General features: G+C 39.8%; 1 protein-coding gene across 1 annotated transcript; it reads right to left on the bottom strand.

Annotated features, from left to right (window-relative positions):
• Positions 1-14,602: 14,602 nt before the first annotated feature.
• On the bottom strand, positions 14,603-52,250 carry fbxo42 (F-box protein 42). Its single transcript, XM_028807939.2, has 10 exons — positions 51,820-52,250; positions 30,771-31,058; positions 28,630-28,746; positions 27,601-27,735; positions 22,468-22,621; positions 19,780-19,890; positions 19,571-19,667; positions 19,375-19,431; positions 18,280-18,396; positions 14,603-18,029 (listed from the first exon to the last, which is right to left on the bottom strand). The coding sequence occupies exons 2-10, from the start codon at positions 31,036-31,038 to the stop codon at positions 16,971-16,973; spliced, it is 2,115 nt and encodes a 704-aa protein (XP_028663772.1). The 5' UTR covers positions 31,039-31,058; positions 51,820-52,250; the 3' UTR covers positions 14,603-16,970.
• Between the last annotated feature and the right edge of the window lie 19,839 nt (positions 52,251-72,089).

Below are 72,089 nucleotides of genomic sequence, written 5' to 3'. Positions count from 1 at the left end.
ACACCTGACTATCACACTTACTGTATACTATTGGAGCTTGTTAAGACATCCCATTGCCAAAACTGCAGGCATTCATTTGGAAACGTCCTTAACGGCCTCCACGGGATTCTGGAGTGTGTGTCAGTGGGAGCCTGTGCCCACTCAGCCAAAGAAGTATTTGTGAGGTCAGATACTGATGGGGGCGGCACGGTGGCGCAGTGGGTAGCGCTGCTGCCTCGCAGTTGGGAGATCTGGGGACCTGGGTTCGCTTCCCGGGTCCTCCCTGCATGGAGTTTGCATGTTCTCCCCGTGTCTGCGTGGGTTTCCTCCGGGGCGCTCCCGGTTTCCTCCCACAGTCCAAAGACATGCAGGTTAGATGAATTGGCGATTCTAAATTGGCCCTAGTGTGTGCTTGGTGTGTGGGTGTGTTTGTGTGTGTCCTGTGGTGGGTTGGCACCCTGCCCGGGATTGGTTCCCTGCCTTGTGCCCTGTGTTGGCTGGGATTGGCTCCAGCAGAACCCCGTGACCCTGTGTTTGGATTCAGCGGGTTGGAAAATGGATGGATGGATACTGATGGCGGACGAGAAGTTCTGGCTCGCAGCCGGAGTATTCAGTATCGTGGAGGTCAGGGCTCTCTGCCCAGGCCACTGAACATCCTCCATGTCTGTATGGACCTGGCTTAGTGCACGGTACACAATCATGTGGGAACACCAAAGGGCCTTCAACAAACTTGCCACGAGGTTGGGAGAGTTATCTAAAAACGCCTTTGTATGCTGTAGATATGAAAGGCCAACAGTGCAGTTCCCTAAACCCAAGGAACCTCGCCCACACCCAGACAAACAGACCCACACCCTTATCTGTTCATCAAACTACCAGATGGTGACTCGTAATTCATCACGCCAAAGATTACCAGTGGTGCACAGTCTGATGGCGGCCTGCTTTACACCACCCCGGCCGACACTTGGCATTATGTATAGTGATCTCAGGCCTTGTGTACAGCTGCTCGGCCATGGAAACTCATTTTATGAAACTCCTAACACACAGTTCTCGTGCGGATGTTGCTTCCAGAGGCTGTTTGGAACAACGTGGTCAGTAATGCCATCTTAGGATGGGTGATTTGTATATGCTATCAGTCTTTTAAAAAGTGCCTTTCACATCTATCGATATAACTATACATCCATTTTTATATAGTGCCTTACATATCTATCTGTATCTTTTATAAAGTGTCTTTCTCACCTGTCTTTTATATTGTGCCTTACACATTTATCTGTGTATCTATGCATTTTTTATATAAAAGTGCCTTCTACATCTGTTCATGTTTTATATAGTGCCTTTCAAATCTATCTCCATCCATCACATTTATGTAGTGCCTTTCACATCCATATGTGTATCTATCATATAGTGTCTTTTACATCTATCCTACTGTGAATATATCAGTCATTTATGTAGCAGTGGCGTAGCTGGGGGGGGCAAGGGGGGGACATCTGTCCCTGGGCGCAACATCTAGGGGGCGCCAAATTGATGTTCCCCATTGCATTTTAGCAAACAGGAGGGGGCATGAAATCTTCAGTTGTCCCCGGGCACTGAAAACCCTAGCTACGCCTCTGTTATGTAGCGCCTTTCATCTCTGTGTATGTGTTTATAAGTCTGTCTGTCCTTTATATAGTGCCATTCACATCAATCTATGTTTCCAAGTATCTATGTCTATCTTATATAGTGCCTTTCAAATCTGTGTATCCAAGTACCTCAATCTCTCTCTCTTAAATATTGCCTTTCAAATGTATCTTTGTATCCAAGTACCTCAGTCTCTCTCTCTCATATAGTGCCTTTCATATCTATGCATCCAAGTATCTATCAGTCCCTCTATCTTATATAGTGTCTTTCAAATCTGCATACCCACGTACCTCAGTCTTTCTCTCATATAGTGCCTTTCATATCTATGCATGCAAGTATCTCTGTCGGTCTATCCTTTATATAGTGTAATTCACATCTATCTACATATCCAAGTATCCATCTGCATCTTTTATAGTGACTTTCACATCTATGTATTCAAGTATCTATGTCTTTCCTTTATATAATGTAATTCACATCTATCAGAATATCTTTTATAGTGCCTTTCACATCTATCCGTGTATCCAAGTACCTATGAGCCCCCCATATATCTATACACCCATGTATCTCGGTCTATAAATCTTATATAGCAGGCGTTGCCAAGTTCGGTGCTAGAGGACCATCGTGGCTGCAGATGTTCATTCTAACTCTTTTTTGAATGAGTGCCCCGTTTGTGCTGCTAATTAACATCTTGTGAATTCATTTTAATTGAATTGCTTTTTTAAGCTTTGCTCCCCTGAATTTCTTTCTCGTTCCTCTTTATTGCTTCATTTCTTTCCTTAAATGGCACCCAAACATAAGTGAAATGTGAAGTGAGTGAGCAGACAGAAGACCAACTAAGTCAGGGCCTCAAATTCCAACCAGCTGCTTAATGAGGTGCCAATTCTTGTCGTTTAATTAAACCCGTTCTTTAATTCCAGGACTTGTTGCTGCTCTCGTGGTGCATTAGCAGACATTTCCAAAACTGTTGATGTTCTCTTTTCTAAGAGCACCGTTAAAATGTTTTGGGGACCTGAGCAGATCAGCAATCCTGAGACCTTCGTCTTTCTTTATTTGCAGGTATTGTATGATGGACACCAGTTGTTTTGGCTCATTTTGTATCTCATTATTGTTTGGCTGCTAAGTAAGGAAAAAGAAACAATTGAGGGGTCTGAGTTTTCAAGAACAACTCAATTAAAATTAGTCCAGAAGAAGTTAATTAGCAGCAAAAACAGGTCACTGATTAAGAAAAGCCACTGGGAGCCCTCCAGGACCGGAGTTGGCGACCCCTGTTATATAGTGCCCTTTACGTCCCTCTGTCTCATATACTGCCTTGTAAATTGAATAACGTCTCTCTTATTGTCAAGCAGCACATTTCCATGTTAAGGTCTGTAGCAGGCTTCCTATTTATTGATTGTATCGCTCCTGTCACGTCTCTGTCCACAGGTCCCATCTCTTCATTGTCCCGGACTGTCATGACGAGTTCTTTTCTTTCTTACACTCCTTGTGTTTTTCTTTTTTACAGCCTTTTGGGTTTGTCACTGTGATCACAGTGGAATGGGATGCAGCAGTCCGCCATCTTCTCCTTATTATGCTCGTCAAAGAGGGCAGCTTCTACAACACTAACATGGTACTTCCAGTCTCTCTCTTGACTTAGACAGCAAAACTGAACAAATGAGGTTATCAAAACAAAGTTTCCGTCTCATTGCCTTTAGCTTAATGGGCTGTAGGAAAATTAAACTGGGAAACGTAATAGTGAGTGACAAGAGGTGACAGCACCCCGACTCGGTTAACAATCACAAATTGTTACACTGTACATCCCACCGACAAGCTGCTCCAGGAGTGTGATACAGTCGTGTGAAGTAAGTGCACCCCTTGACGTGCTTCTTCTTTTTTGGCTTATGTGGACACATATTACAATTTGACCTTCATTTAGGTAGTAGGCTCCAGCAGACCCCCCGTGACCCTGTAGTTAGGATATAGTGGGTTGGATAATGGATGGATGGATTTACACAGTAGCAATAGGTGGGCTATAGGTGATATATATCAAACATCAGGCCACTTTGACATTTTGTAGTCTACTGTATAATTTAAACAAACATAAATGAAAATTTCATATGTTGAAAAAGTACACCACCTTCAGGAAGGATTCAGTCTTCCTCGTGCTTACATTTAGCCTTTGTGCTAAAATCATTTATTACCTTATCAAGCCACACTCAATACCCAAGCATGACAAAATGAAGAAATTTAGAGATGTAAGCAGCAAATGTAATTAAATTTTAAAAAAAGACCCCCCCCCCCCCCCCCCTCCTCCTTTGATACAAGTGTTCAGACTCATTCCTCAGTACTTAGTTGGCAGCAATTACCTCCTGAAGTCTTCTTGGGTTTCAAGTGCCAGGCTTGACACACTTAGATTTAGGTATCTTCTGCCATTCTTCTCTGCTGATCTTCTCAAGCTCTGTCAGGTTGGATGGAGAGAGGTGGTGGGCAGCGATTTTCAGTCGGTGGCTGGGCAACTCAACCCTGCCTGGTCTCCCAGTCCTACCGTTTAAAAAACGGCATTTTAATGATCTTGGACTGGAGATGAGTGAGCGGTGCCTGGTTCCTTCCATACACGACTACTTCTCTTGGTTTCATCAGAGTACAGAATTTTGTTTCTAACAGAGAGAAAAGATTCTCTGGTCTGATGAGACAAAAATTGAACTCTTTGGGCAGAACTCCATGTACTCTGGCTGGCACAGACCAGACGCTGCTAATACCATCCTTACAGTGACGTATACTGGAGGCAGCAACACACTATGTAGAAGGGTGCTTCTCAGGGACAAGGAGACTGGTCAGAAAGGAGGGAAGGATGAATGCAGGCAAATACAGAGAGGTCCTTGAAGAAAATCGAGTAAGGGTTCACCTTTCAGCAGAATTCTAACATAATGCTGGAGTGGCGATAGATAACTAGATAGTAATTTTGGTATAGTTGGCAGGATGATAGATAGTAATTTTGGTATAGTTGGCAGGATGATAGATAGTAATTTTGGTATAGTTGGCAGGATGATAGATAGTAATTTTGGTATAGTCGGCAGGATGATATTTTGGTATAGTCGGCAGGATGATAGATAGTAATTTTATTACTATCTAAATTCACATACTCCAGCAGCAGCATACTGATAAAAACAATATTAACAATATTAATTCAAGAGTGATAAATTAGTGATAATTAGTACATCAGAGCACATAAAAATGTCATAACCAGTAAACTGAAACAAAACATATGACATTTGCAGAGAGCTATGTTTAAATCCTGACCCGATCAGTGTCTTTGTCAAGTTCAAACATTTTTCTTGTGTTATTTGGCCGCTCTAAATTGGGTTCAGATAAGTGGGTCCCTACCTTGTAATTGACATTGTCTGAACCGGTCTGAAGACTGACGAATGGACAGATACTATTCTTCTAGTTGTTCTTCTAGACTTTCAATGAGAAAATTAATACCAAGTGTCAAGTATATACTCCATCTCATTCCCATATAGATACTTTATTAATCTCAAGGGAAAATTCACATACTCCAGCAGCAGCATATTGATAAAAAATAATATTAACGAGTGATAACAATGCAGGTATAACGGACAATAACTTTGTGTAATTTTAATGTTTACCCCAAAGGGTGGAATTGAAGAGTCGCATAGTTTGGGGGAGGACCGATCTCCTCAGTCTGTCAGTGGAGCAGGACGGTGACAGCAGTCTGTCGCTGAAGCTGCTCCTCTGTCTGGAGATGATCCGGTTTAGTGGATGCAGTGGATTCTCCATGACTGACAGGAGCCTGAACACTTGAAGATAAGCCAGAGACTAAAACTCTGCCAGGAGCACGGATTCCTCTACATTGTTGTGGAGGGATATAGCAGTTGTGGCAACCGTTGTTTATATCGAGCACGGACGGACACAAGCGAAATAATATAAGGATGTCAAAATCAATTCACAAGAAAAATGGTTCTCTTCTTTGCATAGATCTAAAGGACGACGACGGAAGGAGCAACATGACGGCGAACAGCTCACTGCTCTCTTTCACCACTAGAGGGCCACGCTGTCACACTCATATGGTGATACTGCTGCACAGGCGCTGGAATTTTAATTACTGTACAACAATCCCAGGAAGTGGAATGGAATGCACTCAGTGACGGGCCTTCATTTTTGAGGTTCTGAAGCTTGAACTGTTATAGGGACCATTTGCAACAGGCAACAAGTTCTGGGTAATGGGGTTGTGTCACAACAGATCACTACAATTTTTTTTTTTTAAATTGTAACCAACATCTCAGATTTTGATTGCTCTACCGGATCATCTCACATGTCAAAGTCACGGGTGCTATCTACTCTCTCTATATAAAATCCTAAGCCTAAAAGTGCAACGATTTTTTGTCACACTTTAAATCGGGCTTATTTTAAAACATTATATATATATATATATATATATATATATATGTGTGTGTGTGTGTGTGTGTGTGTTTGGTATTGTTCTTTTCAGAATTTATCGAACTTGAATGTGATGTTGTTAGATTTTTAGATTCTTATTCCGTTTTTAAATTATAAACTAAAATATATCAAGAACTCGTATCCCGTGAGATGAGACTTTGTGCCAAGAGATTTAATCACACCCAGGGCCGGAAATAAAAGAATGAGTTGAACAGCTGCTGTAGAGGCTTATAAATGTTCAAAGTGCCGTGTGAGATGCAGATCACGTGTCACGGCAGCAGCAGCTGATCAAGCAAAGAGGAGGTGAAAAACAAACTGTATTTGATTCCCATTGTATCACCAGTAAAGAGGGGGTTTCGGAGGAGCGACCAGGTCTCCTTGGGGTGCATTCAGCAGCCGCCCACCCCAACGCAGAGACAGGAAGCGACTGGCGCATATCACAGGTGGGGAGGGCGGTTAGGTGGGGGGGTTGGCGAGCGAGGCAAGCAGGGGGTGAACCCCCTAGTAGTGTTATATGTTTAGTAATTTTTAAGGTTTTACAAGATTGTGGAAATAAAAGTTTTACAATGACCACAAGCAATAAAATATACTCTCATTTTTTTTGGATTACAGCTAGCCTAAGGTTTTTAGAATTTTAATTTCTGTCAAATGTCAAGTGTATTATAATTATCTTGTATTAAATATTAATTTGAACATGTTTTCTTTTATGGCTAGCCTACATGATACTTAAATAACCTTTAAATTTGAATTATGTTAGATTACATTACACTATATTGGTTTTTTTTAAACCCCTTCGGATACAATAAACACCCCAAAGTTTTAAGCATTGTGGACTAAAGTAATTTCTGAGACCCCTCTGGGATTGAGGGCCATGAAGTTTAAGCTTCATTAGTTTCATAGTAAATCTGCCCCTGGATTCAGTTGATATAGAAGTGATGTAATATCCAAGAATTGAAGACACGACTCTTGACCAATGAATGAGAGAAAGAGGAGGGTCTTCAACTGAGCGGCTCGATCCAATGTGAATCTGTTTATTCTGCATGTGCTGCTCTGATTTTCAGAATTTATTTAGCAATATTTTAGCAAAAAAACTGCATGCGTTTTGCTCGTTACGAGCATACAACTGGATGATTTGACATGTGGATTACGTGAAACAAGTAATGTGAGATGGTTTTAATGAACAGTGTAGTTCAGCATTGTTCTCCATAGATGTCCATTCTATTAGAAATTGTGATACGCCATTCTGCAGGAAAACATGAGATTACGTGTTTTTTCTCAGCCATTACTACGAACCACACCAAGTGAATAACATTTAAAATATATGCTAGCAGGGGTGCTCTTCAGTAGCAGGAACAGGGAGATGGATTAGAATTGAGGGAATGAATAATGCAGCCAAACATGGAGAGGTCCTTATTGATAACCTGCTCCAGAGTTCACACCATGTCAGACTGGGGCAACAGTTCACCGTTCAGAATGACAATGACCCAAAGCATACAGCTAAGACAACAATGAAGTGGCTTTGGGACAAGTCTGTGACTGTCCTAAAGTGGATCAGTCAAAGCCCCCAGCCCTAAACCCCATAAGAACATCTGTGGAGAGACCTCACAATGGCAGTTTATGGACGCTTCTCTTCCAATCTAACAGAGCTCGAAATGGTTTGCCTTGAACAACGGGATACACTGCCCAAATCCTGGTGTGCCAAGCTTCTAGAGACTCACCCCAGAAAGACTCCAAGCTGAAATTTCTGGCCAATGGGCTTCTGCAAGGTACTGAACTAATGGCCAAAACACTCGTCTGAATGGGAGATTTCAGCTTTGGACTTTGAAAAAATGCGCAAATCTGAACACATTTTCACTTTGTCATTCTGGGTTATCGCGTGTAGATTGATGGGACAGAAATGGCAAATTTATTCATTTAAAATAAAATCTACAACACAACATTGTGTGCAAAAAGTGCAGGGGTGTCAGTAGAGGCGTAGCTAGGGTTTTCAGTGCCTGGGGACAACTGAAGATTTCGTGCCCCCTCCTGTTTGCCAAAATGCAATGGGGAACATCAATTCGGTGTCCCCTGGATGCTGCGCCTGGGGACAGATGCCCCCCCCCTTGCCCCCCCCCCCCCGCTACGCCACTGGGTGTCAGTACTTTCTGAATCCAAATGCACATCTGAAATGCAAAGTATATTTTAGTCTTTTTAATCAGTTCAGTTGTTTTTGAACCAAAACTGAGTCCTTATTCTAAATCTGTTTTATTCCATTTATAATAATACATTTTATTTATTTGTAGGCACCTTTCTAAATACTCAAGGACACTGAACAATAGATAAAACACAGATGATAAACAAAACTAAAATACAAAAATTAAAATCAGACAGAGCGATTGTAATCAAACAGAAAAAGCAGTCTTAAACAAATTAGATTTGAAAAGTGGGAATGATTCAATATTTCTAAGCTCAGATGGTAGTGTGTTCCAGAGCTGGGGAGCAGAGCAACTGAATGGTGGTAAGACGGACGAAGGGGACAGTCAAGTGGATGGAGGAAGAGGACCTAAGGGTGCGGGAGGGAATGGCAACATGGAGGAGGTCAGACAGATATGGAGGGGCGAGGTTGTGGAGCGCCTTAAAAGTTAACACAAGAATTTTGAATTGAATTCGGGACTGAACTGGAAGACAGTGAAGCTGCTGCAAAACGGGAGTGAAATGGTGAGTAGAAAGGGTTTTAGTAATGATGTGGGCAGCTGAATTCTGGACCATTTGAAGCTTATAAAGAGATTTGCGAGAATAACCAAAGAAAAAGGAATTACAATAATCCAGACAAGACGTGACAAGGCTATGAACAAGGATGGCAGTGGCGTGGGGAGTGGAAGTGGAAATATGCAGACCGGGAGATGTTATTGATGTGGGACTGAAAAGATAAAGTATGGTCAAGGATGACACCTGTGGGGAAGGGGAGACAGAGGAATTATCAATAACAAAGGAAAAATGATCAGTTTTGGATAAATGTTGATTTTGTAGGAATGAAGAGAACCTCAGTTTTGTCACTATTTAATTTAAGAAAATTTGAAGAAAACTAGGATTTGATTTCTGCTATGCAATCAATAAGTGAAGAGGGTGGAAAGGATGCAGTAGCATTTATAACTACTTTGTTGAGATAGCTCACTGCTGATGAATGCATACATTTTAATTCATAAAGTCCCTTTCCTACACTCAAAGTGCTTTACACGTACAGATTCAAAATATTTATGACTTTACCAACTAGAGTGCAACACATGTCGGATGATCTCCTGAAGGTCAAAAAGTAGGTCAGAGGTGAAGAATGAAATAAGAATTTAATTTGAAAGCCTTCAACACTAGGGGGCGACGTTGGGCATTTAGTGACAAAAGGCCATCCGCTGGCTTGGCATAACAGCGAGGGTGGGGGGGGGGGGGGGGGGGGGGTTTGTGGACACATGTGGCTCCTGCTCAAGTTCTTCTGCAGCATCAAAAAAAAAAAAAAACATAACATAACATTTACATAGTTTAATGTAAAATAGCATTTAGATTCCAAGCGCCTGAGGGCTGTGCACATGACAGCATTCGGCTTTCAGAGAATAATGGATCATGTCCTGACTGTCCACCAAAAGGTTAGCACTACCAGCTGGGTAGCTCCCCAAATCTAGAATTCCATCAAACATTCATCAAAAGCGTGGTGTTTAACTTTAATTACCGAAAGTAATGAGACATTCCATAACATCAAAAAAAAAAACAACACTTCTAATTATGAAAACACATGGACTGTGGACTTAAGGGGAGGACAAATCTCTAGGACACAGATTAGCAACTACTGCTGTCTGGCCAAAAAAAAATTATATATATTATATAAAAAAAATCTTGAGAGGCGACGAGACTTTTTAGGAGACAGGACCTTGTATTAAAAATGTACAATTTAATCAGTTGTACATTATGTTGATCCATATGCACACATATGTGCATATAATTATAACAAAAAATGACATATTTAACAGTCATTTAAATGCCATTGTCCTATTCCCGCGTACACAAAGCATAACATATTTAAGCTGCAGAATTACAATTGTCCTCCCTGATTGATTCACAAATGTAGTTTCATCATGTGTGCATTAACTGCTTGATATGTTCACATATGACATTTATATATTCAAGTATAAATGTATTATATATTTAACATGATGTCCTATAACGCATTTAAGATGCATATTTAAAATGTTGTTACAAGATCAAAAGTGAATTTAATGAACCAGATGACTGATTATTGGGTTGTGGTGCTTTCACGAATTAAGTGAGTCTGGAGTCACGACGCAGACAGTTTTTTTTGCGCAAGCGCTTTTAACATCTGCCAGTCTTAGTGAAAGCAAAGATGACGACGATATCACGCATTGGACAGGCATGCACTTGAACACTCTTGCCGAGATCCACTGACTCAATTCATACGATTCATTGAAGTGTCACTCAAAAAGAATGAATTGTGCGACTATTTTCCATCACTAGTTTCCTTGGAAATTATGATGACGTTTTCTTATACCAAAGTTTTGGCTTCAGCGCAACAACAGTAGCAGCAATAATAATAATAATATGAAAAGGAGAAGGAAAACATGAGAGGATTGTGCTAAGATGCACGTAATCATTGCCACTTCACAACACCATAAACAATACTGTAACAAGCAAAGAAATGGAAAGACCGACAGACACACACACAGCAAATCAGAGTAAAGGCCGATACGGATTATGTTTATTTCATAATAAATATCCACAGCCATACTTTCAGAAGATTCATTTTTCCACTGTTATGGCCACTAGAATCTCCTTATAAAGTAAGTTACTATAACTAGCCACGTCTAGGAGTCGCGTTCACTCTTCCGGTGTTCCCGATCGTCTTCCACTGTACATTCCATGCCTTTCTTCGTGAACCCCTCATCTTTTATAATGCCTCTCTTCGTGTTCCCCTCTCACCTTTTATAAAGTTATATTCACCTAAAGCCCTGGGAGTCTCTGCCTACCTTCTTGAACTTTCCCAGGCTTGTAAAGTGTAACATTAATGTTCCAGGGACTCGAGAAAAGCAGAGCTCAGTGTATCTGTGTGACATTTTGCTGTCAATCACCCATCCAGCCCCACCTATCTTCAGTGTAATATGCTGGGTGCTACAGTACAGTTTGCATCCATGACCACCGCGTTTTGATATTGTGATATCGTCTGCGTGCTCATCCACACTTGATCTTGTGCGTGTGCCATCAATAACACCAAAAACTCCAGAAAAAACAGATCTGCTTGAATTCAACTTGCTTTAACGCTATACCTCATGAAGAGTGGTGGGAATATTTATTAATCTGTGTATCACCTCACAACTTGTAAATGCTCGCACAGGTTTGGTGCAAAATTCAACAAACAGTTGCTTGTGACGTACACAAATCACCGCTATTACAAAGGTGCATTTCACACATAACTTTACCAACTCTTTCATTTCGGCAAACCGTGCATGACTTGTCTGGGAGGATGGAGCGATCACATCCATATTACTAACCGAGAATGCTAAACCGGATGATGGACGCAGGCACATCCGGCCATGGGCCGTAGCTGCAAAAAGACGTACTGCACAGGCGCAAAAAGAGTCCGCGAGAGTCGGCTGAGGAGCCGAGAAAGGCGGATAGAAGAGGGCGAGAGAGGCGGATGAGGGGCCGCGAGAGGCGCAGGCGCAAAAAGAGTCCGCGAGAGTCGGAGAAAGGCGGAGAAAAGAGGGCGACAAAGGCGGATGAGGGGCCGCGAGTGGCGGACAAGACCACAGAAAAAAGGAGTGTGCACATACAAAAAGGAGAAATTAGGCGCAAAGTCAAACGCAGGAAAAGCACGAAACACATTGCACACGAAACTAGACCCGAAAAAAAAAAAAAAAAAAAAAAAAAAGAGGCTCGCACACAACAGCAAGGCCCCCCCCCCCCCCCCCTACAGGCACCGGACGGGACACACACCAAGAGGGGGATTCAACAAGCCCATGGAACACAAAAAAAAGAACACAAAACCACCCCACAGACCCTACAAGCGAGGGACGGGACACACACAAAGAGGGGGATTCAACAAGACACAGGAACACAAAAAGAAAGAAGACGCTCGCGCGACAACAATCCTCAAACCCCCCCCCCACCCACACACACACACACACACACACACATCCATAAGAAGTGACACCCAAAGCCACATATTCTAAAGTGAACGTCAGCACCTTCACACTAGACAGCATAGGTGTCAGCATTGGTGGATCTCCTTACAATAAAGCACTATTAACCGTTCAACTGCAGAAAAGGAAACATATTGAAACAAGTCATGAATACACGGTCACGGGTACAAAACGAAAAGGAAAGGATAACAGGAACAAACACACGAACACGAAAGAAACAACAAAATAGACGGCTATGCAGCATAGGTGGATCTCATTACCATAAGGCACTATTAACCGTTCAACCGCAGAAAAGTCTCCATATTAACAGTGAGTGCAATACTTCTTATTACTTATCCATATTTCTAAAAGAAAAAATGTCTCGACTCCAAAAACGCAAAGCTCAACTACAGCTTCTAACTAACGATGTACCTAAAAGTAAAAACTTTATGAACTGCGTTAGATCCTACAATAGTTCATTTGCTTTTAGTAAATATCAGGCCACCAAAAGGCAATGGCCCATACTGCTTTCCCATATGTGCACAAATACTGCATCGCATTGGAACAGTGCACCCTGAAACAAATCAACAACGCAAATATGCACAAATCTATATCCTGGATCCACATGACGCAAACTATCAATCAAAGTGCTGCATCGCAACAGGCACGGATTCAAAACGAAACACCTCCCATCTCAGACATACGTTAACGGCAAGGAAGGCTACAACGGGCTTCTCACACAGCACAGGCAAATCGATTACAGCTCCAAAACAACACGTCCCAAATACTACATATGCAACAACGCGCCTCTCAAACGGCACAAGCAAAACATACCCCGGAAAAATTCATTCCGATTAATGAATGTCATTTGCAATCATTGTCATTCAGTTCACTTCCCTGAAGAAACAACTGGCAATACAAGTAATACATTTAGACGTTGTTGTCAAAAGGGTCAAATTAGACTGCCTTCTTTACATTCATATACTGAATATCTACAGAAGCTTATAACTGACGATGTACCTGAAAGTGAAATCTTTATCAACTGCATTAGATCCTACAAATGAGATCCACCAATGCTGACACCTATGCTGTCTAGTGTGAAGGTGCTGACGTTCACTTTAGAATATGTGGCTTTGGGTGTCACTTCTTATGGATGTGTGTGTGTGTGTGTGGGTGGGGGGGGGGGTTGAGGATTGTTGTCGCGCGAGCGTCTTCTTTCTTTTTGTGTTCCTGTGTCTTGTTGAATCCCCCTCTTTGTGTGTGTCCCGTCCCTCGCTTGTAGGGTCTGTGGGGTGGTTTTGTGTTCTTTTTTTTGTGTTCCATGGGCTTGTTGAATCCCCCTCTTGGTGTGTGTCCCGTCCGGTGCCTGTAGGGGGGGGGGGGGGGGGTGCCTTGCTGTTGTGTGCGAGCCTCTTTTTTTTTTTTTTTTTCGGGTCTAGTTTCGTGTGCAATGTGTTTCGTGCTTTTCCTGCGTTTGACTTTGCGCCTAATTTCTCCTTTTTGTATGTGCACACTCCTTTTTTCTGTGGTCTTGTCCGCCACTCGCGGCCCCTCATCCGCCTTTGTCGCCCTCTTTTCTCCGCCTTTCTCCGACTCTCGCGGACTCTTTTTGCGCCTGCGCCTCTCGCGGCCCCTCATCCGCCTCTCTCGCCCTCTTCTATCCGCCTTTCTCGGCTCCTCAGCCGACTCTCGCGGACTCTTTTTGCGCCTGTGCAGTACGTCTTTTTGCAGCTACGGCCCATGGCCGGATGTGCCTGCGTCCATCATCCGGTTTAGCATTCTCGGTTAGTAATATGGATTCCGCCATTCCCAGAATGTGCGTGCCGACCTCTGCCACCACGCCATCTCCTGGCAACTCCTTGATAGATCACTGGCTCACGTAAATCCCGCTGAAGTTTGGAGTGGTTTCCTAAATTAGGAAAACTGATAAAACGCAATTTATTACTCCTACTCCTGAGAGCAGCATTTGCATCACCCTGAGATTTTTAAGACAGGATCGTTTTCCTACTCAGAGATGCTTGACAGATACGTGAACAGAACACTAGAGCAGACTGAAATTTTTCAGATTTTCACTTTTTTCTTTTAAAACAAAAGCAAGGACTCTTAATCTCCATAAAGCAAGCCAGTCAAAATGAAGGACAAAAAAAAAAAAAGTTCAACTAGCAGCATTACCTGGTTACTAATTAAGAAAATGGTTGGAAGTGTAGCCCTCCAGGATCGGAGTCTGACAGCTCTGGTCTTGAGTCTGTAAAAGTTCACCACCGGAAGTCTGTTGTAAAAAAGAAGCCATTCAGTTAGCAATTTCTTAAAACTCAAAGCACATCACAAGTGACCGCAGACAAACCACAAAGAATATTCACACTTTTTTTTTTTTAAATTTTCAAAGGACAAATAAAAACTGTCTAGAAAGTTCCAAGCGTTCAATTTCTTTGTTTATTAACAATTTAAAAAAATGTCTAAGACTTTGCATAATTATGAGCCATAAACATGTTTTTGTTTTTTACTTTAATGGAAGCATAATATTTTACTGTTACCAATACAATATTTCAACACTAGTTCGTGCTATGCACAATGTAAAAAGTGGATTAGAATTGGAAAAAGGATGGAGGGACATTAACCACAATATCCAGAGGCGTGTGTTCCTTGCTCACCTTACACAAAAAGGCACCCAGACTTTTTCTTAATAAAATGGAGTTTGGGCTTTATGGGAGAAATTATTTAACATAAATCTTTGAAATCTTCAAAATTTACAAGTAACAAAGCAAGCAGCATTTTGGTTCTCACTTTCAACTCCAGACTGCACACCCCTTTGTATTCTGCATTTCCCCAATGCTTTGATATGAACTCCTGTTGCCCCTTTGCACGCATAATGCACACATACGCCATTCATTCAAATTAAAATCTCTACTAAATGTAGAATTCACCAGCATCACAAAAGGCCACACCAGCTCAACTGGGACAAATGTGGACTCTAACAAGAAGATGTGGATAAAGAAGACAATTCCACATAAACGTAATTCAATTGCAACAAAAAACACAATGTCATATATTGCTTAGCAATAAAATACAAAGGGACCAGGGGGTGCGACCTGGTGAAATGTAGACGAGGTGTGGTAAACACTCAATACCAGACAAAAAGGAGAATAGCAAAAATACTTATTTCTGCAAGGCCAAGTGGAAGGGTGCTGGGTAAGTGTACCCTTAATCAGAGTAAAATGACATTAACAGAACAATATGAGCACACCAGATATGGGGGGCAGACTGTGGAGTAGCTCTGGCTGGCAGATTTCAGTTCAAATAATGTGGGTTCAATTCTGGATTCATTTTCTGCACCCAACCTTTAGATTCACAAATCTACAATTGTATACATTTTATTTTAAATTAAAAAAAAAAGATTTGGCAAAGTGTGTATGGTTTTCAATGAGTATTGCATAATGCTACTTTATCTGCCTGTTTAGTGAGTAAACAGATCGAGGCAATTTCTAAATTGACAAATATAAGATACTGAAACTGAGGTGTGCAAGCACAGTATTGCTTAAATCTGCTCTACGTGTAATACTTTGTAAGAGTGATTTTAATAAATATGCAGAGACCAAATTATTTTCAATGATCTAAACCAACATATTTGTGTATTCTCAGAGATAAGATGGTAATCTAAAGGAAGGATGCACAAATAAGGAAACCATGAAATTTTAAGAACCAGATTTAGTTTTGATGGAGAACTTGATCTGATTGGAAACTAGCAAACACTGTAGCTGATGATGACTTGGTACCCAGCCCTTCTGTCGCGTTTCATCAGCACCCTCAGTGGTTTAAGATGACAAAACAGTTATAATGGGAGGCAAACTGTCAGTGAGATGTTTCTCAACGTTAAAACCACTGACGAGCAACTTTTTAGTTTCATCATTGGCACATATGAATCCAGTCTGTGGGCACCACATAACCAAGCAGCAGCAAACAACCCACAAGCACGGAACACAAAGCTTCCATTGGGCAGAGGGGCAGAAGTGGTATACGTGTTTTTGGCCAAAAACATTAAAGCCATAAAGCAATACTGTATTGATCTTTTCTATCTGTTTTCCTCTCCAATACAATATTTGAAGTTTGACTGACTAAAAGGACGATACCGAATACAAGATGAGAATTACCAGCGGACAGCAAAAACTTTTCAGACCCAGACTCTGCAGATCATATTTTCTATAGCTGCGTTTTGTGTGGCATTTCAGGTTTGACAAATTCCCTACAGAAACTGTACGGGCTTCTCCTGCGTACTCAAATGTTTCCAATCTGCTGTCCAGCACCATACTCTTATTGTACACTGGAGCAGCAAAGGAGGCAGACTGTGACAGCCGACGTGGGCACCCATACTGCTGAGCTGTCCAAGCCCCCTAACATAAAACTGGTCACTCGACTGGCGGACACACACACACACAGAGACCAACATCAGGACTTTCACAGAATATAATCCAGGGCAAAGAAACTCAATCATGACTTTGATGCAAGTGCATCATTTTATCTTAAAGTCGGACCCCCCCCCCCCCCCCCCATCACCATCTTCCCACTTAAAATAAAAAAAAAGTTTTGTAAACAATCCACAGCAAGTATTTCTTCTTATATTTGAAGTCTTCCTTTCTCACAGTTGCACAATTCTGCACCTTCAAGCCAATAAATTGGAGTCTGCTTCACCTCCCGAAGAGGAGGAAAAGGAACTGGCTAATAAAGGGGAGGAGCACTGCTTCCGTAGCTGAACTAGGAGTTCATTTTGCCAATTTGGTTCTGACATTATCTCTTGGCGCGAACAAAATACAAGGCGTTAGTCTTAGGGTAGTATTTCACATTTTGCTTTTTGTCCATGAGCCCTCCAAATATAATCAACTCACCCCTGCCCTGAACCACCGTATGCAGACTAGTTTCTGGAGGACCCACCACGGAAGAACCACCAAAAACCTTCCAGGTTACTTGCCCGTGCTCTTTTACCCCTGAAACATCTAAGACATACATCTGCATGGGTTTGCAGTTCATACTTTGATAAAGTGGCTTTCCAACATTGAGTGACTGTGGAGGGTGATGCCCAAGCCTACGAGCAATAGGAGGGATCGGATGTCCGTCAACTTGGCCTGGCCCAGGAGAGGTATTTGTTGGCTGGGCAGATGGAACTGCCTGTACAGGGCTGGAAGCTGAAGGCCCACCAGCAGCAGCAGCAGCAGCTATAATCCCAGTATTACCGGACAAAGGCTGTGAGGACAAAGCATTGACAGCTTCCAGCCCCCGCCTCAGTGCACCAGGAGACACTGCTCCTGGGGGGGTTTTGTCCAAGTTTGGCGGAGTGTGAATGCCATTTGACTGCTCCTGGGTTGAATCCCTCAAACTGGTAATTTTGGCTTCTGGAGAGACCGGATTGCTTGCTTTGGGGTCCCAGCTGTAGTCTGCAGGCCTGAGGTCACGTAATTCAGCAGCCTGTCTAATCCGAAAATCATAGCTTTCAGTTCCAGATGGGGTTCCAGGGGATCCAGCCTGTCCTGGGCTCCCTCCAGCAGGGCTACCACCATTCTGTGCAGGTGGGCTGTTCCCCCCACTTGGAGTGCTGCTGCGAGAAGGAGACAAGCTTCCCTCCCTAGCGCCACTGTGTCTCTGAGCTCGTGGTCTGAGTGTCCCCCAACGTCCATTCACACACGGTGCTTCTTCCCCAGCTCTAACAGGTGACTGTGAGCGGTACTCCCGTGGCTCAGGCACCAAGGCAGGAGGGGTGGCGCTGATGGGTGAAGGTCGAGAATTGAGGCTGGGACTCAAAGGAGCACGACCACTAGGAGCTTGGCTGAAAACCACCACACATTGACCCACCTTTATGAAGAGGAGGAAAACAAAACAAAAGACAGTTAGAAAGAGTCACGCATAAGCACATCTTTTTACAAAACAAACCAAATAAACAAACACCTGGTTACATCCATAAAAAACAAACAATCACACACAATCCATTAGTTAAAAAGCAAATGGACATTTACATTTTAGTTAAGACAGCTATTTAACATAACAGCTCACCATTAAAGGATGTGTTTTTTAAGTAGGAAGGAGTAACCAGACTCTTTCTTACCCTACATGCTGGGTGGCACCACAGCTCAGGAGCACCATGCTCTTCATTCTCTACCTTGAGCTGCTGCCACATCCATGGGCCAGAGGACATGTGAAGGAGCCACGCATCTTTCAGCAGCTGCAAAACAGACAACAGGTTTAGACTGATATAAATAAATATAACATCAATACACACACACACACACACACACACACACACACAAAGGGATTTGTCACAGACAGAGAGACAGATACTTTATTAATCCCAAGGGGAAATTCACATACTCCAGCAGCAGCATACTGATAAAGAACAATATTAAAGAGTGATAAAAATGCAGGTATAACAGACAAACAATAACTTTGTATAATATTAACGTTTACCCCCCCCTCCCCCCCGGTGGAATGGAAGAGTCGCATAGTGTGGGGTAGGAACGATCTCCTCAGTTTGTCAGTGGAGCAAAGAGCAATCTACACAAAACCCTAGTTAATTTAAGCACATGGAAATAAGAGGAGACATAACAGTGTTGCTTAAAATTACAAAGGAAATGGTGGAAACTTGCTGTTACTTTACAATAAATTCTTAAGCAAGAACACAGCAAACTCATCAAGGGCAGATTTTATACAAATGTTACATAGACTTTCTTCACACAGAGAACCACTGACAAATGGAATAAGGTAACATGAAATGTAGTACATTGGAGGACCTTCAAAACTAAACTTGGCATTTTTGAGAAATGAGATCAATAGGACTGACAAGCTTGTTGGGCTGAATAGCCCAATTTTCATCTAAATTGTTGTAATGTTCTATAAAAAAATAAAAGTCTGATAGCCAGTAAGCATATCAATTTATTTAAATACACATGTTGATAGTCTACTGCTACATATACATGAAGATTTAAAATTTAAATTATATGAAAGTGTACCTTACTATTGAAATACAATATATTGGTCAACTAAGAGACACAAATTTGTGTACACTGGAATTCTAAACTTAAACCGAATTCTTGATTACAATGGAAAAATAAATACAAAACTTCATGCTGAATCCAGAAAATCATTTGTCTTAAAAATCGTTTTTCCGCTATATTTATTAAGTCTCTATTTAAAACCAACTCACTGCATTTGGACCTCCACAGCCTCCCAAAATCAGTAGGGTGTTGTCATCAATTACAATCTATAAGGAAAACAAGGACAATGTGATTTTAGTTAAGTGATTACGCTGTGCCTTACTATAAATGCCACTAATTACATCATCTGGTTAAGATTATACAAAATCCAAGACAGTGGCATAAAATTCCAAAACATGAATGCACCTGTGACTGTCCACCTCGTGGATGTGGGACCGGGCCAGTAATATTTGGTTTTGACCAGGACCACTGTTCCAGATCCAAAACCCACACCTCATTACTCCTACAAAGGAAATAAAGGAAACATATATGACAATTTGAAATAACCTACTTTAATAGGCAACGCCCAGAGTCCTGACATTTTAATCTATACTTGAACTATAGATGTAACCTACATCTGTCTTGAACCCAAAGATCCTCCAAAGACAACCATCTTGTCTCCAATGACAGAAGAAGAATGCCCAGCCATGGGTGGAGGTCCATGTGTCGTTACAATGCAGTTCCACCTGTGATATTGGGGGAAACACATTTATGTAAAGAGACCATTTACCATCAAGTCTAGTAACAAAAACATTATTTCTGTTTAGTTAAAAAGCTGAAATTTGTCAGGATAGTATATGTAAGGCAGTAGGTATCCACAAAGAAAAAAAAATTCAATATATTAAATATTTAGGGGTAACACCTCCCCAACAGAAAAATTAAATAACCCAAACCCTCAAAAATGATTTGACGGATTTGACTGAAATTTGGTGACATTAAAAAAAAAAATTAGCTGACCCATGTCTTTTTGTCAATAAATATTAATATTGCTTTACATTTACATTCATTTGTTTAGTAATGCTTTTATCCAAAGTGAACTATAAAACAGGTAAACATAATCAAATAATATTAGGCTAGGGTCTGTTGATTGCCACAAGTGAAAAGATGTAATAACTAATAAATTTTCAATCATAGATTAACAATAGATAAACCAATTAAATTTAAGGTAACAACAAAGCAATCAACAATATGAAAGATCACAAAGTTTGTTAAGTTTTTTTCCCCAAGCAATTAGACGTATACAGAACAGGTGGGTTTTCAAATGCTTCTTAAATACATTGGAGGAGTCAACAGTTGGAGGTGGGCAGCTCGTTCAACAACTAGGAAACACAAAAGAAAAACATCTTGAGACTTGATACCACAGAGGTGGCATCACAAGATGCTGTTCATTGGCAGACCTGAGTGGGTAAGAAGGAGCATAGCGCCTCACCAGTGTCTCCATATACGCAGGTGTTGACCCACTGACTACTCTGCAGACAAGCATCAGGGATTTGAATGTAATGTGTGCTACTACAGGGAGCCAATGTAGCGACCTGAAGACAGCGTGACATGTGCCCACCTCTAGACCATCTGCAGTGGCTTCATAGCACATGCGGCTATGCCTGCCAGATGTCTGCTGCAGTAGTCCAGACGCAACAAGACCAAAGCCTACAAGACTATTTTATGCTAATGTAGATGGTCTGTGTTGACAGGGGGCTTTATACAAACGAAGGATGGAGCAGAAGTGATTGACGAGTCACGCAAATAGCACCACTAACCAATAGGGTGGAAGATGGGCGGTGTCCTGGATAGGGGAGAAAAAAAAAAGATGTAATTAAGTTTGGTATGTAGAGTGAGTGTGAATGGAAAAAATGTTTGGCAAAGCTCAATAATTAGCAAAGGCACTATATAGATCCACTGAGATTGCCAGGCACTGTGGCCGTCATTGTAGGCGTTGTTTCATCAAAAGCGAAAAGGAAGAGAGGGAGAGAGAGGTAAAAGTGATGTCCTCCAACCCAACGCAAACCTGGGCTTAATCTTAATTAGTCCTTCAAATGAGCTACTACTATATTTGCATCTAAGAACTTTGAAAGAGGACCTCCAAAAATTAACCACCAATAATGTTTCTATTTACATGTGTGTGTACTTCCTTTGCATTGGGATGACGAACTACCCTGCGCACGAAAGGTTTTTGTATCAGTGCTTGAAGTGGGACTGCCAACTGATCTTTGATCGTGGTCCTGAAAACTCCAAGGAGAACCACCCCAACACTGTTCAATCGCAGAACTTAAATTGAGCAATATCCCAGGACTGGTCTTAGGTAATGACACTTGGATTTCTAATGGAGAAGCCACAAAAGCTGCTGCTCCTCGCCCCTTATGTTAATACATCAGAATAACACATAGGGCATCAGCAATTAGATATATCCACTTCAAAATCTACTTGCATATACATTTGCATCTGCAGACTTTAAAGTGGGACTGCATTCAACTAACAACAAAAAAAAGAAACACTGTAGTCTTGTGAGCAAAGTAAATAAATGAAAACAGTAAAAATCTAATAAAGATAATATATATACTCAAATTTCACAGTATTCCTACTGATTACCCATTTCAATTCAACAGAATAGACTTTCTGGTAAAGATGTGTTCTGCGATGACCAACAAAAATTATGTCACTAAGAAAAGCAGAAACTGATCTAATGCAGGGATACTTTACTTATGGACTATTGATTACATTTCTTTAGTTATTCAGTTGAAGCACAGCCAAGTGAAGTGACTTCGCTGTCACATAGTGTCAGTAGCAGCATTTGAACCCACAACCTCAGGCTTTGAAGTCCAAAGCCTTAATCATTATGCCACATTGCCTGCCGACAATACCAGCCACAGGTTTAAAAAAAAAAAAAAAAAAAAAATACAAATACTGCGTACAGAAGTAATACTTAGTTACAGAGAACTTCTGAAACACCAGATTAACCAAACAAAAAATTTAACACAGCTATTTAAAGATAAAAGTATAACTTTTCTAATAAGTTTGGTTTCACATCACTGTAGTTTTAAACAGCTAAATGCCATAAAAAAAGTTACATTGCTGGGTGATTATCTCCTGAACACAAGACACACTGAATGCACAAGTTTCAAAACTACCTCTAGCTTTTTATAAATTCTAGGCTGTTTCCTTTATTAGACTTTTAGAAACTTTTTTAATCCCAATGCAAAATTCAAAAACACTAAAATTTTAAAAATCCTGTCTGCTGTCATTCAGATTAAATTGGATATACTCACCAATTTTTGGATGGAGAATATGTGTGGATTTCATCAAAGAAGCGTTCTGGCTGATGTAATGGGTAAGGGCTTGGCCGAGTCCACCCACCAAAAAGAACCAGTAAATCTCTATACACAACTAGTGTAGCACCTGCCTTTGGTGAAGGATAAGATCCTGTAGAATTTCAGAGAGGGAAAAGTTTACAATAAATGGTGAAAATAGCATAACTAAGACTTCACGAATATTTGACAATTATTTAAATTAACAGTATACCAAAAAGGTTAAAGTTCAATATGTCAAGCATCAGTGCAAAAAAAACAAAGAAATTTCCCACTGTCCCCTCACTTAATTTATAAGACATCAACAGTTAAAATGAAAAACAGCGAAGACGTTCAGAGGCACTGTACACATGTGAAGTGTGCCATTAAAGTATAATTCAAAACAACCTTTAAACCACAATGTAAATGAAAAATATCTAATTTAAAACGCACATCTCTGTAAAAATATTTATTTTCCGATTAATTGTTATTTTCCATTTAAACTATTTGATAATGATTCTTAAAGTCTCAAGATCAATCCTGTGAATCTTTACCCTGCTCAATTACTATATGTAGATTTTTGCTTATCTTAATTTTTGGTGTCCAATCCAGTAGATGGAGCTAATGTGCCTTTTGTTGAAAAGGAGGACTTTTGACAAATGATACAGATTTTTGAACTGCGGTATGCTATGCCAACCAGAAAGCAATTGAGTGAAGTTATTCTACCAAGGCTTTAGGAAGGTTTTAAGCAAAGAATCACTGTGCCTCTCGTGCCAATGAAGAGAATAGCCCTAACCTGCAACAGCTGAACCTCCAGGGCAGCAGATTCCTACTTGACAAGCACACATTAAAAAACGACTGGGCACCCGTGGTGGATGTGTTGCAGACAAGCACACTGCATGCCAGGCACACTGGGAATAATATAATGGTGAGGTAACTCGCTGTTGTTCCAAAATCCTTTCTAGCATTTCCAATGCACTGTTCCATTGTGTGACCGCATGAATCATGATTTTGTGTGTTGGCAAGTACAATAAACGTTGCTTCTCTTTAAGCACTTGGCTAAAGCATGTGGTTAGCTGCACTGCTATGGTGGAAAAAGTTTGCAACGTGCCTCACCTGACAAAGCAAGCGGGCAACTGTCAGAATTTTCAGAGCAGCCTGCGATACAAAAGTGAGCATGTGGACAAAGTAGCTGACTTGAAGTAGCTCCATAATAGCAGCGTTATCAGTCACAATGGCCACTTCTTTTTCTTTAATGTCCCATTCATTCAATACTGCTGTCAACAAGCATCAGCTCTAGATCTGTTTTAAAATGCTTCCTTTTTGTCTGAGGACTGTCAGGGCACATTTTTGAGACTGATTAATGTTGACTTCAACAAGTAAGCAATTGAAGATGTGCGTAACTTGCAGAATTATAGAAACACACGAGTCTTCCTGCTGTATGTTTAATTTGGACTAATTCAAGATTTTAAATGTCCAATATGGGAATAAATTTGGCTAACAGTTGAGCTGGAGGGTGTCTACATAGGGAGTCATAACGCACAAACATTATTTAAGAAGCAAAATTTCATTTTATAATATTATTCGCAAAATACAGATGTTTTACAAAGTAGATGCCATTTTATTGTATTAAAACAAGGATACCCCCTCACTCCATATGCATGGACTCTGGTGTGGAGATACATACAGTATGGTGAACTTTGAATGAGTGCAGTGCATGTGAATTTTTTTTTTTTTTTTTTTTTAAAAGAGCAATGATATTTTGATCCACATCTTCCAAATACTGATGTTAGCTGTTCACTACTAATGTAGTATTTCATCTTAAATGTCATCTCCTGCTTATACATATGTTATGAAGTCACTATGCAGACACCCTTCAAAAAAGTATAACTGAAATTTGTCGTATTATATTAATGTTCTCTATGCATGGGTTAAGTAATTTCTAAAAAGGACACCACTTCAAATATATCTGTGCATGCTAATTCAGTCAAGGTAAAATCAATATTGAATCGGATTGGGACATTGTCAATCGGAATCTAACTTGGACATCAGTGCTGATATAGAGCCATACACATTTTGTCTGAAATACAATGGTAAAAGTACTTCACCAAAATCCTAGCCGCAACTGGGACTTGGGACATCAATTAGAAAAAAGTTGATGATTGAGTGATTTTTTTTTTTACCCTTTATAACCATGTGTGTTGGCCATGACACACACAGCTAGCATACGTTTGCCACACCCTTGCAATTATATATATGTACAAGTACAGAATTTACCAATTCAAGTGATAAGTCAATGTGCTGTGTCACTGCGGAGAATATGACAAAAGTATAACTCTTAATCCCCCAGCAATTGGTTGCTTCATAGATCCACACATTTCCTCTGGCATGCTTTAACTTAGATCAGATTAGTTGTAGGTATCAAAACAGTTCAATTTTGACTTAAAAAACAATTACTTTGCCATTTCCAAAGAAATGCACCAATTGTTGGTGTGCCATGTCACACACAAGGGAGGCTACTATTGATGTTTCTGCCCCCAGGAGCCTACCAGCATGTTTATTAAGTTCAAGCACTTTATTGTCATTGTGTAACACAACGAAATAACTTTTTGTGACAGCCCCAAGGTGCATTTAAAGAAAAGTCAAATAATTCCAAATATGTCGTATATATAGTGTTAACTGATCAAGTAACTAGAGCAAATTATTATTGCTCAAAGTACAGCAGCATAAATTGTTATTGCACCTGTTAATGAATAGTACATTACAGTAATCCCTCCTCCATCGCGGGGGTTGCGTTCCAGAGCCACCCGCGAAATAAGAAAATCCGCGAAGTAGAAACCATATGTTTATATGGTTATTTTTATATTGTCATGCTTGGGTCACAGATTTGCGCAGAAACACAGGAGGTTGTAGAGAGACAGGAACGTTATTCAAACACTGCAAACAAACATTTGTCTCTTTATCAAAAGTTTAAACTGTGCTCCATGACAAGACAGAGATGACAGTTCTGTCTCACAATTAAAAGAATGAAAACATATCTTCCTCTTCAAAGGAGCAAACAAATCAATAGGGCTGTTTGGCTTTTTAAGTATGCGAAGCACCGCGGCACAAAGCTGTTGAAGGTGGCAGCTCACACCCCCTCCGTCAGGAGCAGACAGAGAGAGAGAGAGAGAGAGAGAGAGAGACAGATAAAAAAATCAATACGTGCCCTTCGTGCTTTTAAGTATGCGAAGCACCGGGCAGCATGTCGCTTCACGAGGCAGCTGCACAGAAGGTAGCCAACGTGAAGATAATCTTTCAGCATTTTTAGACGAGCGTCCGTATCGTCTAGGTGTGCGAACAGCCCCCCTGCTCAATCCCCCTACGTCAGGATCAGAAAAAGTCAGCGAGAGAGAGAGAGAGAGAGAGAGAGAAAAGTAAGCTGGGTAGCTTCTCAGCCATCTGCCAATAGCGTCCCTTGTATGAAATCAACAGGGCAAACCAACTGAGGAAGCATGTACCAGAAATTAACTGACCCATTGTCCGCAGAAACCCGCGAAGCAGCGAAAAATCCGCGATATATATTTAAATATGCTTACATATAAAATCCGCGATGGAGTGAAGCCGCGAAAGGCGAAGCGCGATATAACGAGGGATCACTGTACATATTATATATTATATATTACCAATATAGCTTACTGCACATGTTCAATTAAAAATGATCTCAGACTGTGGAGATTCAGAGTTCAGAAAGTTTATGGCAGATGGGGAAAAAGCTATTTTTTAGTCTGTGTGTGCGTACACGGATTGACCTAAAGCGTCTTCCTGATGGGAGGAGCTCAAACAAAGAATTTCCAGGATGAGTTTTGCCCTTGAGAATGTTTTTGGCCCTTCTTACACAGCGAGTCTTATACAAGAGTACGAGTGATGGCAGTTCAGTCCCAATAATGGCATCACCAGCTTTATTTATTACAGATCAGCTTGAAAAATAAATTCAAATGTCACAGAAAATCGGACATCATGTGATTTTTCAACAATATGTAACAACTGCATGTGCATTCTGCAGTATCCACACAACGACTCCTAAACATTGATCTGGCTCTCCCTTATTGCAGTAGGCTGCAAGTTTTTTTTGTTTTTTTAATTTAATTAATTTCATTCTGTGTGCTCACAGAATTCTGTTTTTGTTTTATTATTTTGTACAGTTTTTACAGCAATATATTAAATAGTACCATTCATAACTGACATAAGTGGAAAGCTGAATTTATAATTAGATTGTTTGGGGTATAGCTCAGCAAAGGTTACCTTATAAAATTGTTAGGTGAGGCAGGGGTCTTACTGTACATCATTCAGGCCTTTACCTCACAGCAAAATGAACAAACACCATGCTTTTGCTAACTTTGATCAAACATTCATTTATCAGATATTTTTAGATGTCAGTTACTTATGGCTTAGTAGCAAAGCATAAGAACAGATCACTTTTATTTAGTTGGACAATTTTGAATTTGATTTGAATAAAAAGATTATAAGCCGTACTAGTGGTACAATTTAACAAATGAATGCTTTGGATAGTAGCTGGGGTGCCTTAACAAGACATTTAAAAATTACCAAGTTAACATACTTTGAAATGATACAGAATAATGAGAAAAGAAACCAAAAGGAATTTTCAATTTGTAGTGATCAAACTGTCCACAAAAACTTGAAGAAACTAGGCAAGATGAAAACAGAAAAGACTTCAGAAGACCCATGCTGCATCACTGACTTTTTGGAAAACTACTACAACTTTTGCTACCAAGACATCAACATATCTGTAGCCTTAATCATGTAAAATTCCCTTTTGACCTACAGAAGTTTTCAGTGGTTATTACACGGTAGACATCATGTAATGCAAATTTTATTTTAAAATTTCAAAACAAAAATTTCCAGGACAGGAGGTTCAGCTCTCAGCCACCTTGAGTGAGAGTGTTATCATGACAGGACCCAAAGTTGTGAGCTTAAACGGGGGGAAATAAAAAGATTCTACACATCCATTTTAAACTACCATCAGTATGACACACATTCAAGTAATGCATTTTCATTTAGTCACTGAAACACAAAAAATAAAATCACATTCCAGCTCTTTTCTATTTTGTGTACCTGATGCAAGTGGACGGATCCATTCCTTACTGTTCAAGTCAAGCCTCCAGAGGTCATTAAAAGCTGCATTACAGCTACTTTGCGTGCAGCCGCCAAAGACATACATCGATTGGTTAGAATCATAATAGCAGGCGCCTAAAGTGAAAGAAATATTTTAATAACATTAACCTTTACAAAGAAGAAATAAAAATCCAAAAATGTACACTTAATCCTTTACTTAAGAGTATAAAAAATAAAGAGAAACTAAGAATAGTTAAGGCAGAAAATTAATATACTATTTTTTTTCCTTACAGCAGAATTAACTGATAGGTATATTTACTGGGTTAATCATTTAATATATCAATAGCTGTTAAGAGCCCAGAGGTAAAGTTATATCTATCTATCTATAATACAACAGCGTCTTGTTTATGGATATACCTCTAATGTTTTTACCTGAACACCTGCAAACAATATACAAGCTAATCAAAGGCTGGTACTTAATAGAAATAAAACATTTGGTATCTAATTCAGTACAGACAAAACTCCAACACATAGTTTTTTAAGCAAAAAAACAGTAATGTTTATTATCATCTACCAGAGACTATAAAGAATACATTCGACTTTCATCTTCACAGATTCGGAAAAAATCGGTTAAATTGTTGTTAATTGGAAGTCAAGGAGGAAGGTGAATGTGTTAATTGGAAGGTCTTCTCTATCAAAGTGCTACTTTGGGGTTGATTCACATTAGCCTCTCGCAACCAGGTGAAGTAAAAACTAGCAATAACTGATGTAGAATTACAGATAGAAAAACCAGTAAGTTTTTAAGGATTTTTACCTCCAGCTGTAAATCAGCTAATATTCAGTGATAAGTAAACATTTTTAAATAAAATACTGCAAAATTGAAATATGGCAGTTCAAAAACATATTCAATTTGATAAAGACCACACAGTTCATATTTGCGCTGCTTTATGTCAGTAAGTATTTTTGAAGAAAAGTCTTTGTCTTAAAAGACAAAAAAAAAAAAGACAGCAACAATGGGAGTCATCTTACTGTGAGAAAAGCGTTGAGTTATAGGTGTTCCAGGATAGGGGTACGTGCGACTCTCCCATTGGATATTTCCTTCCTGTACAGCTTTAATGAATCCATGATAACACTGGTGGGCAACACCTGTAAATAAAATAGTCCAATCTTCAGTTGCAGACACAAAACAGGTGAAACTGCCATACAACAATGTTACACTAGTGAGTGCAAATAGGATCAAGTTGGCCAGTCATCTGTAGGCTTGTTTTGCATTTTATTATTGTTCAGCTTCTGGTTGGGGGAGAAAGGAAAAAAAATAAAACGACCAGAGTCTTAAAAAGCAAGTCAAGGCAGTGTCCTACTATCCAGGCTTTTCTTAAAGTAAGAAAATATAAAATTTTGAATTACTTAAGATATGGCATAAAAGTCTAACACTCAGATGCCGAGTAACATTCAGAACAGTTTCAGAATTTAGACACCCTAAAGTGTTGAGGGTGGCATTCACAGGTTTATATTTTTTTTCAGTGGGAACAAGAAATGAAAATAGCAATGTGGCTTTTTTCCAGTTTTGTTATTCTATTACAAATACAAAGTTGCAAAATGCTTGCAATCAGAATAAAAAAAAACCCACAACAAAACAAAAATCTTCACTAGACTTTTAAAGACAGACCAATATTCAATATGTTAATCAGCCACAACATTAAAACCACTCTGACCCACCAACGCATGGACTCCACAAGATGTGTGAAGGGGTCCTATGGCATCTGGCACTAAGACGTTAGCAGCAGATCCTTTAAAAGTCCTGTAAAGTTGCAAGGTGGGGGCCTCCATGGTTCGGATTTGTTTTTCCAACACGTCTCACAGATGCTCAATCAGATTGAGATCTGGAGGTCAAGTCAACACCTGGAACGATTTGTCATGTTCCTCAAACCATTACTGACTAATTTTAACAGTGTGGCAGGGGCACATTATCCCGCTGAAAGAGGCCACTTCCTCCAGGGAATACAGTTGCCATGAAGATTACATTAGATTAGATTATTATTATAAAAGCACATTTAAAACAACAGAGGTTGCGCCAAAGTGCTGTACAAAAAAGCATTAAAATAAGCACAATACAAACAATCATGCAAAAGCAGATTAATAAAACAACCAATTGTAACATCCACCACAATCCCATCATATACAATTGAAGTCAGAAGAAAACAAGTAGGTCTTAAGACGACTTTTAAAAAGCTCGATCGAGGATGAAGACCTGATGTGCAGGGATAAATCATTCCAAAGCCTAGGAGCAACAACTGAAAAAGCTCTGTCTCCCCTAGACTTCAGCCAAGATCTTGGCACTACAAGGGGTGTACATGGTCTGCAGCAATATATAGGTAGGTGATATGTGTAAAATATCCACATTAATGCCAGGACCCAAGGATTCCCAGCAGAGCATCACACTGCCTCCGCCGGCTTACTTTCTTCTGATAGTGCATCTCGGATGCCATCTTTTCACCAGGTAAATGACACAAATGAACCCCGTTGTCCATATGATTTAAAAGGAAACATGAATCATCAGATTAGGCCACCTTCTTAAATTCCTCCATGGTCCAGTTCTGTTGCTCACGTGTCCATTGCAGGTGCTTTTGGCAGTGGACTATGGATATGCAGCCCATATGCAACTAGCTGTGCTGCAATGTGTGTTCGACACCTCTCTCATGACTAGAATTAAGATTTTCACCAATTTGTGTTACAGTAGCTCTTCTATTAGAGCTTTAAGAAAAAAAAATAACTAGTGGGTCTGAGTTTTAAATAGCAAGTCAATTAAAACTAAGGCAAACCAGTTAAATTAGCACCAAATAGTCACTAATTAAGAAAAAGGTTTTCGAATGAAAACCTGCAGCCACAGGTTAAGGTTTACTCCAGGACTAGAGCTAGAGACTGTTGTTCTATAGAAATATGCATTTACTGAGATGATACACACACTTGCATATACTACAATAAATTTTGTGACCTCTGACAGGTTAGAGCCCTAAAATTGCTCTCATGATACAATTTAAAAGTATTGTTGAAAAAAGTGTTTTATTCAGTGCAGACCAAATGATACATTAAAGACACCACAATTTAATGGAATAGTACATTGTTCAACCAAATAAAAATGGCCCATTACAGATGCCATCCTCTCTCACCTTTAATGAGACGATACCACTGCTTACAGACAAGTGCTGCAGTCTTGTGCTCCTGATAAGGAGACAGGAAGGACAATATGTACTCAAGAACCTCCTCTGGTAATTCACCCATGGCACGCTGGTGCTGGCTCTCCATTTCCTGAGCCTGAGAATGTAACGGTGGTGGCTGCTGATGCACTTCCTCTTCCTGTTCCATTGAGCCTTCTACAACCTCCTCTGTGTCCATGGCAACAAAGCTGTCATCCTCACTGTCTGACGAACTGGCCATGTCACGCTGTGTAACAGCCACTGAAAAGAAAACATTCTGTGAGTGAAATGTGTTTTTCTTAAAGGAGTGGACAAGTCAAAACCCCAAATAAACAGCAATGGGTTTACTTGTACCATAAGACAAATACCATACAGTATTGAATACTTTTATCTGTTGTATCCGTGTAATAACCTATCCTAAGGAGAAAGGGAAGACTGGAATATCTGCTTTAACTTTAACTAAGGAAAGTTTAGTAATAAACTGAGAAAAGGCAATCTGAGGAGTCATCTTGTGCAGGGGGAGAGGAACAGCAGACTTATCTAGACCTGCTAAACTTGGAACGGAAGAAAAGAGAGGAGAGTCTTCAGCAAACATTAAAAGAGCAGCTGCTTTAATGAGTTCAGACCGCTTAATTTTGTCCTGAAAACAGACATTTCTTGACTGAGGGTGGATGGCGAGTGAGACTGTGTTAAGTTCAGCATTTTTAATTAGAAAAAGAACAGATAAGGAAAAGTTTGGCCTCACAGTTTGGCCTCACTTCTTAATTAACAACAGGCTTGTTAGATTATGAACAGATTTTAGATTATGTCTATTTTATATGTAAACTTGTTAAGTATGGCAGCTTTGTATCGTCTTGATAAATATCTAATGAATGTTTTATTAGAATTATGGCTTGCTGTTACAGTATGACAGGCATTTTATTTCCTTTTATGCCTTATGTTTTATGGATAAATACTCTTGTGCATATAATAAACACTTTATTACTTTAAAAAAAGTATTTATTCCAAGGGGATTTTATTTATTGTTATTTTTACAGTCACTTGGCAATAAGCCTAAAGAATTTTATTTTGTTAATGAAAAGGAACAGGTAAAAACTGTGGCTTGCAGTTTAACTGTAAAAATACTACTATCCATCTTACTAACCGAAGGTTGTAAACCGGATATGGACACAGGGCGCTGGGCACATCGAGGCGCACGCGCACTGCCGTCCACCACTGAGCAAAAAAAGAAACGAGAGGATTCGAAGGTTGTATTACAGTACGGTAACCCCAGAGGTCCACTCTGCGCACTAACGCTCTGCAACGCAGGGCTCACCAGATGTATGGAATCCCCACAGGTCCAAGCTGTGACAACACACTTGCGAAAGGAGTCACGGCTCAAACCTGTGACAACGCGCGCGCCTACAACGCGCTTGCGAAAGGAGTCACGGCTCAAACCAAAGAAAACACAGAAACGAGACTATGACCTGTGAACTACACCTGGGGTAAAGCATGCACGCCAGGTTGTACAGCCGCACGGACGCGATCGCCCACGCAACCGCATATACCTTCCATATTGTGCTGTGGTGCTCGCCCCACAGTCAGACGCGGCGGCTCCCCAGAGTCAGTAGGCAGCCCCCAAACAACACAAACTGTTCAAGCAGTCGGTGTCAGCGAAGGCAACAGACTCACGTCTCCACAAAACGAAACCGCTTTAGTACAGATATGCTTATTGGATTAAATGACATTTCCCCAGACGCACCCGCCCTCCATGATATGTCATCCATCCACATATCGGACGGAACAGAAACTGATTGCCATTCTAGGATTTCCGATTCGCTGGCGAATCGCGGGGTTACTTGTAATGTAGAATATAAGGCTTCACCCACATATCTGGTTATGAAGAACCTTAGTCGAATTGTTTTTAACAGGATTAAAAAAAAAGTATCAGAATCAATCCGTTCTAGTAACAAGATCGGTATTGAGCCTAGGAAAAAACCTGATCAGCACTAATTATTATTTTTTTAATAATCCAAACTTTCCCCAAGATCACTTCTTTTAAATACCAGCAACAGTTGTTCAAACAAATGTCAAAAAGAATGAAGAACTGAGATAGCACCACTTATGTAAATTATTCTGCCAGGAATGGATCACCCCAGATACAGCAGCTCCAAAAAATACTACTATATACTAATTACTCAACCTGTGCTCCCATTTTATAAAAAAAGCTCAATTCAGTATCCTCTCAAATACTCATTTATTTGCATAAAATATTCATAATGCTGATGATATTTATAAGAACATTGTAATTTTCAAGATTTTGATGAACATTTAATTTTAAAAGCTGGTTGTTTAAACAGTGTGTACAGCATTTTAATGTTCTTAACACATGACATGATGTCATTTACACCACACACTTGCCTAATTAAGTGAAGCTGTTAAAAAAAGTCGCCAAAGTGGATTATAATTGGTGTCAGTGGGGCATTGCACAAATGTAAAAAAAAAAAAAAAAAAAAAAAATATCTTGAAACTTAATAATTGCTTTCACTCTGAAACAGTAAAGCTCACATTTTTACAAAAGATATCTCCTGTACTTCAGGGGGCATATTCATGACCACAAAGCAGAGATGGAAATAATTTTACTGTCGATTTTTGGAGCTGTCTTTTCTAAAGGAAAAATACTGCAGCTGTTCTCTTTTCTGCTGACAACCACTAAGTGCAGAGTTTTCATGGAAACGAAAACGCATGTGATAGATGCAATAGACCACCCCATGATAGGAAATTACATATTAACCAAAAATAAGCATATTTGAAATGTTAATGTTAGGCTAGAAGTGTACTGAATGGATGAAAAAACCCTAATAAACAGTACAAGAGTGGGGAAGAATACTATTCAGAATTTGCATTGAGAAACCCACACATCTGTCAGGCCATATTGTAACAAATAGCAAATGAAAAAGGTGTCCAGAAGTGTATGCTTGACAAATGCTGGAAACTCATTCATAACACTGACCACAATATTGTAAAGAATTATAAAACATTCTAATGTCAGAAATGAGCATTTTAACAACATCATCAGCGTTAAGTCCCTGTACCCACAGCATAAGCATTCATTCACAGATGATGTTATTGAACATTTCCCACACGATCAATAACAGAGTTACATATATGATGGACTATTTCTTTTGTCCAATTTTTCAATTCAGCTTTACTCTTACCCTCAGTACATCTCCCCTAATCTGTGTATACTGGTGCTTAGGAAAAGCTTAGCAATAAAGCTAAATAATTTTCATTGTCACTTTCATATTGAAACATACTCCAGATACATATAACTATTTATGTTAGTGTCAAGAATACAAAAATGGTGACCCAATAAAAAATTGGAGACAAACTGCAACAGCAGTTTCAAATCATGAAATGCAGCCTTTGATAAGCCAGCTACAAGCAGCAACTCACAAAAATTAAAATTATATATTTTTATGAAAGCACATTTCAAATGAGAGTTTATACAACTCAAAGAAATGAATCAATATGAAGGCCATTCTCCACTTTGAAATGGACTTATGACAGTCTAAAGGAATACTCCACCCAAAAATGGTACTTTTAATTACCTACCCCATGTACTTTGTAGTGGTGGCCGAGAAAAATTTTTAATCTAATGTTTTTATGCAGAATGGAGAGGAAAAAAATGTTTGATATAATAGAGGTTAAAAGTGACCAATGATGTACAACAGAAAACAATGTGAAAAACATCCATTGAAAAAAGTAATCTAATATTATTTGTGCTGCTACTTCTTGAATACGACACACATTATATACAGTAAACTAAAGCCTCACGGGAGTCTTTGACCAGTGAATGAAGGGGAGAAGCAGGTCTTCAATTCAAAAAGTCAAGTACTCCTAGGTACTTTAATGGGGGATTTGTCTTGTTTTCTCTCAATTTCAGCCCTAAAACATGTAAGGTTAGGCAAAGAGGAGCTTAGAGCAACCATTTTGGTTATTTTTGCTTTCAGCAATACCCCACAATAATTAGTTTCTTTCAAAAAAAGAAGCCCAAAAAATACACAACCTACAAAAGTCTATTACATCCCTCCTAAGCACAGTCATCAATCCAAATATACTGGGATAATCTAATGCTAGTTCCGAGTTTCTACAATTCGGTATCTTCAGAGTTTGTGTATTCAATCCTTAAGGATTATTTCTCATGACAGTTACCCTTTTCTTTTTAACTTAAAATCTGCTACTTTTTTACGTTACAAAAAAAAATCACTACTTGAAGATCAAGGAGTATAAAAAGGGAGAGTGATCAACCAACCTTTGTAATAGTAATAATGCAAACCAGAAGAAAAGCACCTCATAATCCAAGTCTTAGAATAAAGAAAAATACACCAGCACTTCTCTCAAAATTCAATGCTTAATACAGTGATCCCTCGCTATATCGCGCTTCGCCTTTCGCGGCTTCGCTCCATCGCGGATTTTATATGTAAGCATATTTAAATATATACCGCGGATTTTTCGCTGCTTCGCGGGTTTCTGCGGACAATGGGTCTTTTAATTTCTGGTACATGCTTCCTCAGTTGGTTTGCCCAGTTGATTTCATACAAGGGATGCTATTGGCAAATGGCTGAGAAGCTACCCAACTTACTTTCTCTCTCTTGCGCCGACGTAGGGGGGTGTGAGCAGGGGGGCTGTGTGCAGCTGCTTCCTGAAGGACATGCTGCACGGTGCTTCGCATACTTAAAAGCTCATTGATTTTTGACTTTGTTTTTCTGTGGCTCTCTCTCTCTCCCTGCTCCTGACGGAGGGGGTGTGAGCTGCCGCCTTCAACAGCTTTGTACCGGCGGTGCTTCGCATACTTAAAAGCCAAAAAGCCCTATTGATTTTTTTTTTTTTGAGTGCTTGCTTTGTTCTCTCTCTCCTGACGCGCACTCCTTTGAAAAGGAAGATATGTTTGCATTCTTTTAATTGTGAGACAGAACTGTCATCTCTGTCTTGTCATGGAGCACAGTTTAAACTTTTGAAAAAGAGACAAATGTTTGTTTGCAGTGTTTGAATAACGTTCCTGTCTCTCTACAACCTCCTGTGTTTCTGCGCCAATCTGTGACCCAAGCATGACAATATAAAAATAACCATATAAACATAAACTTCGCGGATTTTCTTATTTCGCAGGTGGCTCTGGAACGCAACCCCCGCGATGGAGGAGGGATTACTGTATAATCAGACTGCCAACTTACAAGAAGGACAGAATCATGTATTAGGTCTTTTATGTCTCTTTATGAAATGCCAAAATTGGCTAACACTGAATTACCACCATATATAAAAGATTTTTCAGTGGGATTGTACCAGATCCTATTGCAGCTGTTCTACATATGGCTTAAGTTGGACTGCAGCCACATAAAAATTTAATTACTTAGATTATATTTCTTACATTTATATTTTTAGTTGTGACTGAACAGTTCTGCACCTCTCACTAGATATTCTGATCAACTATAATATCTCATGCTCAAAAATAACACAGTGATTGTGTCACATGAACTACTGTACCAAATCCACATTCAAACATTCCTCTGGGGACTCTGAAGAAACTGCATACCTCAAATTCTCAGCAAGTATGTTTATTTTTTGTATCCATATACCCTTCCGTATAATTCAACATCAAGCTTTAAACTCAGTGAAATGATATCCCAAAGCTGATACTAAGGTTTTGGGTAAAGGCCAGGTTTGCTCACATTTCCTAACTCTAGAAGCGTGCAAAAGCCATATTAAGCCATTATTTCCTGAAATAAAAAATAAGTTTGCATAATAAGAGGAAATGCCTTTGCAAGTGGTGAGAGCTTAACATTTGGGAAAGAAGCTGTTGGCTATGGTCTTCTGCAAAATACCACCACAAATCTGCACTGTTTTATCAGCTTTCAAAGGCAGCTGCCAAAAAAAGGAACCAAACCATTTAGAAAGGAAGAAATGCATAGAAAACCTATAGCTGTAAATATACAACGCAGTTTCACACAGCTATAGTTATTTCTTCAAAAGAATCACACATGCATAGCTAAGAAAGAAGAAGGCTGGGAAAAATAGCTAAGAATACAATTTCATTTCTATTCCTAGTATTAAATACACAAATCCTTGCAAATAAAACAAAGTAAAATTTCATTACATTGTATTCCTTTTAAACAATCGATTTATAATCAAAGTTGAAAGAAAATATAACTTCAGGTATGAGTATATGTGTTTCTCTCAACACACACATTACAAAGACTAATCTGATAATGTACCACCATGTACCAGACAGAATCTGCTCTACTTAATCATTTATGCAGTTTAACCTACCCTGTAATTTAGGACAACAATAAGAACCAATCCACAAAAGTCCATCCAGCAACCCTGTAGTGTAGCCAGTAAACATAAAACTCAGAATGATTGGAAACTGATGAAGGTCAGTAGGTGAAACAATTCTGCCAGTGGGATTTTAAACAAAGTAAAATAAATTAGTTCATTTTAAAACTGCACAGCTGTTCAAATTTCAGTTATTTTTGCTTGCACAGTAATGCTGAGATAATGTAAAAGAATTCCATCTAAAAATATCACCCTGCTAAAAGTGACAGTAGGTCATATAATAAACGTATTTTTTGGTTAAATTAATATTGAGAACATACAGGCTATTTAGTTTCACAGAACACATTTTAGTTATGGGTTAATATGCTTGTCTTTATCACACTCTTCATTTAGTTGTGCAGCAGAAGGAAAAAAAGGTCACATGAAAAGACTACTTCCCCCCGGGGATTAATAAAGAATATCAAAAACAAATAATTTTATTATCTGTATAGAGACAGCTTTTTTTATTTCTTCATTTATCAACTAGACCTCCTATGTCATAACTAGAAGACCATCAAAATGGTACTTTTCCAATAAAATAGAACTTTTTTTTCCCCCCACAAACCTGCATGTGATAAGACACAGAGAAGATGGACATTACTCCAAAACAGTTTTCAGGAAATTGCGGAGATCGATTAGAGAAGGTGAATATTGGATCATTATTGTCACAAGCAGAGTACAGTGAAATTCTTATATGCATGTGCTAATCAACACACAACATGTCACCGTATTTATCACCATTCTTATTATGTTAACCTTGCCTCAAACTTCGGTCTCCCTTAAGGTCATGTCACACTGAATGACTTTTCCAGTGGTTCTCAGTTGCAGACTTCATTTACATAATTTTAGTGAGTTGGGGGCAGTCACCGTGAACTCCTGTGATCACTAGTCATAGTGTCACATATCCAGCATCTACGACAGGTTTAATTTTGTCTTCAGCATGCACAATGTATATAATGGCGAGACGATGAATAAGTAATGCAAGTGTTTTGGAACCCACAAACAGAAGTGCTGCTCCCCTGTTTGATGTTGTGTGTTTTAAATACCATCAAAGATTTGAGTGAAGGCTACTTCTCAACTCACCATATCTGTAAACCTTTTGCACAGGAATCAGCTCTGTCAGACAGATCAGAAAAAGGAGTGAGCTTGTAAAACGTTGGATATATGAAACTGGGCTGGAAAGTCATTTCGCGCTTATCTAATTTAACATACTCTGTGACTTCTAGTCATGTAATATGACATACTCAGGTGAGGAGATTAGAGCCAGTGTCAAACTTGATGACTGCAGTTGCTGACTAGAAGTCGTATAAAGTAACATGCTTTACATGAAAAATCTCAAAAAATATTTGTCATTAACAAGACAAACACAAAAAGGAAAAATGTACTATACAAATTAAGGGGTTCACCCAGGTGGCCATGAGCAGGATAACAACACTTTCACAGAGTTTGTCAAAAGTAAAACTTTATCTATTTTTTCCCCAAATTTAACTGTAACCCTATAAAAACTTCTCATAAGATACATAAGCTCCTACAGTGCATCTGGAAAGTATTCACAGTGCATCATTTTTTCCACATTTTGTTATGTTATAGCCTTATTCCAAAATTGATTAAATTCATTTTTTTCCTCAGAATTCTACACACAACACCCCATAATGACAATGTGAAAAAAGTTTACTTGAGATTTTTGCAAATTTATTAAAAATAAAAAAACTGAGAAATCCCATGTACATAAGTATTCACAGCCTTTGCTCAATACTTTGTCGATGCACCTTTGGCAGCAATTACAGCCTCCAGTCTTGTTGAATATGATGCCACAAGCTTGGCACACCTATCCTTGGCCAGTTTTGCCCATTCCTCTTTGCAGCACCTCTCAAGCTCCATCAGGTTGGATGGGAAGCGTTGGTGCACAGCCATTTTAAGATCTCTCCAGAGATGTTCAATCGGATTCAAGTCTGGGCTCTGGCTGGGCCACTCAAGGACATTCACAGAGTTGTCCTGAAGCCACTCCTTTGATATCTTGGCTGTGTGCTTAGGGTCGTTGTCCTGCTGAAAGATGAACCGTCGCCCCAGTCTGAGGTCAAGAGCGCTCTGGAGCAGGTTTTCATCCAGGATGTCTCTGTACATTGCTGCAGTCATCTTTCCCTTTATCCTGACTAGTCTCCCAGTTCCTGTCACTGAAAAACATCCCCACAGCATGATGCTGCCACCACCATGCTTCACTGTAGGGATGGCATTGGCCTGGTGATGAGCGGTGTCTGGTTTCCTCCAAACTTGACGCCTGGCATTCACACCAAAGAGTTCAATCTTTGTCTCATTAGACCAGAGAATTTTCTTTCTCATGGTCTGAGAGTCCTTCAGGTGCCTTTTGGCAAACTCCAGGCGGGCTGCCATGTGCCTTTTACTAAGGAGTGGCTTCCGTCTGGCCACTCTACCATACAGGTCTGATTGGTGAATTGCTGCAGAGATGGTTGTCCTTCTGAAAGGTTCTCCTCTCTCCACACAGTACCTCTGGAGCTCTGACAGAGTGACCATCGGGTTCTTGGTCACCTCCGTGACTAAGGCCCTTCTCCCCTGATCGCTCAGTTTAGATGGCAGGCCAGCTCTAGGAAGAGTCCTGGTGGTTTCGAACTTCTTCCACTTACAGATGATGGAGGCCAACTGTGCTCATTGGGACCTTCAAAGCAGCAGAAATTGTTCTGTAACCTTCCCCAGATTTGTACCTCAAGACAATCCTGTCTCGGAGGTCTACAGACAATTCCTCTGACTTCATACTTGGTTTGTGCTCTGACATGAACTGTCAACTGTGGGACCTTATATACACAGGTGTGTGCCTTTCCAAATCATGTCCAATCAACTGAATTTACCACAGGTGGACTCCAATTAAGCTGCAGAAACATCTCAAGGATGATCAGGGGAAACAAGATGCACCTGAGCTCAATTTTGAGTTTCATGGCAAAGGCTGTGAATACTTATGTACACGTGCTTTCTCAATTTTTTTTATTTTTAATAAATTTGCAAAAATCTCAAGTAAACTTTTTTCACGTTGTCATTATGAGGTATTGTGTGTAGAATTCTGAGGGAAAAAATTAATTTAATCCATTTTGGAATAAGGCTGTAACATAACAAAATGTGGAAAAAGTGATATACAGTGCATCCAGAAAGTATTCACAGCACAGACACAAATATTCAATAAGACCAATCTTCAATAATACCATGTTCTACTAAATACAGATCACAAAAGTTTTTCCTTTTTTATGTAAATGATTAACAACACATCGTTTTTACATGCAGTTGTTTCCACTACAGCTAACCAGACCACAAAGTATATCATTGCCCACTTAAAATATTGATATTATCAGCAGAAAATTACTGTACCATAAATTCAGTAAAATAGTAAATCAGTCACAATACTAAAACATTTTAAGATTAATCTGTAAGCAGCTTATAAACCTGTATATACACTATACAGATAATGTAAAGTGGACCGACTGGCTGATTTACTCACTTATCAACAAAAAAAGTACTTCCTGTTTAGTTAAAAAAATGAATTTAACAGGATGGTACCACTAGTATGTAACCAACTAAGAAAGGACATTTTAATATATCAATACTTAGGGATAACCCTGCTCACAAAAAAAGAAAAACTAAATACTACAAAACCACAAAAAATGCTTCTACTGATTTGATTCAAATTTATTGACATTATAGGAAAAAGAAAATTACCTGATCCATGTTTTATTTTTTTTAGGTGTTTATATTCATCAATATTAAGCTAATGAACATGCTCTGCAATGACAATGGGCTTTATGCATACAAAGGACAGAAGACTAAATAATGGACAGTGTTCTGGACAGGAAAAGAGTGACATGGTCATGTTTGGCATGTATAGTGAGGTGTGAAATGAAATAAAGATCAGCAAAGCTGAAGAAAGTTGCAAAGGGGTGGAAAAAGTGGTAGTCCAGAGGCCTGGAACTGCCAGTTTTTAAATACTAGACAACCAAACTACATACTCACAAATCCCAGTAGACTACTAGATGTTTTAGATATCTGCTCAACAAAAAACTTTCCTATTTAAACACAATTTGGTAAAAAAAAAAAAAAGACCCAGTTCTTCATGTATGATCTTACCTTTGATGTTGCTTTTAAAGACAGTTGCTTGTAGCGTGCCAGACTGCTGTAACCCTTGTCTAAAGCCTGGTTTACAACTGACACGTCAGTGCTGGTTACGAGGGCACCACAGCAAAAATGTAGCAACACCTCCTGGGCGTTTGCCACATGCTGCACACAGAATTATTTCTAACTATGCACGTGTACCCTAAATAGTGAATTTCGAGGAGAGTCTAATTACATGTGTGTTAGAATGATTAACAAACGGCTGAATGAGAAGCAACAGGTCATCAAAACACAAGGAATACACACAAAAATATGTGGTGAATCTCTTTATCAAGTATGTCACTTATCCACTCATGTACTCGCCCTCCCTTCACCACTTTTGGCTAATGGGTCTGCACATACGTACATTAATGAGCAATAGACTGAAATCAAGTCTATAAAGCAAGCAAGAGAAACAACAGAATTAGCCGTAAAGCAACTGTGGCAGTGAGGGCAATAAGGCCAAATTAATTGCATCCTCATCATTTATTGTGATATAAATAATTAAAATAGAAGAGGACAAAGTGAACCATTCCACTACTGCTTAGATAGCATTTACAAGTAAAAGGAATCATGATTACAATCAGCACTATGACAAAAACAGACGTAACTTTTTAAATACTAGAAAAACTTTTTCAGCAGAATACATACAGAGGATATTCCCAAAATAGAGATGACTGAAGGGAGGAGAAGCATCAAAACCAAATCAGAGAATGTTGTATGCAGATTACATCCAGAGGCCACATACAAAAGAGGTCCTTTGTTTTTAGGCAAAACTAATTTTAGAGTTGAAAAAGTGAGAAAGCACAGTAACATTAGACTGTTTACTAGTCAACAAATGCACAGGCAGTGCCAATTCATTTTATGTAATGTACAACTTGTAAACTCATGCAGCAGGTAACTCATTTTAACTGACAGGATTTGCTATCCATGAGAAAAATTACCTAAAATATTGAGCAGCTTATTGATTATGTGATGGCTTGAATGTTGCAACGATGCTCTTGTCACAACTTGTCAAGGCTTCAGCCTTTGAAAATGGACATTTACATTTCGAAATTAGAGGGCTGCATTCCACTGCAAACTAATCTTGCCTTATGCAGTGAAAGACAGACAGATGTGACTGACACTATCAAGTACATAATTGCATCTTAGAATAATCCTAAAGGTCAAAATGATGACATCGTGACAGAGAAACTAATTGGCGAGATCTAAATGAGGGCTGAAAACAAAATAACAGAATACAATATTAATGCAGTATTTCAGTTAAATTATGATAATTGTTTTGATAAATTATAAGTGTACTTTTGAAAAAGCCCACTCATTAACATGACATAACCCTTTATAAATCATGTACAGTGGAACCTCGGTTCACGAACGTCTCGGTACACGTACAAATCGGTTTACGACCAAAAAAGTTCGCCAAGCTTCTGCCTCGGTTCACGACCAAACACTCGGTATACGAACAAGCCAGGTTCCCTTTCGGTTTGTACATGTTCAGTCTCTCCCTGGGCATTTCCTGTGCAACGAGCAAGAGAGAGAGAGTGACCCACACACACACTAACACACACACACACACACAGGCAGCGCGAGAGAAAGACAGACACACACACATACAGGCAGCGCGCGAGAGAGAGAGGCGTGCGCACACACACACACAGGAGTACGCCCGAGAGGTGCATACACAGGCGCTCCAGGCTCGCAAAAGAGAGACACACGCACACACACAGGCACGCAAGAAAGAGCGAGCGAGCAAGAGAGGGAGGGACGCATAAGGTAGAGAAGGCTTGCTTTTGTTTTCAGTTCTGTTTACAGTGATGGGTTCGTAGCCTGCATTGTTGCAAAGTTACTTATCTTAGTGGTTTATTAAATTATTTCAAATGTTCATTTTTTTCCCCTGTGCTTAAAACTCATTTAAAAAAAAAAAAAAGTGTTTTTAGCGAGTGGTTCCTAGCACTATAGCGCGAACTATTGCAGTGTTAGTTTTCTCTGTTCAAGGTTTTCTCAGTGTTATTCAATGTTTTTACATTTAGTTTATGCATTCTATGGTATACAGTGATCCCTCGCTATATCGCGCTTCGCCTTTCGCGGCTTCACTCCATCGCGGATTTTATATGTAAGCATATTTAAATATATATCGCGGATTTTTCGCTGCTTCGCGGGTTTCTGCGGACAATAGGTCTTTTAATTTCTGGTACATGCTTCCTCAGTTGGTTTGCCCAGTTGATTTCATACAAGTGACGCTATTGGCAGATGGCTGAGAAGCTATCCAGCTTACTCTCTCTCTCTCTCTCTCTCTCTCTCTTGCGCTGACGTAGGGGGGTGTGAGCAGGGGGGCTGTGTGCAGCTGCTTCCTGAAGGACATGCTGCACGGAGCTTCGCATACTTAAAAGCTCAAAGGGCACGTATTGATTTTTTTTATCTGTCTCTCGCTATCTCTCTCTATCTCTCTCTCTCTGTCTTCCTGCTCCTGACAGAGGGGGTGTGAGCTGCCGCCTTCAACAGCTTTGTACCGGCGGTGCTTCGCATACTTAAAAGCCAAAAAGCCGTATTGATTTTTTTTTTGACTGCTTGCTTTGCACTCCTTTGAAAAGGAAGATATGTTTGCATTCTTTTAATTGTGAGACAGAACTGTCATCTCTGTCTTGTCATGGAGCACAGTTTAAACTTTTGAAAAAGAGACAAATGTTTGTTTGCAGTGTTTGAATAACGTTCCTGTCTCTCTACAACCTCCTGTGTTTCTGCGCAAATCTGTGACCCAAGCATGACATTCTAAAAATAACCATATAAACATATGGTTTCTACTTCGCGGATTTTCCTATTTCGCGGGTGGCTCTGGAACGCAACCCCCGCGATGGAGCAGGGATTACTGTAATTAACTATATTTGTGCTTAAAAATATATATATTTACATACAGTTCGTACGGTCTGGAACAGATTAATTGTATTTACATACAATCCTAAGGGGGAAATTGCTTCGGTTCACGACCAAATCAGTTTACGACCAGAGTTTTTGAACGAATTATAGTCGTGAACTGAGGTTCCACTGTATTTGCTATAATAGTATCTTCCAACGTGTCAATTGTGTTTATACAGTAATCCCTCCTCCATCGCAGGGGTTGCGTTCCAGAGCCACCCGCGAAATAAGAAAATCCGCGAAGTAGAAACCATATGTTTACATGGTTATTTTTATATTGTCATGCTTGGGTCACAGATTTGCACAGAAACACAGGAGGTTGTAGAGAGACAGGAATGTTATTCAAACACTGCAAACAAACATTTGTCTCTTTATCAAAAGTTTAAACTGTGCTCCATGACAAGACAGAGATGACAGTTCCGTCTCACAATTAAAAGAATGCAAACATATCTTCCTCTTCAAAGGAGTGCGTGTCAGGAGCAGTGACTGTCACAGAGATAGAGAGAAAAGCAAACAAATCAATAGGGCTGTTTGGCTTTTAAGTATGCGAAGCACCGCGGCACAAAGCTGTTGAAGGCGGCAGCTCACACCCCCTCCATCAGGAGCAGACAAAGAGAGAGAGAGAGAGAGAGAGAGACAGAGTTTGTTTTTCAATCAAAAATCAATACGTGCCCTTCGAGCTTTTAAGTATGCGAAGCACCGTGCAGCATGTCGTTTTAGGAAGCAGCTGCACAAAAGATAGCAACGTGAAGATAATCTTTCAGCATTTTTAGACGAGCGTCCGTATCGTCTAGGTGTGCGAACAGCCCCCCTGCTCAATCCCCCTACGTCAGGATCAGAGAAAGTCAGCGCAAGGGAGAGAGAAAAGTAAGCTGGGTAGCTTCTCAGCCATCTGCCAATAGCGTCCCTTGTATGAAATCAACTGGGCAAACCAACTGAGGAAGCATATACAAGAAATTAAAAGACCCATTGTCCGCAGAAATCCGCGAACCAGCAAAAAATCCACGATATATATTTAAATATGCTTACATATAAAATCTGCGATGGAGTGAAGCCGCGAAAGGCGAAGCGCGATATAGCGAGGGATTACTGTATTGTGGTAGAAGAGTCCTATGCACTCGTGTGCATCAAAACTTTACAAATAAGTATTGTCGGAAATAGCTGAAGGTATCCTTCCAATCCATATACTGTATAAAGTTGGGCTACTAGAAAGCAGACTACCAAGTTGGCAAAAGCTGGTAGCCAAGCAGACTACCAAATGTACTTACGATTTGTCCACCCTTGTCAACGGTTAGCAAGTACACTATGAAGCTTAAGTGAGCATGCCAGGTAATGTGGCTGTGTGTTGCAAAAAGTGAGTGAGAGAGAAGCAGAGACAGAAGTACTATCCTTGGATTTAAGACCAGCCAGGAGTGACGATATCAGTTTAAACTTAATGGGATCCCCGTGAACTACTCCACTGTAATATACATTTGATTGTACAGACTTTGAAACAGGACCCCTCCAAATCCAACCTGTAAAATCAACCATCAAAAAGGGAAGCCCTGAGCTCCCAATAATTCCTTACATATACATTCATATCTGCAAACTTTAAAAGGAGACCACATGCAACCGATAAAAAAAACGATAAAAATTCTCAAATTTAACATTATTCCTTCTGATTACCCATTTTAATTCAAAAGAATAAACTTTCTTGTAAAGCAGTGTTTTGCAATGGCCATCAACAAAAGTCAAATCATTAGGAAAAGCAGGGATTGGATTGGACTGATTTAATGTTTTACTAATAGGCAATTGTACATAGTATGTTCAAGAGAGAGCAGCTCCAGTGACCTAATAATGTTATTACTTATTATTTGACTGACGCCTTTATCCAAAGCGACTTATAAGATTTGAGATACCATTGGGTACTTTTGTTTTTCCAATTGGAGCACAGGCAGGTGAAGTGACTTGCTCATAGTCACACACTGTCAGTATCAGGATTTGAACACACAACCTCAGGGTTGGAAGTCCTAGGTCCAAAGCCTTAACCACTTAACAACTAAAAAAATATACACTGTATACAGAAAAATAATTAGTTACACAGTACTTTTGATATATCCGATTAACCTACAGCACTATAACCAAGGCCATTTGTCTTTCAAAATTTAATCGGGAGAAGTCAGGTAACACAGCTAGTTTAAAGATAACATGATAAAATTTCTATCAAAAAAGTTTGGTTCCACATCAACAACTAAATATTGTAACATGGCTTCTATTTCATTAAGTATGAAACTTCTATTTTTTGTAAAAAATGTTTTCTATGGCAAATGCGTGGATGGATTATTTTTGTTATTTGATAAACTGCCTTCCTTATATAGTGTAATTAGCCCCTAAACATTGATTGAAGAACCTTGCTCTTTATGAAAACTCTGGTGCAAAAATAACAAGAACAACATCAAGCAACACCACTGTGTTCTAATGAGTTTCAGGGCCTCTGCAGGTTTTTCATCCAAGTCAAAAAGACACAAGCATATAGATAATCTTATTTTATGATTCGTTACATAACTGAACAAATAGATTATCTACTTCCATTTCTACAACACTCTTTCGTTTTCAGGTTTAAAGTTCAGAATTTTTCAAGTTATTTCTTCACGATCATGGTATATACTGTATTATTTTGCCACATTAAATTATGTTCTAAAGTGAAGCAATTTCTATATATATATATATATATATATATATATACTGAGCCTGCTCTTGTGCTTTAAAAATGGAAATGAAGGGTTACTGTGGTCCGGTGTCAAAACAAAAGCCTTAAAACAAGCCAGTGTAATCAAATATTGATCTGCGTTTTGTAATTGCACACATATTGCATAACCATGTACCCAGGATGGTATGAGAAGGGAAAAAACGCAAAAAATATTTCTGTGAGAATCTATCATTTAAAAAGAATCCTGGCTTTATGCGTCACATCACTACCGGTGCTCCTCCACAGCTGCCTTTCGACCACAGGGAGCAATTTACTCCGGGGTACAGCTCAAAACATCGTCTCTAAGCACTGTTACTGATATTACTGAATGTTGATACCCAGATGTAAATTGCTGTCTCTGTTCTGTAGACAACTAGACAATCGCTGAAAAAATGTCATACCACCACTCAGAGTCTTTATGCTTGCATACATAACAAAGTTGGAAAAAATGGGATGTATGTAATTTATTTCAGGGCACGTGAACAATTAAACTTTTTTTTTTAACTAATTGATAAGTATTACTGACACATTTCCAGTATTCAGTGTTAAAACAGGTAATCATCCACAGTTAACCCTTTTGATGCCAACCAATCTATAAATACACTGGGAGAACATGCACACTCAATGCAGGCCCTAGTGCTACAAGACAGGAATGTTGTCACTTGATTGCAGTCTACACGCATGGTCAGCCTCTCTCCCACTAGTTGTCTCTAAACTACCTAAACACACATATGCACCAGACAATATCATTGTGAAATAACGCAATAATTTTTTTTTTCTGGGTGGTGGGAAAAGAGCTTCCATTTGATTTATTGTATGTGCCAGCATTTGGGTGTGCCCGGGGTAAATGTCAATAATCCAGCCATGATGTCATCATCAAACAGTGAAGCAAATAGGAAACATATCCTTATCTGAAGAAAATAGTACCAAGAATAATAAAAATGTTTTATTTTCAGTTTAGTTCTTCTTACAAGCATGCCACAGAAACTCGGAATGCACTGGTACCTTTGCTACTTCAAATTAGTTGGATTCAGTAAGTTTTAAGGCTTTTGTTTTCATGCTGAGCCCTGGTAACCTTCAACTCCTTTTTAAAGTGTAAGACAAGGCTTTTTTTAATTTAAAAAAACTGCCTGTCTTTAGAAAACAATTTCATGTGGTAAATTAATATATTTCATGACTATGGATAAACAGCTTGGACTTAAATTTACCAAACTTATCCTTTAATCATGTAATTTGTTCTAGCCATTTATATTTCTAATCCAACGAGGAAAAATCATTAACTTATACTAAACATGTTTTTAATATGTTGCCGGGCTCAGCAGAGCAAAAATAACATAAGAACATAAGGCTGAAGGCAACTGGAGACTTCCAAGTTAGCATACAAATTTGTCAAGCATGACTGCTATTCATTGCCAACTTTAATTTATCTTTCATGCCAACTTTAATTTCTCTTTTAAGATACTAAATACTGTCTATTTCTTAATTTTACAATAACAAGGCAATATTTTAAAATGATACCTGTCTCTAATAAACTGAATGCCAAATAAATTCTGAATAAAACAGAATAGTACAATACACAAATACCTTTAAAATATGTAGATTGTATGCTTTGTCTGATTCTGTTCAAAAACAGGGCTATTTTATAATACTTCAATGAAAGTTAGGTTTTACTAAATAATGCGAGATTTTAATGCACAGCACATTACATCTATTACAGTATTGTCAGTAGTTCTTATGCAAATCTGCAGAGAGGTGGATTAAAAAGCATGCCAGAAGCTTATTAGATGCATGCTATAGAAGCTAGTATGCCTAAAGCTGCTTCAATTAAGAAGCCAATTTCTTTTTCACAAAATGTGTAAATTACCTCCAAGAGTTAGCTTGTTAGGCTCATGATTTTTAAACACTTGGTATCTCTGCAATGCATCTTAGCAGCCTGGACAAAGTTAGTTCCTGCCTTGTGCTAGTGGGACAGACTCTGGATCACCTCATGAACATGAAATGGATTATAAATGGATTTGAGAATACCATGTTACATGATGATACTAAACACCAAATCTAATAAAATATGAAATTAGGATTTTCAAAAGGACAAAACAAGCTTAACTTGTGCTTTTATCTTGGAACAGAAAATGAGCATACAGACTAAGCAAATAATTTTTACTTACCGAGTCATTCTTATAGCTATCACCTTTAAACTATTTTACATTTCACCCACTTTAAAAATACTTAAAACCATACAAGACCAACTGCATGTCATGCTCAGTTGTGCACAGTCCCACTAGTTGATTACTAAAATTTTCAAAAAAAGGACAGAAAATGATGCCCATATAATTCATAGACGTAGTACTGAAAAAAACAATTGGTAGAATGAACAGAAAAGACTATAACCAAACCTGAACAGGGCGACAGTCATCACAATGCACACTCAAGTATACAAGCCTAACATAAACTTGTCAATTAACTTTAAAGAACAAACATGGAGGAAATTAAACTACATGTTTCCAACATACTTGTTAACAACTAACTCAGTGTTTAAGTATGATGAGGTCGCAACCCTATACACTCTTAGACTTTTCCATTACTCTAAAACACAAATAATACTGAAGACCACACATACATTCTTAAACCCTGTTAACCCAACTCAGGTCCATGTAGTGATGGGGCCTATCCTAACAGCACCAGGTGCAAAACAGGAAACAACCCTGGACAGCACAACAGTCTATCACGTGGCATGTATGCACTGAGACATGTCTATATGTGATAATAATTTCTACTTCTGGCTTCACTCAGTCACTTTACTTTCATGTAAATGGTCAAATATTTGCTATTAAAGGATACGTATGGTATTTTTCAAGATAAACATTTCTCTACAAACATGGTATATATCCATTTGCCAAGCAAAACTATGTTCTAAAGATAAACATTTTCTATAAATTCAAAAACATATCTTGCCCGCACTGGCACTTTATAATAGAGGAGTTAGGGCACTAAGCACCTAAAAGCCTAAAAATGTAGCTAATTACATCCCACTTTGAAACGGCAAAAGTTTTGATATAAGAAAACATGTCTTCCATGTTTCCAACAAAAGGGAACTGGAATTAATCACTTTATGGCATAGTCCTGGTACTATTTTTCTAGATGTATGAATGCGTTTTCTATTTGCTTGTGTGGCAGAACTGACATTGTGGGATGAGCTCTCATATAAATCCAGAAGTAAATCAACACAACATAAAGCAAGTGGCAGGATAGGTTTACTGTGATTTGGTCTTTCAAGAGGAAACCACGCCAGAGGAAAACGAGTGCTAAGGGAATGTGTACATCTGGTTTTCTTTCAAAAGGGCCCAATCTTATAATATTGGTGTTTTTTTTTTTTGTTTGAAAATGCTACATATAAGCTATTTTACCGAGACTATACAGGGATCTAAATCCAGATTATTAAAAATCCTCAAAGGCATTAATAAAGCACATCCAGCAGCATTCTGTACTTGAGAACACAGTAAATTATGGGAAAGGGCATTTAGGACTGATGCCAGGAAGCACTTTACACAAAAAGTTGTAGGAATCTGGAACAAACGACTAAGACATGAAGTTGAAGACAACCTGTAAGAAGGATCTGAATGAGATATTGGGACAGCTTAATTATCAGCTAAAGAAAGGGGCTTGAAGGAATGAATGGTCTCTAATTTGTCAAATGTCTTCTGTTAATTCCTCACCAATTTTAAAATGTGTGTCACCACACTTCTGGTAGCTTGGACCTTTGCCCTGGCCAGGGCCATTTCCTGCCTTGCACCAAGTGCTCCCAGAATAGGTTCTTGTTTTCCAGCAACCCTAAATTAGTTTAAGAATATCATGTTACTAGGGTGTTGCACGGATATCTCATGAATTCAGGGCTCAGGAATTGGATAAGCTCAGTTCCCTAGTGACCCTGAACTGTATTAAAAGGGTTTTGGAATATCATATTACTACACTTTTTAATTTTTTAACTGAATATTTTTTCAGTCATGTGTTTATGTTATTCCACATGCTTACTATCAGTTCATCAATCCATCCATATTCCTCACCAGTTTACCTAGAGCATGGTCACAGGGCAACTGGAACCATTTTCATTTTTTGGAAAACTAATGCAGCAGTGTGAAAGCATCTTCATTTATAACACTAGCCGACCTACTTATTTCCAACTGTTAAAAAAAAAATCTATTCTAACATGTGACTTTATTTCATATTCTGTACTGTGGCCTTCGTAATTTCAGGCACTCCTGATTTGTGCCTGAACACCTTATACTATTTAACTTACTAGGAAAATGAAGTGAACGATTTTAGTCTGCTGACTCATAAATATGATTTAACACACGATCCCCTTCACACTGCAAAGAATGCGCACCTCGCACGGAACCCGACAGCACAACACACCGGAAACCCCGAAATGTACGCAGGATACAAGTTTATGATCATCTTCAAGAATAAGTGCGTGACGCTATACGTCTTCAAAACGTTACTACAGACAGGGTGTCCGTTGACAAACTCTGCGTACCTGTGACATAATGAGTAGCCAAATGTCTGACTACAGGCTCCCGGTGACGGATTGTTAGTACGATGGTAAGAATGTGGTGTACCCTTTTAATGGGACCTGCTGCCACCAAACACAAATAAGGAGAGCGTTGGGTGGCCCACCTTATGGTAAAACGAACACAAAAAATGCAGGTACGAAAAACCAGAATGTCTCCGGTGCACTGCTCTACCAAATGGACTGTTCACGACCTCGGGGGTTTGCGTCCAAAGATGCGACCAGAACGTCACTTCCACCTGCAGCATCCCCGTTCCCCCCAAAAAGCAAGGGGTGCGACCCTCGCATGCAACCTCATCTACACCCGAGCTCACCTGCTTCTCCCGCCCCTCGTTTCCCCTCTGCCAACTACTGGCGGCGGTGTCCTCCCGGCTTCTCCGTTATTATTCTCCTTTTCGTCTGGTCCTTGAGTGATAGAACTGTCGGTTTTGTTTGTTTGTATTCGTTTCTTTCATGGAGCGTGCGCGCCTCTCCTTGATGGCGACTTGTCCCTTTAATCCAAGAATAAAGCGACGGCAGGACCCTCCAACGTCTTCGTCTCTGTTCTTCTCAACAGACACTCAGCATATGTCCGTTCTCCCGTAAGGCTCCACCTCCACCTCCCTTTCCCCAGTTTCTTTTAATGCCAACGGCGGCTTCTCCAAACCCAGTCCGCCGCCATCTTCCCCAGCATCACCGGAATGCACAGCGCGAGAACGCGCACGTCTACGTTCGCGAGACCAAAGTGGGAAGACGAGCCTCAGTTTACCCCGGCAACGCGCGCCACCTATAGGTCACACCGGTATTACAGAAAGCGAGCGCGTGCGTATGAAACTCGGTCACGAGGTAATTAGGTGATGTTTAAATCTCACTTTTGATTCAAATCGCATAGCCCAAACTCGGGGTCGCAGGAAGACTCACGCACGTAGCTCCACTCGCTCATTCTGGATATGCACTACACTACCTGCACAGTTATAACTATAAAGCACATTATGTAATAAACCTCAAAGTGCTTTAAAACGTCAAATAGACACGAATGCATTCTGTGACTGCGGTGGGCTGGCGCCCTGCCCGGGGTTTGTTTCCTGCCTTGCGCCCTGTGTTGGCTGGGATTGGCTCCAGCAGACCCCCGTGACCCTGTAGTTAGGATATAGAGGGCTGGATAATGGATGGTTGTATTCTGTGATGGCAAGTCAGTTTTTAAACATTTTCCAGAGAAATCTATATAATTCCCAAATCCTTCACCTTAAAGTATCTTCAATGCACCTCGTAGGACCTACAGTCAAATAAAACATGTTGCACAGCCTCTGGTTCAATATAATTTCTGCAGTAACCTGCTTTATGTTTATTAATTTTAAATAATGTGTTACTTAATCCAGTGTGTGTGATTCTAAGTTGGGTCAGTATCATTTGTACCCTCCAATTATTTTCACCCAGTCACTGATTTCCAACCTCTTTTTGGAGAGTATTAAACAGGTGTCTTCCTTCTTTCCTTTTATTCCAATAATTCTGCTAGGTTTTCCTAATGCATTTCTTAATTACAGATTTTTGATCCTCTTTCTGTGAAGGCACTGCAACAGCATCACTGACCCTACCTAACACTGCCCCCCAGCCCCCACCATTCTGTAGGAATGTCCCTCCGTAACATAATCTTCAAGGTGGAACCCCAAGAATGGTTTATTGTTTGCCCACCCAGTTGTTTCCAGGTCTGCACACTTTGAAATTTCTGACTTTGCCTCTGGACCTTACTCCTCCAAGACTGTTTTGTAAGAACATTTGCCATCTCTTTTCCCTCCATCCTCACAAGAGTTGGAACCCCTAAGAAATTCACACATACAGTATGCCAAGACCCTGCAGTCTCCACAGTTACTGCTCAATGTCCAATAGAATATCTGTCCGCAGGCATGAATCCTTGAATAGGCATGTCAGGCACTGGTCCTGGGGCCCAAAGGTTGGAAAATGTCATGAAAATGAAACCACCTAGACTCAGAAGCTGAACACAAATGCATGGTTACAGACTTTAGGCCCCCTGTATTGCAATTCCTGGGGTCTATCAGGGTCCTTGTGAACTCTGGGTACCCAGAACCACATTGAACTACAGAGATTTTACCTCTGTATATAACAACATTTATTTATATAGCACATTTTCATACAAATAATGTAGCTCAAAGTGCTTTACATGATGAAGAAAAGAAAAATAAAAGACAAAGTAAGAATTAAAATAAGACAACACTAATTAACATAGAGTAACAGTAAGGTCCGATGGCCAGGGAGGACAGAAAAAAAAAAAAAAACTCCAGACAGCTGGAGAGAAAAAAATAAAATCTGTAGGGGTTCCAGATCATGAGGCCGCCCAGCCCCCTCTGGGCATATAGACACAACTTAATTTACAACTTCTCTTTTGAATGCCCCACTACCTAAAATTGCCTGCCATTTGCACCTCCTTGTCCTGGCATGTAAGTAAAGAGCACGAAATTGACAGACTCATGATAAGTAATAAAATATTCTAATGCACCATAAGAAACCTCAATGTTGTCTTGTGCTGAGGTGGTCAGGTATGTTTTTTATTTAGGCTCAAAATATTTAGTACTGTCTTGATCAGATGCGCCTTACAGCCAGCACAAATACATGCTTTCAAAGACCAATTTCCATCTCCTTACTTTCTGAGGACTTCCCCTAAACAAACAAGGTTTTACAGAAGCTCCGATCACATATCAGGATTCAGGACACAAAGCTCTTTTTTAAGTAGAAGCTACAAATATGCATATTACCATTGAAGGGTGAGAGATGGACTGAGTGTTGAAAACAGCAACTGTCAATGCCACCATCAGTTACAGCAGAGGAGACATGACCTTAGGTATCCATTTCTCCTACTGTGCTTGGTGGGCTATAAACACTTTAGGAGACAAAACTCCTGAGAAATGTAATACCTGGCTGCCACTCAAATATCTACATCTGAATCAATAACAGCCATTCCTCTCCTCATATTTACCAGTAATTTAGTTGTATACATTTATGACAACTATGTTCTGAGATTATTCAGGTAAGGAAGACATACATTTTGAGTCAAGATAGATAAACTCATTAAAGGCACCGCAGAGTAGTAACATGCTGATTAGTACATGCAAGTTAGAATTGCAGTGTACTCTGTTTGTGTGACAGTAATTCCCCCGTAAACTCAAATACTGATACTCTGACGGTGTCATATATTAAGAGGAGAGTTACCTGCTTGTTAAGGACTAGGAGTCACAAACATTAAAGAGTTAGATTGATAAAACTTTATTTGTCCCCAGGGGAAAATTTGGCTTTTTACAGAATCTCTTTATATAACTAAATACACACACACATTCACTATAATATATATATTATAGTGAACATTAGGGGGCATCACCGAGCTCACAAAACCCTGATACACATGACTCAACACAACTCTGGTTCTAAAATAAAGGACTTTTAATTCACTCAGCCCAATACAGTTACAGTTACAGCCAATATACAGACTTTAAAGTTCTTTCACTTCTCTCTCTCATTCTCTCCTCCAATGACTGTTGCCTCCCAACTCTGACTCAATCCAAATGAGGTAGCAGGCTTTCATACCATCCCAACCTGGGAATTGCTTCCGGTCTCTTGTCCCAGTCATCCAGAGTACTTCCGGGCTGTGCGAAAACCAGGGCAGTCCTCCCCCGACAGCGTCCTCTGGCAGACCCCAAAGACACAGACAGGGTTATGTTTCTAGATTTAATTTCCCATGCAACCCTGCAGGTGTCCTGATTGGGTTTAGCCCTGAGGAAAACTGCCACCTGCCATGTTGGGGAATGATCTGCTTCTGGTGAGGCCATTTTCCTGGTTTTTCAATTATGGTTTCCTGGCCAGGTATGGCTCCTTCATTTATCCCAGCCAGGATGCCTGTCCATCCTCAGGGGCACACACAATATGGTCTAAACACATACCAGAATAACTGAAAAGCAAGAAAATTAAAAAAAAGAAAACTTCTGATTTGTCTGTCACAGCGAGGCATTATGCAGATATATTGCTGTTAGTAAAAAGGAGCCCCTTAACTGTTTCCTGACACACTTGTACTGAATCATTTGTTGTCTGAAAGTACTCAAGTCTTACTGTGTCAGCGTGATGATGTGCAGAATTGTTCATAATGGCACTAAGATTGTTTTAACTCTCTCCTTTGCTACTACCTCCAGGGGATCCAGAGTGCATCATGTAACGGAGTCTGCCCTTTTAATTAGTTTGTTGATTTGGTGGGCGTCTCTTGAATTGATGTTACCAGCCCAGCACACCACAACATATAAAATTGCAGTGGCCATCACAAATGTGAAGATGTGAAGGATATCACTTCCCACATTAAAGGAACACAGACTCCGAAGGAAGAAGTGACTGCTCTGCCTTTCTTCTCTTGTTCCTCTGTTACAAAATCAGTCCAACCTGCCATTGATGTGGAACCCCAAGTACTTGTTGGAGTGCACCACCTCAATATCCTCTTCCTGAATAGTGACAGGACACAGAGGCTCTTTTGGTTATTGTGCAATATTATTTAACCATTTATTATATGTTCAAACTCATAATAATGGACTATGAATTAAACAACATATAAAGCAGGAACTTGGACTGCAAATATTTTATTCAAATCAAATCTGAACTGCAATTTTACCTCTCAGATAGAATGCCACAAACACTAACACTGATTAAGCCGCCAGAAATTGGGGCACCTGAACTAACCAAATACAGTATATTGAAACTGACAGCAGTGTAAACTTCAAGAGACTGATATAACTTCTGCATTGATTAGAAATTTCTTATTTTTACTGTACAGTACATCATTCTTTTAGAGAGGTCTTAAAATACAGTTTGCTAGATGTATTTTTGGAATTTAGTACCCTGGGGTAATTAGGATCAGGAATGACATCAGCATGGGAAAGAGACAATGTTGATGTAATGCCAGCATGTCAGTGGTTTTAAGATTATTGATTATTCTTGCAGTTACTGTTAAATCTATGTAAAGAAAGGTCATTTTAAGTAGGGTGCTTACACAAGAAGAAAACAGGAGAGAGAGAGAGAAGATTGTCACCCAGACAAGACATCCAAATATCCAAAGAAACTGGCAAGACCTCTGTGGACTGAACAAAAGTCTGAAGTAGAGATGCACCAAGACTTGAAAAGACTCAACTTCCATCATCTGTACTTTTACATAAGTATTTTTAATAAGAATTGTTTCAGATTTCCTAATGTTTTCTGTATTGTATTAATTTTGGTTTATAGTAATGTCAATTTGTTTGTTTGATTGGGTAAAGGTATATTCAGCGCCAGGGGATGCACAAACCAGTGTGTTTCATTGTGCCGGTCCTAAGCCCGGATAAATGGGGAGGGTTATGTCAGGAAGGGCATCTGGTGTAAAATTTTACCAGATAAATATGTGGACAACGATACAAATTTCCATACCGGATCAGTCGAGACCCGGGTTAATAACTGCCGCAACCAGTACTGTTAGCCAGCAGGGCGCTGGCGGAAATTGGGCTACTGTTGGCCGAAGAAGGAGAAGAAGAGGGGGGAGACATGTCCGGAGGCAGAAGGACAGGAGGAAGGTAAAGAGAGTGGAACTGAGGTTAGGAACTTTGAATGTTGGCAGTATGACTGGTAAGGGAAGAGAGTTAAGAGTGAACGGGAAGGTCTACATGACAGGAGTGAGACCAGCTATGTTATATGGGTTGGAGATGGTGGCACTGACCAGAAAGCAGGTGACAGAGCAGGAGGTGGCAGAGTTAAAGATGTTAAAATTTGCATTGGGTGTGACGAGGACGGACAGGATTAGAAATGAATACATTAGAGGGTCAGCTCAGGTTGGAAGGTTAGGAGACAAAGTCAGAGAGGCGGGATTGCGTTGGTTTGGACATGTGCAGAGGAGAGATGCTGGGTATATTGGGAAAAGGATGTTAACGATAGAGCTGCCAGGCAAGAGGAAGGCCTAAGAGAAGGTTTATGGATGTACTGAGAGAGGACATACAGGTGGTGGGTGTAACAGAGCAAGATGCAGAAGACAGGATGATATGGAAAAAGACGATCCACCGTGGCAACCCCTAACAGGAGGAGGAGGAGGAGCAGAAGAAGAAGAAGAAGAATTAGGTCAAGGTATATTGTTTAAGAGCACCTAGAGTAGATGACTGCCATATTCCCACAGGGTTAGCAGCTGAGGAGCAACGCCTCCAATAAAAAGCAGCATGGTGAGCGGGCACCAACTTTAGTGATTAGTACTGATGAAGCTTAAGTCTGAAGACAACCATTTGGTCTGCTTGTGCCAAGCTAGTAAGTCTGTTTGCTTGGAACAGCTGTGCATGTGCAGATAAAGCTGTACATTTTAGGTATTATAAAGTAGTTATATTAAAGTACACATAAATTTCCTTGACAAAGCAGCCAGTAAACTATGGCTCTAATAATATATACCCTGCTTAAGTGGATATGCCGAACATTCATACAAACAACACAGCTAACAGAAGCTATAGTGTAGGTGAACCAAAATAATGAACATAGGAATTTCCATGATAAAGAACTCAAGGTATAGTGGTAAGAGCACCTGGTGTAGGTGAAGGCCATATTCTCACAGGGGTTAGCAGATGAGAAAAGGCATTTTCAGTGGAAATAGTGATTGGGCATCTGCTTTGGTGATTGGCACTGGTGTGAGCCATGAATGAAGACAACTATTTGGTCTACTTTATGCCAAGCTAAGTGTCTTTGCTTGAAGCAGCTGTCCATGTGCAGATAAGGCAGCACAATCTGTGTGCTATAAAACAACTACAGTGCATCCGGAAAGTATTCACAGTGCATCACTTTTTCCACATTTTGTTATGTTACAGCCTTATTCCAAAATGGATTAAATTCATTTTTTTCCTCAGAATTCTACACACAACACCCCATAATGACAACGTGAAAAAAGTTTACTTGAGATTTTTGCAAATTTATTAAAAATAAACAAATTGAGAAAGCACATGTACATAAGTATTCACAGCCTTTGCCATGAAGCTCAAAATTGAGCTCAGGTCCATCCTGTTTCCCCTGATCATCCTTGAGATGTTTCTGCAGCTTCACTGGAGTCCACCTGTGGTAAATTCAGTTGATTGGACATGATTTGGAAAGGCACACACCTGTCTATATAAGGTCCCACAGTTGACAGTTCATGTCAGAGCACAAACCAAGCATGAAGCCAAAGGAATTGTCTGTGGACCTCCGAGACAGGATTGTCTCGAGGCACAAATCTGGGGAAGGTTACAGAAAAATTTCTGCTGCTTTGAAGGTCCCAATGAGCACAGTGGCCTCCATCATCCGTAAGTGGAAGAAGTTCGAAACCACCAGGACTCTTCCTAGAGCTGGCCGGCCATCTAAACTGAGCGATCAGGGGAGAAGGGCCTTAGTCAGGGAGGTGACCAAGAACCCGATGGTCACTCTGTCAGAGCTCCAGAGGTCCTCTGTGGAGAGAGGAGAACCTTCCAGAAGGACAACCATCTCTGCAGCAATCCACCAATCAGGCCTGTATGGTAGAGTGGCCAGACGGAAGCCACTCCTTAGTAAAAGTCACATGGCAGCCCGCCTGGAGTTTGCCAAAAGGCACCTGAAGGACTCTCAGACCATGAGAAAGAAAATTCTCTGGTCTGATGAGACAAAGATTGAACTCTTTGGTGTGAATGCCAGGTGTCACGTTTGGAGGAAACAAGGCACCGCTCATCACCAGGCCAATACCATCCCTACAGTGAAGCATGGTGGTGGCAGCATCATGCTGTGGGGATGTCTTTCAGCGGCAGGGACTGGGAGACTAGTCAGGATAAAGGGAAAGATGACTGCAGCAATGTACAGAGACATCCTGGATGAAAACCTGCTCCAGAGCGCTCTTGACCTCAGACTGGGGCGACGGTTCATCTTTCAGCAGGACAACGACCTTAAGCACACAGCCAAGATATCAAAGGAGTGGCTTCAGGACAACTCTGTGAATGTCCTTGAGTGGCCCAGCCAGAGCCCAGACTTGAATCCGATTGAACATCTCTGGAGAGATCTTAAAATGGCTGTGCACCGACGCTTCCCATCCAACCTGATGGAGCTTGAGAGGTGCTGCAAAGAGGAATGGGCGAAACTGGCCAAGGATAGGTGTGCCAAGCTTGTGGCATCATATTCAAAAAGACTTGAGGCTGTAATTGCTGCCAAAGGTGCATCGACAAAGTATTGAGCAAAGGCTGTGAATACTTATGGACATGTGCTTTCTCAATTTTTTTATTTTTAATAAATTTGCAAAAATCTCAAGTAAACTTTTTCACGTTGTCATTATGGGGTGTTGTGTGTAGAATTCCGAGGAAAAAAATGAATTTAATCCATTTTGGAATAAGGCTGTAACATAGCAAAATGTGGAAAAAGTGATGCGCTGTGAATACTTTCCGGATGCACTGTATATTAGTGTACAGAGTACTAGGGTGTTGTACCATGTTAGCCATTATGAATGTAGTGAGAAGTCAAGCAAAATGACACCTTTTATTGGATAACTAAAAAGATTACAATATGCAATTCGAGGCAACTCAGGCACCTTCTTCAGGCAAGATAAATTTTCACAATAAGGCAGCCAGTAACTTGTAGCTCTAATAGCAGATTCCTAACATAAGCAGATATTCCTAACACTCATACAAACAACATAGCTAACGGTAACTACAGCGTAGGTGAACCAAAATAACAGCATATGAATTTCCATGAGAAGGTACTCATGGTATATAGATAGGAGAACCTGGTTTGGGCAACTGCTACATTCCCAAATGGGTTAGTGGCTGAGATAAAAAAATGTTTTCAGTAAAAAGTAGTGTGGTGAGCAGGCATCTGCTTTGGTGGCTCAGGTCGTAAGGCAACCATTTAGTTTACTTGTGCCAAACTAAGTTTCTTTGCTTGGAGCAGCTGACCTCTGATATGTCAGGTTATTCTTAAATCACAGATTTTTATTCATTTTTAAGGATATCATCCAAATGATCTGAAGACTAAAACAGAGGTGTATTTTTAGTTCACTTTCTCTTCAGTTTCCTTCTGAGTACTTTATTAAACTAAATAGTGAATAAACACACATGGAAACAAGCTACATGGAGAACTGCTGTTTCTGTTGTATTTGCATCTTATTGCTAATAAGAAGCAATTAAAAACTGTGAATGAAGCTGTTTAAGACTAAAATAAGAAATTAAGGGTTGCAAATCTTAACTGAACAACTAAGATGAAACCGAAAAATGTCACTTGAGCAATAAAGTGCTTCACATGCAATAAAGGACTTCTCATGAAACAGTTGGGTTGGAACAAAAACCTGTAGCCCCTGTAGCTTTCCAGGACCAATGTTGCTCACCCAATTTAAAGGGTCTGAGTTTCAAATAGCAAAACAATGAAATGAATTTAATTTGCTGCAAAATCTTGTCACTAATTAAAAAAAATGTTAGAATGAACACCTGTAGCCAATGTGGTCCTCCAGGATTGGAATTGGTCACCTCTGTATTAAGCAGAAAAAAACCCTCCATCCATCTATCCATCCAGTCATTATCAAAATTGCTTCTATCAACTGTAAAAGCTGACAAATTCAGATTGCCATATAATTGTAAAGTAGGATAGAATTGGCGACAGTTCAGTGTAGGTACACTGAAATATAAATACAAAGTTCAGTCACTTTAGTCACCAGACTACACTGCTGTTAAGCCTTTTTTCAAAGGTTAATGTGTTGTTAAAAGTGTTTGCACAACCTACAATCTCAAACAGATTCCATTGAAATTTGAAAAAAGAATCTATGTTTAGCTTCCCCACAGTAGAATTTCTAAGATTTTTTTTTTTACCTTTCTTCAGGTTATCCTTGTATTAGTATGAACTTTGACATCTGTATATGTACTATACTTAACATTTTATAGAATTAATTCATCTGAATAAAGGCTACTGCAAATTAACTTTTTTTTAAATGTCAGCTATTCACATGCTAATGTGCCAAGACTGGACAATTCTTCGCCGTTCTTGGTCCAAAGCGATGGAATGATCTCCCTTTGTGTAATCAAATGGCGCTCAATTTACTTGTGTTTACGCATCTTAAAATTATTATTTGTTAAATACGTTGGAACTGCTTAGTTTCTCCCCTGCAAGGTTGCTGCCGTTGCACTGACAAAGTGGATACTTACTTAGAATATTTATCTTTGTAGTATTCTAGCTTTTGGTATAATTGTGTAGTTGTTCTAATCCCCTGTGCTCACTTTTTATCTTGTTCTCTGTTGCTTTTGATGTTTGCAAGTTCATTCTTGTATATATTTACTTTGGTTTGTAAATCACATTCAATTAAGTTGTCTGCTAAATAAATAATAGCAATAATAATAATAATACTGATGCCACATCCATCCATCCATTTTCCAACCCGCTGAATCCGAACACAGGGTCACGGGGGTCTGCTGGAGCCAATCCCAGCCAACACAGGGCACAAGGCAGGAACCAATCCCGGGCAGGGTGCCAACCCACCGCAGGACACACACAAACACACCCACACACCAAGCACACACTAGGGCCAATTTAGAGTCGCCAATCCACCTAACCTGCATGTCTTTGGACTGTGGGAGGAAACCGGAGCGCCCGGAGGAAACCCACGCAGACACGGGGAGAACATGCAAACTCCACGCAGGGAGGACCCGGGAAGTGAACCCGGGTCTCCTAACTGCGAGGCAGCAGCGCTACCACTGCGCCTTATTCAGGTTTTCAGATACAAATTCTAGCTTTGCCATTAACATTCAGTAGGCAACTCTAAACACCTTGTGCATTATTAATCACGGGAGTAATATTACACGAGTAACCCCAGCTAAGCCATGCTATGTGTCTGTGATAACATCCATCCATTGAAGACACGTTTGCAAAGTACTTTCACGAGGAGCTGCAGTCAATCCAATGAAGCATCTGGTGCAATGCAGGGGCAACCCCTGATTGGGACTCCAGTCCACTGCCGGTAAATTAAACGTGGCATATGGAATGAACATACACCTGCAGGACATCTAGCATCTGTCAGTACTGAGGAATAGAAAATCTGCTGCTCAGCGCTTCTCTGCTGTTTCACTTTTGTGGTTAACTGGCAAGACTAAAACTACCAAATTATAGGAATGAAAACCCACTGTGTCAGGCCCAATACTTCTGTTATGGATTGTCTCTGATTATTTATGTTCTTATACATTAGAATCATTGGCAGCTCTAACCTGGCCCATGTAATTAGTTGGCATTTTGTCTAGAGTTGATTTCTGCGCTGATGCTACTAGAAAAGGGGTAGCCTATACCAACCCCTTAATGTGTCAAAAACATATTTGAGATCTTCCTTGTTCAGTGTTGTGTAATGTTAGATATGTTAGTATTATTACTGTAATTTTTTTTTTGGTGACTATCACATTGCCATTTTCCTAGCTATTTTTCTATGGTTGCCATAATAAAGTATTTCTTGACTCTTGAAATTAATCAGTAAAATTAGAAGGAGGGTACATGTTGTCACTAGGTCTCAAATGAATTATGTAATAACTCACTGGGGTGAGAAGGGGCACTGTCACTAACATTCTCTTCACCTTCTCTCCCCTCGTGAAGAGACTGCCAAGTGAGGGTGCTTAGCCCCACCCCTTCCGGTTATTCAGCTATAAGCTACCTCGAAAGATGTGTCTTTTGTGACTAGAGTGGCCCGCCAGATGAAACTTCTGTGACAAACCCCAAATTCTGTGGCTAGAGTCAAATCATTTTTTTTGTTTACATTGTGCCAAAGGGCTCGAAACATAACACCAAGAGACATTCCTTTTTCTTGTACTTTTCTGTTGATTACATGGGAAGACCCAGTCGTTGTCCCAACTTTTACCTTTCTGCAGACATTTCATTTCTACACCAGGCCGCAGTATACTTTTACAATAACAAATGTGAAAATATAGAAATCAATAGGAATGGATAATACTCAATTTTTTCACATGCAGTAAATTATTGCTCTCTGTTTATTATACCTCTAGCACTTTGCCCTAAAAAAATGGACAATTTGAGTCCTCAAGTGCATCAACAGGACATGTCATTTATGTTATTCCTGACAGGATCACCTTTGGAGACTCACCCCTTATATCCCAAATGTTTCTTGTCAAATGTGTTCTCACTTTTTGATGATCCCCTCAATAACAGTATAATGTACTTATGTATTTAATTGATCAGTTTGTTAATATGTTTATTTCTAATAAACAGTGATTTACACCCACATAATACATGGCTACAGCAGATAGATGGTCATTTCTGGAGGGTGGGACTGGACCGCGTGTCTGCCTATGGGATTTCTAATCAGGATTCTGAGCTGTTTCATCGTGTGATGCGTGCGGCAACATGCTATACCAGTGCATGCTCCCCAACCTGACCTGACAGTGATTTACCATGTTCCAATTTTAAACTATCCTTTCCTATTCATTTAAAAAAAAAAATCACATTTGTCATTGTGAAAATACATCTACACCACTTCTAATTTAACTATTTCCCTACAGTTGCTGCCATTTGTTTTGCAGCAAAGACCTCTGTTGCTGTTTTTGACCTACAACGGCACTACACGGCCCTCATACAGTAAATGATGGTTACACACTCTGTAGTTTAACTGCATGTATTATGAGTGTATGGGGAGAGTGGAAGTGGACTGAGGAGAGGAAGTGACAATTTTCCAATTCAACATTAAGAATGGATTAATTTTCCAATTCAACATTAAGTAGGATTAACAAATACTTTATTTTGAGCAAGTTTGAGGACAGCACAGTAGACTTGTACTTAGAATAAGATGAGGAATTTTAGTGCTACAGAGGTAAGAGTAAGAAAGAAATAATGAAACAAGAACGATTCATGTAGTTCAGGTGCTGAAGACTAAGATGAAGAGGAGCCTGAAGACTTTGTAGTTATTTTTAAAGCAGCTGATGAAGGGAAGAGTTTAGTGAAAGTTAGCCCCTTAAAGTTAGCTGCATTGATTAACGGTATAACTAGGGAAGGTTAAAGAAACTACTTAATGGACAATTAAAAATATTTTGTCAAACTAAATAACAATAAGATAAAGCATTGTGAGTGATCTCAATCTTCCAAAAATTGGAAAGAGAAGAACACATCGTAATTTTGCCTGAATGTTTTTGAACTAAAAAATTCCTAATGACTAGAGCTGATAAGGAAAATCTAACAGATGAGGATTTGGGTTTTCATTCTTCTTTCTTGTTTTGAATTTTGTTTTTATTTTTGTTTGGTGGTTGATTTTAGCATGTAGAGTTTTGAAAGGCTATCTTACTGTACTGATACAATGAGAAAAACAGCAATTGACTTTGAAAATAACCGAACGTGAACACAGGAAGAGTTGAGATTCATAACCAATAAGTCAGCAAAGTTACCATCAATGTTCTGACTAAAAAGGAGATTGTAATAATTTTTTATAAAGAAATTAGAAGAAGAAAGCAATATTAAAAGAAGTCATAACTAAAATATCCAACCACACTGTTGTCAAGTTTAGAACGTTAAGCAAAAATCAATGACATAGATACCTGAAAAAATGCTTGACAATCAAAAAGAGTTTGATCTGCAAAGTAATAAACTAATGGTGTTTTTATCCAATTTCAAGAACACACTGCTGTCCACTATTCGGTCATGCCAGTGAAATCATGCATTGCACACGCCTAGTGGGTTTGTGATTAATGTACCACAGCAACAGCCAATGAAAACCTTGGCAAAATGGTGGTGCCTTGAACAAAACAAAATGGCATCGCGGGAAGACGTTAAAAAACTAGAGAGAAACTATCAGAAGAATTACAGAAGATTCCTTGAGTCAGAAAACCCCAGAAAAGACATATGCCATAGACTATGAAAATTCATCCTGAATTTCTCACAAAAAGCAAAAATACAAACTTAAATCGTAACAGTTGAAACCAAAACAAATCCCTAATATAAATCAAAATGTTAGACAGCAAAATTCATTAATCTAAGTGTTTTGTTCCATGTGTTTTTTAGGTGGTCTCCACCTGCCAATCACTGACAGGAGCTGCCCTGTAATTCCAGAGGGTCTTCCACAGTTCCTGGCAGTTCACTATGAATGCGCTCTGCTGTTGGTGAGCTTCTGGGTCATTTTCTGTGCTTTTTGTGAATTCTTGTATGTTTGACCTGTTTTTATCCTTGCCTTGGATTGCCCTTGCTGGCAACGCCTTTTTAACTAGTGTGCTCTATGGAGCTTCATTTATTCACATAGCGTTTTGTGAAATAAACTTTTTATTTATTTTATAAAGATTTGGTGCTTTCCCTTATTACTATCTGGAGTTTAACAGTGATATCCCCTCTCTAGTGGGCTTTTTTTGAAGTGTTTAAGACTATGTGCTTTGGACCTCTTTAGTGCGTGGGTTTCCCAGTTTATGATAACAGGAAAGCTCTTACAAAATAAACATTTACCAAATACTTTGTTTCTGTTTTCTCCACAAACGTGGGTAAATATGAAGTGCTTATCATGACCTGTACAGCTATGACCCTGTGATGTCACCACTGCTCATTAGCAGGTCATTTCCCTAACAACAATTACTCCACATAATGGTAGGGCCAGAGATAAACAAAATGGCACTGCAGAAAAGATGGCATAATAAATCAACTTATAAATAATACTTTCCATATGCAAACTAGGGTCACATCCAAAATGTTGGGAGTTAAAAAATAATCTAAATATGATTAAATATTTTCCAGGAACGCCACAAAGAAGACATAAAAATGTGTAAATAATGAAAATCATAACAGTAGCCAAAAGAAGAAGCAGAAGATAACAGTTAATTGGATTATGATGATGAAAATAAAATACTCCACAATTTCCTACTTCTTTGCTTGTAGTTATGAAAGTGATATAAATCTTAAGTGTCATCAAAATACAATTACTTTGATTTTCAAAAATATGTTTCGTAGTTTACGCACATTCTTTTATTCACCAAATATAGTCATCTTCCAGAATATTAGCATACATTCTCTCAAAACCCTAAAGGTGTAATTTCCTAAAACCAATGTTGCCCTGAATGTTTTCTTAATATGTGGTGCAAAAAAAGACGAGGAAAACAATAAAGATATGGAGAGTTCCCACTACAGTAATGCCCCTTTAATAGTGGAAAGCAAAAGAATCAAAATTGGTGACTCTAAAAGTGAATACCACACAGGTTGGAAGGGTATCCCAATGTGGTGTTATGGGTCCGCAGCTCTTCCAACAAAGGCCGTTTTGTTTTAAATAAATAATCGCCACGCTCGCGGCTTTGCAAGGGGGCGTGGTGACTGTAGCGAGTCGCAGGGCGATTTGCGGTGTGGGCGTTTCTCACCCAAGTGCACAGGTGAGAGACTGTCCACATCCGTGATTGTTCCTGTGGCTAATGCGCTGCAGCTGCCATGTCCTCTCCGCATATATAGAGAAGCGCGAGCAGGTTAAAAAAAAAAAAGAAGTAGAAGAGAAAAGGAAAGAAACGGAGGTTGCAGGAGGAGGCAGGAAGCAGTGGAGAGAGAAAGTCAGTGCGGGAGAGCGAGCGAGTGCAGGCTCGTGCAGCAGCTGTACAGGTAGCTTGGGTGTTAGGCCGACACCCGAGGAGTAGTAGTAGTGGTCGCTCCCGCAGCGTTGATTTGAAGGGCGGGAGTGACCGGAAGATGGATGACTCTCCGCATAATGCCGCGGACTGCAGCGGGAGTTAAGACTTGGGGTGTGTATTCCCCAGCATGGGCGCCCCGGTCGCTGAGGAACCCAAGTCGCTGTTTGGAAGAGCCTACCGGAGCCAGGGGTCGGTGAGGCGATCCAAACAGCTGAAGCAGGCAGAGAGAAGGTCAGCTGCATGTACGGCGACTCTCCGGTAGAACAGCCCAGATGGGTGTAGCAGGGGAGCCGCCAGGCTAAACGGAAGACATCGGGCTTTTTGATTTTAACATATTGCTTCCTGTACTATTTTACCTTGTGGTTTTTAGAAGAGTTTTTTTCTATTGGTTTTAACCTCCACTTCACAACTGTTTTATGGATTATTTATTTATTGAATGAACTGCACAGCACTTTACTTTGAACACTGTTTTTGATTGACTTTTAATAAAAGCACTTTTGCACTTCTACCATCCCCTTACTCATTGTTATTGCCTCACTGTCTAGCTCATCGGTGACAATACCGACGGTGTTGGGTTCAAGGGCTCCCAAACAGCCAATGGGAGCATGGAGCAGAACCCGCATCGTCACACCCAACCAGAGAAGTGGATGGTTCCCTACCCGGACGGAAGGCTCCGAACAGGCAGATAGGCATCCCAACCAAGAGAAAGGAAGGAGCCAGACCAGTAAGTGACGGCCAGAGGAGATGGACAGTCAGCAAACCGGAAGTGGAAGATTTTGCTGGGGACTTTTTATTCCCCCAGAACAGCAGATGGCAGCAGCCCTCCGTATCGGCACCCATTTGAGAACCAGCAGGGAATGCTGGGGACCAGGGGTGCCACAAGGGGGTGCTGTCAGGAGATGCGCTCCCTAAAATGGGACTTCCGTATGACCCGGAAGTACTTCCATCGGGCAGTGGCCCTGGCACCAGAAGTACTCCTGGGTCCTAAATAAAAGGGACTGCACTCCCTTGTCCAAATGAGTTGGAGCTTGGAGGACATACAGCAACACTCAACTGGAGGAGGGCAGTATGGTAGTGAGAGAGAGTATTGTGGAAGAAGAAATTATTGTGGAGTGTGGAAAGAATATGGTTAATAAACCATCCTTTATTTGAACTCGGGACTCTTTGTGTGTTCATGTTGGGATTTTGGGCAGGCTGACGCCCCTCGTTCTATCATACTGCCCGATATGCAACATGCAAGTGGTACTCAAGGGACATCCTCACTACAGACAAAAACCACCACAATTGGCTCCAATAAAGTCAAAGGGACAATAGCTCTAGTCAGAGGTGCTCCTGCATTGCTGTGCTTTGCAACCCGTCGTGAACAGTAAGCCTAATAACTCTGCACAGGTACCTCATTTGAACCGTATTCCCTTTAACTCTATTATTTCAATCATTCACCAGAGCTCAAGAATGAAGTGGGAGTGGGTATGTAGAATCTAAATGTTTCATCAAGCTCATGATTCATACGCTTTTCGAAATATAAGGAAATGTGTCATGAAACAGATGTCAAACGTGGCACCAATTCAATTCAGGTGCAAATGTGCATATAAACTAAAGACAACATGGAATGTTCTGCAATAAATTGCTATTTCAAAACCAAGCAGAATTCTAAACAGTCCCCAAAAATTTTGATTACATGTCATACAGTAATCACTTGTTCATCTCATATATCTTTGCAGCCTTCACTCTGCAGATTCCCAAGAGGACATTTTTACTTATTTATTTTAAAAAGGAAATAAGAAAATTACAGGTAGACTGATAGCTAACTGATCTATGACAGTAAATGTAGACCTGAAAAATGCAAAATGAGGAGGCTAAGCCTTGAATTTTGATAAAATGCAATTGTCTAGAGTGTGACCACTGAACTGATTTATAAGGAAAAAATTAAAGGCAATGCAGGAAATAGTTGAGCAAACACTCTACAAAGCTAACTGAATGGCTTACTTCATCTTTAGCAGCAGTGATGTTAACCCAGATGAAGAACAGTGGATGCAAACTTGCCCACTCCTGGCACACTTCATAAAGGACCCTGATACCAAATGTGAATGTCTGATCTTACCCCATTTAGAACTTGGAGGGCTTTCTGATTTCCAGAATAAGAGCTATAGCAACTGCTGAATGTGCACTGCACACTTTTTTATTACACAGTTATGACTACTACACAGTTATGGATAATATACTGTAGCAATAAATGCTGTTTCCATATTTTTCATGTGAAAAATTATGAAATGTTTTTTTCTTTTCAACATATGTACACATCCATCCATCCATCCATTTTCCAACCTGCTGCAACCTAACTACAGGGTCACAGGGGTCTGCTGGAGCCAATCCCAGCCAACACAGGGCGCAAGGCAGGAACCAATCCCGGGCAGGGTGCCAACCCACCGCAGATATGTACACATATATCAAGATTAGATCTTTATTTAAGTACCTATAGATAAAGGTGATATAATAAATATCAGGCCAAATTTACATTTTGTAGTCCATTATATAATTAAAATAAAACATACATGCAAATTTCACATGTGAAAAAAGTAAGTGCATCCTACATTTAGTATCTCAGTTTACAAATGTGCGCACTAAACCAGGTGCAAATGATCAGAACATCATCAGGGAGGACCTTGTCTGAACCGATCAAATTTAAACACTGGACATTTAGTCTGGTTTGCTCTTTGCTGTACGTTAAGAGTGTGTTATCACTATACCAAAATCAAAGGAGCTCTCTCAAGGCTTCAGCAAGAACATTATATATGCCTGAGTCAGAGAAGGGATTTAAAAAGATCTCCAAACATTTGGAAATTACCTGTTCCACCAACTGGAAGGTCATCTACAACTGGAGAAGATTTCATATAACTGCCAACCCCCCAAGCCAGGCCACCTTGGCAAGTTCAACTGAAGAGCAGAACACAAGATGCTGAAAACTCTGTAAAAACCCCAGAATTCCAATCCCAGTCTTCCAGGTAGCTCCTGTCACATTCGATGTTAAAGTGCACAAGTCTATCATTACACTACACCAATTATATCTACCTTGTAGGTGTGCCAGGAGGAAACATCTGCTGTCCAGAAAGAACATCAGGCCAAAACTACAGTGTGCCCATCAATGCCTAAGCAAAAACCAGGACTTCTGGAATAATGTGCTCTGGACAGATGAGGCAAAGATAAGAGTTATCTGGCCAAAGTACCAACAGACATGTTTGGCGATCAAAGATGGCATTTGACCAGAAAAACTTAATACCAACTGTAAAGCATGGTAATGGAAATGTTCTTCTTTGGAACTGTTTTGCTGTGTCAGGGTCTGGGAAGCTCACTATCACAAAATCCACTAAGAATATTTTAATTGTGCCAGAGGGCGCTTGAGGATAATGTTACACCACTGTCAGAAAACTGAAGCTCAACTGAAAATGAACCTTATAAGGTAACAATGGTCCAAAAATACCATTAAATCCATCATGGAATTAAATAGAAGGTTCTGGAATAGGCAAGTCAAAGCCCACATCTGAATTCCATTGAGATGCTGGGCAGGGTTTGGTAGGGGGCGGTTTGAAATTTGCTGTACATACAAGACACCTCTCAGACATCACACAGCTAAAAAGTTTACATGGAGAAAAGGGAAAAAAACTTTCAATCAACAGTTGCCAACCGTCACATGTACACAATGATGCCACCTTTTTTTTCTGCTAGTTTAGATGAGCTGCTTCACTTCTGGCTCATCCAAGAGGAAGAGGAAGTGACATCCTGTAAAAACACAGCAAAAACAATTTTTGTCTGTTTTATTATCAACATTTTGAGAAAGTTATCATTAATTTCAATGGATTGAGTGCTTGGGTAAAAACTGCTCAAAAACTACTATAGACATGGGTTTTCGAAACTGTTCACTGCTAAAAAGCTTAGATGTGAATACTTACATTGAAAATAATGTCAAATAACTTTATGTGGTTTACAAGTGACTTAGATGCGCTCTGGTCTAGCACTAAAATGCTAGCAAAATGTTTAGGTGCATTCATGAGTATAGTTTCCTTCAATGCAAAAAAGAATGTGAGGCTTCCAAATACTTCACAAAAGACTCTACATAGCCAGACCAATCCCCCTATGCCTGCTTAAAAAAGGCCTCACCTAAATTTAGTTCTAGCTCCAGTAGTCTGCTTTAGGCTTTGCAGGCCCAAAAGGGATTAAAGCCTCTAAACTAACCTTGAATGTGTCAAAATACAGGATAGCCCACAAAAAAGTGGGCATGTGCAAAGAGTGTACATGAACATGCTGAAGCGGGCGCAGAGATGTATTGACACACCATGAGATCACTTTCAGCATCTTCTGTAAATGTGAGTACCAAATCTGATCATTTTTCTCTTCACCACATACTGCAGTTGTCTAGGTGGAGGAGGGACACTTTTTCGTGGGCCACCCAGTATAACCAAATGCCCACAAAAGGAAGGACGGCCATCAACCTTTAGCTTATATTACCAAGGCAAACAAAGGATCATTATGAAATAAGGATTAATTTACAAAAACTATAAAAACAAAAAGAAAAGCTCAAGAGAGAGAAAAAAAACACAAAACGCACAAAAAAGATACCAAAACGGCAGTCCTAAACAAACAAGTTACGATATATTAACCATAAATTTAAACAGTGCTAAAAAAATATCCAGAAAACCATAAAAACGCAGAAAGCACAATACTCACTGCAACTCCACCAGACACAAATGATTCCCACTCCTAGGCCTTCTCAGCTTGCTTACATAGGCAACAGGTGGGTCCAGGAGTGGTAACATCAGGTTGGTCCTGCCTTTTGGGGCTCCACCAACAAAAAGAACATTTAAAGGCATACTACACCATTATCAAATCACATATTAAATCAACAAAAATAGTATATAGATGTGAGAAATAATAATTGAAATTTAACAAATAACACAATAAAATGTAAAATGCACCCCAATATCAATCCATCAGTCTCTCCAGGT

This window comes from Erpetoichthys calabaricus, chromosome 8 (genome assembly GCF_900747795.2).
Source record: "Erpetoichthys calabaricus chromosome 8, fErpCal1.3, whole genome shotgun sequence".
In the NCBI taxonomy this organism is placed as follows: Eukaryota; Metazoa; Chordata; class Cladistia; order Polypteriformes; family Polypteridae; genus Erpetoichthys; species Erpetoichthys calabaricus.
Note: the sequence above shows the minus strand (reverse complement) of the source record. Positions and strands in the feature narration are given on the sequence as shown.

Coding starts and splice junctions, on each gene's coding strand:
- fbxo42 (XM_028807939.2), bottom strand. CDS start 31,038: ATGGCCAGTTCGTCAGACAGTGAGGATGACAGCTTTGTTGCCATGGAC. Junction 19,432..19,570: donor CACGAGGTGGACAGTCACAG/GTGCATTCATGT, acceptor TTTTCCTTATAG/ATTGTAATTGATGACAACAC. Junction 18,397..19,374: donor GCTGTGGAGGTCCAAATGCA/GTGAGTTGGTTT, acceptor TCTGTTTTGCAG/CTGCTGAAAGATGCGTGGCT.